The sequence below is a fragment of the Sminthopsis crassicaudata genome, chromosome 4 (genome assembly GCF_048593235.1).
Source record: "Sminthopsis crassicaudata isolate SCR6 chromosome 4, ASM4859323v1, whole genome shotgun sequence".
Taxonomy (NCBI): domain Eukaryota; kingdom Metazoa; phylum Chordata; class Mammalia; order Dasyuromorphia; family Dasyuridae; genus Sminthopsis; species Sminthopsis crassicaudata.
In genome coordinates, this window is record NC_133620.1 from 371,543,592 (window position 1) to 371,615,680 (window position 72,089).

Genomic DNA, 72,089 nt, shown 5'->3' on the forward strand with positions numbered 1-72,089 from the left:
AATCCAGAAAGAGAGAAGAGAAAACTGCTCAAACAGAAGAAAAATCAAGTATTTAGATTTTTAAATTATTCATATCTCAGGTTTTCCTCTAGTCATACAACTAACATTTATTAGCTACCTACTCTGTAGCATGTGATCAAAGTTATCCAGTATTCAATAAACCCAAACATTCACACTTTTGGAACAAGACCTCACTAATTGACAAAAATTGCTTCGAAAACTAGAAAGCAGCTTGACAGAAACCAGATATAGACCAACCTTCACACCATATATCAAAATGAAGTCAGACTGGGTATATGATTTAGAAACAAAGGGTGATACTACAATAAACAAATGGGGGGGGGGATTATCTGTCAGATCTATGGATAAAGGAAGAATTTATGACCAAACAAGAGACAGAAAAGATCACAGGAAATAAAATGGATAATTTTGATTACATTAAATTTAAAAGGTTTTGCATAAACAAATCCAATGCAACCGAGATTAGAAGGAAAGCAAGAAACTGAGGGGAGGAGAATTTTACAGCAAAGGAATTGAGTCAAATTTATGAGAAGTCATTCCCCAATTGATAAATGGTCAAAGATTATAAACAGGCAGTTATAGACATAAAATAAAACATCAAAGCTAATAGTCATATTTTTTAAAAGCTCTGAATCACTACTTATTACAGAAATGCAAATTACTTCTCCCAATTTTGCCTGTGGCTAACATGATAGAAAAAAATGACAAAAATTAGAGAGAATGTGGAAAAATTGCACAATAATGTACTGATGAACTAGTCTAACCATCTTGGAGAAAAATATGGAACTTTGCACAAAGCAATAGAAAACAATATACACTCTTTGACCCAACAATTCACTACTAGCTCTATGCCCCCAAAGAAATCAAAGAAAAAGGAAAAGGACCTATTCATATAAAAATATTTATAAGAGCTCCCTTTGTAGTGGCAAAGAATTAGAAATTGAAGGAGTACCAATCAATTAGTCATAATATATGATTGTGATGGAATATTATTGTGCTGTAAAAATTGATAAGCAGGATAATTTCAGAAAAATCTGGAAAGATTTACATGAACTGATGAAAAGTAAAGTAAGTAAAACAAGGAAAAAATTGTACACAGTAATAACATTTTGTGCAATAAGTAATTATGAATGTTTTGTCTATTCTTATCAATGGCCAGTATAATTCCAAAGGATTTATGATATAATATGCTATCCACTTTCAACATGAGAGATGATGCAATCTGAGTACAGATTGAAGCATAACTTTTTACTTTATTTGTCTTGCTTTGTTTTTGCAACATGGCTGATATGGAAATGTTTTATAGGATTTCAAATAGATAATTGATATCACATTTCTTGCTGTCTCAATGGATGAGGGATAGAACTCAGAACTCAACAATTTTTAAAAAAAAATGAATATTTAAAAAAATAATTTTTAAAGAAACAACTACTTTTGCAGAACACTATGCTAATAAGTGAGGAAGTTGCAATATTTAGAAAAGCACAGAATCACAAATTTTGAGTTAGAAGGGACTTCATTGGCCATCTAATCCAATCCATGAACCCAAGAAATCTCCCACAAAAGCTATTCAATAAATAATTGCCCAGCTTCTACTTGAACACTTCCAAGGAGGGGGAACCCACCAACTCTTCAAGCTATTGATTCCACCTTTGGAGAGCTATATTTGTTAGGAAATTTTCCCTGACATAAAGTCTAAATTTGATCCTTTGCAACTTCTATCCATTGCTGTTGAGTCTGCCCTCTGGGACAAAATTGAAAAAGCCTAATCATTTCTCCTCATAACAGTCCTGCAAATATGAGAGCACAACTTTTAGACATCTCATGAATTGTTTTTTCTCCAGGCCAGCACCATAAACTCAAGGCCCCTCAACATCATGGCTGCCCATCTCTGAACATTCTACAGATTATCAATGTCTTTTAGAAACCATAGTGTCCAGAACTTAATACTCTAAATGAATTCTGATGAGAGCAGAGCACAATGGAACTATAACCTTCCTGTTCCTTGAAACTATGATTCTTTTAATGTAGTCCCAAATAATATTAGCCTTTTGGGCTGCCATCTCCTACTGCCAACTCACATTGAAATTGCTATCCATTAAAACCCCCAGATCTTGCTCAGAATAATCTCTATTCCTGTCTCCTTTATACTTACTAGGTTGATTTTTTTTTTATACTTAAATGCAAGACTTCGCATTTATTTCTATGTAATGTGGCCAAGGCTGTCAGGAAACTTGACTGTCATCTAATGTGTTAGTTATCTTTCTCAGCTTTGTGGTATCTGCAAATGTGATGAACCACAAGTCACTGATAAAAATGTTATGTAGTACAGAGTCAAGTACAGATACCTAGGTTACCCTACTAGATATCTCCTGCCACACTGACATTGAACTATTGACAGCTGCTCTTTGAGTCCAGTCATCCAATCTCATCTAAATCCACCTTATTACTGCCTAATCTATATTTGACCACCTTTTCGAAAAGAGCTTTGCTAAAATCTAGGTAAACTATATCCATAGCACTCTCCTATTTACTAATTTAAAAAAGGAAATGAGGTTAGTCTGACATGACCTGTTCTTAATGAAGATGTTTGTAATTACTGCTTGCTTCCTTTTCAAATGTTTACCAACCATCTCTTTAATGATCTAATATAAAAATTTCTCAAGAATCAAAGTAAAACTCACTACCTAAAGTCTTTTCTTTTTAATAAAAATTGGGACATTTGCCTTTCTCCAATTTTGTGGCACCAGAGAATTCTTATTTTCCAAGATCCATTTTTCCTCCCTACTTGTAGTTTATATTCTAATTTTGTTGTTCAGTCATTTCAATTGTGTCCAACTCTTCATGACCCCATTTGGTATTTTCTTGGCAAACATACTAGAGTGGTTTGCCATTTCTTTCTCCAGATCATTTTACAGATGAAGAAACTGAAGTAAACAGATTTAAGTGACTTGCCTATGGTCACACAAGTAACAAGTCTCTGAGGCTGGATTTGAATTCAAGTATTCCCAACTCATGGTCCAGGATCCTCTCCACTGTACCTCTGGCTTCCCCTTGAATTCTAGTAGGGGTGATTAAAAAAACAAAAACAAAAACTTAGCACAATGCCTGCAATATAGTAGTTACAAAATAAATGCTTATTGGTTGATTTAAAACACAATCATATTTAATTAGTACACAACATTGTATGATAAATGCATTAGAAAGGTTTTTTTAAAAAACTATAATGTTGTTAGGATGGAGCATGAAGACTTATAAAGGCTTATTCTAAAACTGGGGTTCTTGAGGAAGATTCTGGGAAGATGGCAGAGTAGGTTGGTACATTTCAAGCTCCCTTATTTCCCCACAAATAAAATAAATTTGTACCTCAGGGCAAACATAGACTGGTGAAAAATCAAGACTTGGAGCAGAACAGGGGTTCTCCTGATACAATCCAAGAAAATCTGAAGAAAGACCCAGGGCTGGGGATTAATCTGTCTGAAGTGAAAAGGCTAGCTCCATAGAAATATCATGTAAAGACCCTTGGCTGGATCTTCTTTAGGAACTACTGAGACTTTTGCCTCCAGTCGGAGTTTGTCCAGTCAGGGAAGATGAGGTGAACCTCAGCTGATCCAGAACTCCAGGCTCAGATCTGCTGCTGAGATACAGCCCTGGGCAAGGAGGAACCAGCAACTGGTGAGTGCAGAAGCAGCCAAGAAGGGACGCTATTGGCTGTGGGCATTTGCAGGAGAGTGAAGCTCTTGGTTTGGGGTCTCCTAGTTGGGAGAGCTGAATGGAAGCTTGAGGAACCAGCCCTTCACACCACGATTAGAGATGCTTACACTAATACCTCTCATTTTAAAAAATGAACCAGCTAAGAAAAAAGAAAAGAATCCCACCACTGAAACATATTATGGGAACCGGGAAGATCAGGGTTCATCTTCCAGAGGAGGACACTTTAGTAAAAGAAAAAAAGCTACCCCAAAGAGTAATGTAAAATGGCTCCCTTCCCAGAGAGAATTTATAGAAGAACTCAAAAAGAAATTTAAAAATCAAGTGAGAGACATTGAGGAAAAAATAAAAATAAAAACTATGCAAAAAAAACCAAGATTATAAGAAAAAAGTTAACCAAATAGAATAGGAGGTATGGAGTCTCAAAGATAAAAATAATTCTTTGAAAATTAGAATTGAGCAAGGAGAAGCCAGTGAAGCCATGAAAGACCAAAAAATAACAAAAAGGTTATAAAGAATGAGAAAATAGAACAGAATTTGAAACATAAGAAAAATAACCAATTTGGAGAACACATCAAGAAGAGAAAATATAAGAATAATTGGATTGTCAGAAAGTTGTAACCAAAAAGAGAACCTTGACATAATAAAGCAGGAAATAATCCAAGAAAATCATCCTCGAGTTATCACTCCAGAAGACATGAAGGGAAAGTAGAAATAGAAAATATCTATCAATTACCACGTCAAAGAGATCTTTTGTGAAAAAACACAGGAATGTTATTGCAAGAAACAAGAAAAAAATTCAAATATGCTGGAACTACAATTAGAATTTTACAAGACATAGCAACTATAATAAAAGACTGCAGGTCCTGGAATCATATCTATCAAAAGAACTAGGCCTAGGGCCCAAAATATCATATCTAGCAAAATTATCTGTAGTTTTAAATGTGAAAAAAAAGGAACTTAAAAAAACTTGCAGATTTTTTTAGGACTTTCTATCAACCAAACCTGAACTTAACAGAAAATTTAACATATAAAAGATAATATCAAAGATCAATTTTAAGGAACTCAACATGAACAAACTGTTTAAACATGGACAAATTGTGTTTTTTTTTTCACATGAGCAATGTATATTATATGTTTAAGATTCACGTCAATAATAGGGCAGTTCAAAAGAAAGATTGACAGAGTTAAGGTAAAAATAGTAATCATATCATATAAATGAGGTGCAGAGGAAGAATAGGCCCTGAGGCATTAGAGGGAAGAGAAGGGCTCATAATTCTGAAAACCTGCTTACATCGGGAATGGATTCAACAGACAACGCTATGTGTGTGTGTGTATGTGTGTGTGTGTGTATAATCCAAAATCTATAAAGAAATAAGCAGGGAGGAATAGGTGAGTGAGGAAACAAAAGATGAGGGAAAAAGACAAGGAAGGGATCCTTGGGTGGGAAGAGGTTATGCAATAGCAAAGCAAGTTATGGAGCAGAATTTAAAGAGTTAGCAGGGATAGGAAAACATTTGTGTATACGTAAATATATCTTTTCTTAACTGCAACTTGCTTGGGAGTGGTGAGAGAGATGAAAGGGGAAAAAAATAAAGTCAAAATGTGTGCAACAGAGAACCAAAGAATAATTTATAAAGAAGTAAAGAAAAAAATGGACATTCATGAATATAATTTTTTCTACTAACATATACTTTCTTGATCTGATATTTGTGTTATACATTTTTAATCCTCCCTAATGTTCTTCTGGGCACATGATAATGTTCTCTTTTGTTTTGCTTTATTTTGTTTTGTATTCCTTTTCTGTTTTTATTTTTTCTTACTTTTTTTTTCAAATAAAATAAATTAAACATGTAATCTAAAAACAAAAAGAAAAGAAAACCCCTTCCAGAGAACAAGATTTAGACAATTATTTCTTTTTGCAAAGACAAAAAATAAAGATAAAACTGGTTTGTTTGTTTGTTTGTTTGTTTGTTTTACTTTTGTTGCATTATGGAACCCTTAAATAATAAAAGCAAAACACTAAATTTCAATTAGAAGTTGGTTAAAAAAAATAATAATAAAGTTGTGATTATTTTCCCAATCAAGTCAAGAGTCTTTTGACTCTTCTAACTACAAACATCTATGTACTATTGACTAAGAACCACAGATGTAGAAGGTAGCATTTGAGTTGGAGTTTACAAGCAGTGTAGGAGTCCATAGGTGAAGGCGGAGACATTTAAGGCACTACATGAGGCAAGATGGGAAAGAACAGAATGAATAATAATCCATCCTGAATGGAGTACAGAGTTCATGAAAGGGAAGAATATGTGATGAGGCTGGAAATATGAGATGACATCAGGTCTGTTGGGAACCACTAGAATCTTTTGAAAAGTAGAGTATAGACATGACATGGCCAGATGTAGATAGAGTCGAGATTATCCTGATGGAATGAATTAGCAAAAGTAACCCATTTTCAGTTTTCAATAAGACTTCTTGGTAATTTCAAGAGCAGAGTTCTCCCATTTTCCATGAAAGATCTCTTTCTATTCCATATTATTTGGAATGCCCCCCCCTTCCAGGATGTCACCCTTCCAGCCCCACCCTGGACGGTTTCCATCCTGAGTCTGACACACCCTCTTGCTAATTATTACCTGGTTGGTATACTCCTTGATTACAGCCCATTATTAAATGCCTAGCATTGCTTAGTCACTGCCTTGGGAAAACCAGCCAGACTGGAACCACCTAATGGGCTTCCCTCCCACTGAGCCTCTTTGAGTCTAGATGAAAGCATCTGGGACATCTTCACTGTTGGGGATCTCCACCCAGTCCTCACTCCTCCCTTAGTTAGTTCAACTGTAACAGCCTCTTGGGGAGTTCTTTGGAGAGCAGAGGCAACTGTGAGCTTGGGTTCATTGCTATGAACTTCTTTCCTTCCTGTTTATAAAGAATTTTCACATAGATGATCACATCAACCATTTGAAGGAAACAAGAAAAATATCGTTCTTCTTTTTTTCTTTTTAATCCAATGTGAAATTTGAGGCTAAAGCCAATGACATGACTTGGCCTTGTTAGTGGAAATGGTTTGAACTCAAAAGTTCTTCACTCTGGGGGGTTTTCTACTGAATCATACTGCTTCAAATTCGGACTTGGTGCTCTAAGTTAAGCCCTCTCCAGCACATAGTAGCCATGGGAACAGCAATGTGCTGATAAAAGATTTAATAACTAAATCTCTGAGGGAGAAAAATGTACCCACAACACACTTCTTAGTTTCATTTGCATTATTACTATTTTCTCTGTTACTTTATGAAGTCTAGATAATTAAGAAAACAATGAATCAAACCCTTATTTGGAATGTTTGCTGATTTCTGAAGTGTCAATGCTCACACTGAAAATTTAACAGTCAACTCCCTCTCTAACTTCTAAAAGCAGTTCCAGCAGTCTTTCATGAATGTGAAGGAGAGTGTGGTCCAGAGGACCTGTAAATTGATTGGAAAATATCTCCACCTTAGTGTAGATTGCAAGGAATAGATTGTCTTTTTGATAGTCATTCAGTATTACAGAAAAGAAATCTCACATTGCCATTTTCCAGTGTCAAACAAGCTGCAGTGTCTGCAGCTACTTCCTGAGAAAGGAGTTAGAAAGTTCTGGCAGAAAGTTCTCCCTCGTCTTATCTGTTCTGGTCCATGTTCTGGGATTTCACAGGAAGAATATGGAAGGATGAGAATGAGAAAGTCTATAGCTCACTACCCCCTGCTGGATAGATTGAGATTTGCTGTAAATAATAAAAAGAATTCTGGATTGTGTAAGAAGTGCTGGATTTTTATCCTGGCTTCATCACCCATTCATTGAGAAAAGAAAATAAAAATATAAAGCACAATTAGAGTGCATCATTGAGTCTTTGAGCTTCAGTTACTCCTTCTGGAAAATGGGAAGATCAAACCTTCTGCTACCTTATGCCACAAGGTGAACTGAAGGATGGAATGAAGTAGAATGAGGTCATGGGAAAATCCTCTACAAAGTATCACATGGTATAAGACATGTCAAGCTTTTGTGTTTGTTGTTCAGTCATTTTTTAGTCGTGTGCAGTTCTTTGTGACCCCCTTTGGGTTTTTTTTTTGCAAAGATAATAGAGTGATTTTTCCCATTTTCTTCTCTAGAGGAGGGAACTGAGGCAAATAGATTTAACTGACATGCCCAGGGTCGCACAGTCTGAGGCCAGATTTAAATGCAGGAAGATGAGTTTTCCTGATTCCAAGAGGGGCACTCTACTGCAAGTTTTTATTAGTATCATTTTATTATGTTACAACAGATTTTTTTTAATTGTCTTATAGCACGTGTGTGTGTGTGTGTGTGTGTGTGTGTGTGTGTGTGTGTGTAAAAACAGTTTCTCCTCCAAAAGTTCACATTGCTGACTGGTTCCTTTTACTCCTCCTTCTTCTGCCTTCTCCTTTCCAGCAACTCCGTACTTTTAGATCATGAACATAGAAAAGGAGTTAGCCAGCGAGCCTCTAAGACATACTCTTCATAATACCTACTCCCCACTCAAATGATGCCTTTTTTTTTTCAGCAAAAGCATGTGCTGAGTGCAATGTATTACTGTATATAAAAGTATGAGCAAGACTTTGTATCCTCCCTCATACCAATTTCCAGCCTTTCACACCAAGCAAGGGGATAGCTAAGAATCAATTTTGTCTGACCAATATGAGATCCTGAGTATCCCTTGTAAGCAGGACCTTGCTTTAGGTTCTGCAGGAAGATCCAGAAGAAAAAAACACAGTTCCTGCCCTCAGAGAGTTCCCCTCTAATTGAGAAGACACAATCCCTATTCTCAAGGAGTCTCCAGATGGTTGGGGAGTCAGAATTGGAAGAAGACAAAGACCTTATGCTTGAAGAGATCACAGTTTGATAAGAGAAACAGGGGAAACCCCAGGTAACAGAGACAAAGAAACCACTGCAGATGATGTGACTAAACAGTGTAAGCATTAAAGCACAGGAGGGATGTGGAGAATTAGAGAAAATGAAGGGAGATAGGAAACTTGAAATAGAAGAGCTTGAACAGAGAGAAGTGGAGAGGATCACAAAGAAACAACCCTTCCTACTGGTGGGGCAAAAGAGAACTATGGGTGCAATTCAGTTATTATTGTATTATCATATGCATCATATGCTCTCAGTCTCAAAGCTGTACAATTTTCCTAGTGTCCAAGAGGAACACTATGATACCCACAATCACCTGGGGTTGGAAATGGGTTTGGAGCCACATTAATATGAAGAATCTTGTTAACATAGCTATATCATAAGCAACTGTAACTAAATAGAACTAAGAAAACATTGTATACAGTAACTGCAATATTACAACAATAATCAACTGTGAGAATTTAACTATTCTGACCAATACAGTGATCCGTTATAATTCATAAAAAACTCATGATTTAAAAACTACCTCAAGAGAGAGAACAGATGAATTCTGAGTACAAATAAGCTTTTTTCCACCTTATTTTTCTTGCTTTTTTTGCAACATGGCTAATGTGGAAATAAGTTTTACATGACTTCATATGTACAATAGGTATCCTACTCCTTGTCTTCTAAATCTGTAGAGGAGGGAAGTGGGGTGGGGAGGAGGCGAGAAACTGGAACTCGAAATGAATTTTTTTTTAAGTGGCTGTATCATAATCACCACAAACCAAAATCTTGGAATTTGATGGGAGGAGCCCAAAGAAGCCTAAGTATAATGAGAAGAATCAAGAAATTGAGTTTTTAACTGAGTTTTAGGAGAAATTCATTCCCAAGAACTCTCTGAACCAAGGTGGTGGCTGCGTGTTGGAATCAGGCCAAATTACTACTTATGGAGGCATGGTAGCTATTCTAGTTATTAGTTATTGTGCCTGTCCATATGTTGCCAAATTAGAGAATTTGAAGGTGATTTCTAGCTTCTAGGTTGCTCATAAAATTGCCCTCTGCTGTATGATTTCATATAGTCTTCTGTTTTTTCTTTGCATATAGAAGTATACATATTAATGTTCAACAAGTTCATAATTACTTTTTTATTTTAAATGTAACAAATACTAAATAAAATAAACATTTCCATGCATGAAGTAAAATAGAAAAACAAGTATTATACATGACAAGAGTAGCCATTTCTATTGAGTAAAGGTAAATTTTTAGAATAAGCAGAAGAATAATAGAACTCCTCCTTCCCGATTTTCTTCAGTGGAACTGGAACTAGATTCCAGGCTTAGAGACAGCATCTCCCTTTCCTCTCTGAGGTCACCTACCCCCAGGGTAAGGGAATAGCTGATGTGAAAACTAGTATCAAATTTCCCCCAGAAACCTTTGGGAGGGTGGGATCAGATTTGTCATCTCCACTCCTACACCCCAGGCAGGTATCCAAGGAGAAGTAAAAAGTAAAGAAGTAGATTAGTAGTAGACATACTCAGTGTTTGAAGTGGGGCCAGTTCTTGATTTTATCATACAGGGCTTGCCCTGGTGAGACAACGTTGACAACATCACTATGTCCCACCAAAAGGTAGTCAGGAATCAAGTAGCCTTTGTCCACTGCACACTGGATCAAATTCTGGGCCACATTCAGAGCTGCTTCATTGGGAGAAGTTTCTGAAAAACACCACCCAGACCATCTAAAATTTGCCATGGCATTCTGCTCAGGACACAAACATTTTCCTTTAGGATGGATCAAGGATTCAAATATATGGTTCACAGATAGTAACCTATGGACCCATCTGAGATTTGGATCCAAGATCTCCTAACACTAAAGAGCCTCCAATAAAATGATTCATTTAATTCTTTGGGGAGTCACTTATTTCATCCAAGAAACACCTGCCCATTCACTTTTTGTATATTTTGTTTATACAAAGCTGTTTGCATGTGTACTCTCCGTTTGGAATGTGAAATCCTCGAGGGCAGGGAATGGTTTTAATTTTTTTTTTGTATCCTCAGTGCTTAACCTAATACATGGCATATAGCAAGTGAAATAATATAAATAAAAATATAATAAAAGCATTTTATAAACAAATGCTTGCTGATTGGTTGATGGATTTCTTGTTGACACTTAAAGAGCTATGTATACTTCCTATCCTGTCTCCCAGGAGATGCCCTAGGGAGAATCAGACCTGAAAATCCAAGCAGTAATATTTCCATCAGTTTTATACATATTAACCTAGGGAGCACATAGCTCAATAGTCTCGTGTATGAAGTCCTGCATTCAGATTACTTCTGTTGCTTACTGTATGACATTGGACAACATTATTAATCAGCCTGAGCTCATTTTCTTCATCTTGGACTAGAAAGCTCCTGATGTCTCTTTTAAATCTTAGCTCTAATAAACCATATAAAAGAAGAATGTTAAGGCTAATGGGGTCTGCCAAACCTCCAGCCCACTCATTCCTGAGTCATCTTTGTACCTTGTTCCAAATCACATGGCATGTGCTCTGGGAATTTTGACTAATTTTGACATCAGACAAAGCTTATCCAAATAAGGATTAGAATAATAAAAATTTCTTCCTTAAGGAAAAAAAAAAAAAAAACAGGGAAAAGATATGTGGAGTTTCAGCAGCAGCAGCAGCATTATAATTAGCACACTTATCAAAGCTTTCAAAGTGCTTTATAATATGTTTATTGGTGCCTCACAACAACCCTATACTACAGGTACTTTTATCCCCATTTTACAGATTGGAAAACTGAGGCTGAGAGAGATTAAATGACTTGCCCATGGTCATACAGCTGGTCAAAAGACAGGATTTTAACCTAGGTCTTTTAGACTCTATCAGAAAGTTAAAATTATTAATAAAAATTTTGTAGGGGCAGCTAGGTGGTGCAGTGGATAGAGCACCAGCCTTGAATTCAGGAGGACCTGAGTTCAAATCTGGTCTCAGACACTTAACACTTCCTAGCTGTGTGACCCTGGGCAAGTCACTTAGCCCCAGCCTCAAAAAAAAAAAAAAAAAAAAAAAAAAAATTTGTTTTTTGATTTTGTTTGTTTTTTAGTAAACTCTCAATCTAAATTATTATTTTAATTATACCCCATTTTGTCACCATATTCCAACTCTCTCCCCTCACTTTACCACTATTTTTTACTTTTTTTTTTCCTTTATTAATTTTTTATTTTTATTTTTCAAAACATATGTGTGGGCAATTATTCAGCATTAACCCTTGCAAAATCTTGTGTTGCAATTTCTCCCCTTTCCCCCACCCTCTCCCCTACTGGCAAGTAGTCCAATATATGTTAAACATGGCAGAAATATATGTTATATACATATATGCAATATATGCATATACATTTATACAATTATCTTGCCACACAAGAAAAATCAAATCAAATCAGAAAAAAGATGAGAAGCAAAATAAAATGCAACAAAAAGAGTGAAAATGTTATGTTATGAACCACACTCGGTTCCCACAGTTCCCTCTCTGGGTGTAGATGGCTCTCTTCATCACTGAACAATTGGAACTGGTCTGAATCATCTTAGTGTTGAAGAGAGCCACATCCATCAGAATTGATCATTGTATAATCTTGTTGCCATATCACTATTTTTTGGCAACCAAAAACTGACAGAATCTGCCAGATTATCCTAAAATCTTACTATAAAACACATGGTGATGTAGGAAGGAAATTGCCCACTTGTGCTCACCTTCCTTAAAGGAATTAGCAACTCCAAACTCTCCTAAATGAGAACAAAAGTAGAGGCATTATAAAAGCTGGATTGAGATGGAATGTGGGTCTCTTTGGGAAATAGATAACTGATGGAATTCTTTTGACCAGAGTCAAAAGCCAAATTCCAATATTTGACCTTGGTGCTGCCAAAAGTAAGCAACAAAGGCAAATTCAAAGCCTCCAGATTGCATGGGCCTAGTGAATAGTGTGAGCTCAACAAAGTCTTGTTATTCATTCATTCACTTATTAATTATAAAAGGACTTTTCACAGTATAATAAATATAGCATTCTGGCATGCCTTGGATGTACTGCTATCATTGTCCGGACCACTGCCCTGAATACATTGACTGCAGGCAGACTCTTTCCTTACCAGTGAATAAGCCAATGAAAGCAATTCCCAGACCAATGTCATTGTAGCCATAAGTGTGTGCTCCCTCGGTGTCCCAGCCCACTCCTTCATACACTCTACCATCCTCACCTATCAGGAAACTAGAGAAGAGATAAAAAAAGTTATTGTTATCAGAATCAGGGTAAACAGCTTAAAGAAAACTGAAAATTTTTCATCCTGATTAAAGATTGTTAATCCAGATGACTCAGAATCCAGAGTCATTATCATCTAGAAAAGAGTGTATGGGGGAGGGAGGGATTGATGAGAAGGAAGGAAAGATTATTAAAGAGAAAAGAGCAAGTACCTAAAATATATATATATATATAATACATATTATATATAAAAACACTATCATATATAATACAGAACACTGTATCATATAGAAACATTTTATAATTTTTTTAGTTGTTTCAGTTGTGACTCTTTGGGACCCCATTTGGTGTTTTCTTAACAAAGATACTGGAGTGGTTTGCTATTTTCTTCTCCAGTTCATTTTACAGATAAGGAAACTGAGGCAGGCAGGATTAAGTTACTTGCCCAGAGTCACACAGCTAGTAAATATCTGAGGTCACAGAAAGGAGAAATCTTTCTCCTTTCTGTGACCTCAGATATATGTCCAACACTAAGTCGAAGAGCTGACTCAGGTTTATAGTGAATCCAAATCAGAGAATCCATCCTAGAGATGGGACTAGAAATAAATAAACACTAAGCTGTCTTCTAGAACTAATACTGAGATGTCTTCTAGAACTAAGTAATTATGAGATGTCTTCTAGAATTACATACTGAGCTGTCTTCTAGAACTAAGTAAATATTGAAATGTCTTCTAGAACTAAATAAATACTGAGCTGCCTTCTAGAACTAAGTAAATACTGAGATGTCTTCTAGAACTAAATAAATAATGAGATATCTCTAGCTCAACATCTTACAATTCTTTTGTTGTTGTTGATCCTTGTCCTTCTTTTCATGACTCCTTTTGGAGTTTTTTTGGCAAAGACACTAGAATGGTTTGCCATTACCTTCTCCAGCTCATTTTACAAGTGAGGAAACTGAAGCAAATTGGATTAAGTGACTTACCCAAGGTCACACAGCTAGGAAGTATCTGAGGCCACATTTGAAATCTGTCTTTCTAACTCCAGGCCCAGCACTCCATCCGTTCTATCCACTGTCCATCTAGCTGTTCCTAATGTCCAATATAATAAGATGTGTTTATTCCCCCATTAGACTATGAACTCCATGAGGGGAGGGAACTTATCTCACCCAAACTTTGCATCTTTTCCAGTGCCTACCACAGTTATCTGTGCAAAGTAAATACCTAATCAATGCTTTTGTAGGAATCAACTAATGGAGTGTTCACCTGACTGACTGACTATTAGAGCAGAACAGGAAAGGATTTTTTTCACGTGTCTTACTTGTAACCTATGTCACAGAATTTCATCTTGTCGATGTGATAGGACTGGATATTTTGAACCATTATCTTGCATTCTTCTGTCACATTGCAAGGAGAGCTTGCAGTGTGGATAATGATGACATACTTAGCTGGCCCAGGCAGCTTAGGACAATAAGTTTCTTGAGATCCCCAGGAGGAGCGAGAAATGATGTCAGGGCATTCTGAAGAAAGAGGAGAAAGAAATCAGGAAAATTAGAAGGCCAATTGTAATAATGATAGCAGTTTATATTTCCACTGTACTTTAGGACTGTCAAAACACTTTTCTCCTAATTACAATAGGGCAAGTATGCATAATCATAATAATTTCAAGCCTTTATATAGCACTTTAAATACATATATGTGTATATATTTTCATATGTACATATAAATAATATGTGTTTGTATATGTATAATCTTTTACTCTGGCTACAACCCTGAAGTGTTACTCTCATTTTACAGATGGGGAAAACTGAGGCCAAGAGGTTAAGTGACTTGCTAAGGTTTGTATAGTCCATAGTCAGACTTGAACTCAGTTCTTCCTGTCTTTAACCTCAGCACTCAGTTCACTAGCTATGAAGTTCTTGCATAGGCTCCTAGCTCACATTCAAAGCTAAAAGGGAGATTCAAGGTGATAAAATTTAACTTTCATTTTTATTCAATATTATTTTATAGATGAGGAAACTTGAGACCCCCAAATTTTAAGTGACTTTCTCAGTGCCCCTTGAGAGTGGTTAAGTGACAGAGCCACTATTCATAGCTGTCTTTTAACTCTCATAATCACCTTTTGACAAACAGGGAAACTGAGTGTCAGGAAGGTAAGTTACTTGGCTGAGATCATGTGGTTGGCCTTTGTCAGATCAACTAAGAATCAAACCCACAACTTCTGACTCCAATCTCTTTCTACTATACTACCCAATATACGACCCCATAACTGCCATTCAGCAAAACAGAAAGACCCCCTATAATGCCAAGTCTCTGGTCATAGTATCTCAGGGATTCTTCCATACAGCCCAGCCTCAAGGTAAGGATAAAAAAAATTATAAGTTCTCCTGAAGGTTCTCTAGGAACATGTTCCATTATCATCTGGAGAAGTCCCATCTGTATAATTCTGGGAATGCTTGGCAACTGACAAGAGTTACTGCAAACAACAAGACAAAGATAAGGGAAAGAGTTCTCTCAGAGGAAAAACCCTGGGACAGAGGCTAAGACCAATGGGCAGAGACACAGATAAAGTCAGCCCACAGAAGATGACAAACCAGTCTATATAAGCAAGGATTAGGGAAAAGATCTGGCCATATGTCAGTATATTCTTTAAAAATAATTTGTAATAATTATAGCTCACACTTCTGTAATACTTTATCCTCATTTTCTGTATGAAGAAACTCAGAGAGATAGTGACTTGCTCAGAGGCAGCTAAGTAGTTCAGCATTAGGTCTGGGGTCAAGAAGACTGGAGTTCAAATCCCAAATGAGACATTTATTAGCTGGGCAAGTCACTTAATACTTATTTGTTGTCATCTTAAAAATGGAGACACACTGGATAAGGCCATGGCAAATCTCTCCAGTGTATTTGCCAAGAAAACCCTACAGGCAAAATCCATGGAGCATTATAGAGTTGTTCACAACTGAGAAACTGATCAACAACATCACAATAACCAATAAACATCATAGCTTGGAATTAAATTCAAGTGATCTGACTTCAAGACTAGAATCTTTTCTCCCACACCACACTGAGTAATAGAAATAAGTGTGTACAGTCTTATATATCATACTTGTGAATCCATGTATGCATTTGAGAGAAAGGGCCCTCATAAGAATCAGCCATCCTGTGAATAGACTGATCCATCTGTCCAAGTGCTGATCAAGGCCTTAAAAATGAATGAAGCTCATCTTAAAAATTAACATTATTTATATATGTGACTTTGGGCAAGTTATTTAACCTGTTTTTACCCTTAACTTCCTCATCTCCAAAATATAGATAAAATCTTAAAGCATTTCCTATACCTCCTGACACATAGTAAGTGTGACAAAAATATTCATCATTATCATCATCATCATCATCATCTTTATGTTCTCCTACCTGAAAGATCAATATCTTTCTTCAGGAAAGAGTGTGAGACAGAACTAGATATTCAGTTTTGAAGGTGTACTCTTCCTCAGAATTCAAATAGTCAGATTCATGCTCTCTTTCTCAAGGAAATAAGCCAGGACACCACGGGAAGGGTCTCTCTAGACAAGGACAAGTCAGAGGATCTTGGAAGGAGGAAGGCTTAGTCAGGACCAGATAAGAGGATTATCTAAATTTTGTATTTCCCTCAATGTCTAGCACAGTATGCTGACACTCATTAATTATAAGGTTGTTGTTTGTCCTTCATTCTCCAAGAGGACCATAATAATATCAGGGAGGTGATACTGTGACATGCAAGTGAATTGGGTTTAAATGAGGGAGGGCTGTGCAAGGTCACCTGCCTCACTTTCCAAAGTCATCTGGATCCAATGACTAGATATAGATCAAGATAACTGGAAATGACCCTGGATGCAGTAAAAGGCCATAAAGAAGGGGAAACGAAAGAGGTTTTGATTTTTTTTTTCTTTGTATGGGCATCTCTAGATGAGGAAATTAGCTGTTAAAAGAGATTGACACTTTCTCTACAATTTATAGATTTAGACATGTTAAAGATTCAGTGATTTGCCCAAGAAGACAAAGCCACTAAGTATCAAAAGTTAATTCTCTATTCACAGTTGATTTTGTTTAATGGTTCTCAAAACCATTAAATAGTAAGTATTTCAGTTAAAAGTTCATGTATGGTGACTTGAGCAGTAAATAATTATGTTACAAATAGAACCTATACACAGCTAGGTTGTACATTGGATAGAATGCCTGGTTTGGAACTCAGGAGATCTGAGTTCAAATTCAGACTCAGACATTTATTTACTAGCTGAGTGATCTTGGGCACATCACTTTAACTCTATTTGCCTCGGTTTTCTTATTTGTTAAATAAAGATGATAATAGTGCCTACCTCCCGGGGTCGTTTTGAGAATCAAATGAGATCATAATTGTAAAGTGCTTAGCACAGTGCCTGGTAGCACTATATAAATGTTAACTATTATTATCATGTACATATTTGAGGCATCATAAGTTTGTTATCACTGTAATTATGTGAAATACTTAATGAATAAATCTAGAATATTATAAATAGTACATTAAATTGGCACATTTGAAGCATCATAAGTTTGTTATCACTGTAGTCAAATACTTAATAAATAAATCTAGAATATTATAAGTAGTACATTATATTAGCATATTTGAAGCATCATAAGTTATCACTGTAGTTATATTAAATACTTAATGAATAAATCTAAAAGAATGTTATAAGTATTACATTAAATTAGCATATTTGAAGCATCCTAAGTTTCTTATCACTGAAATTATATTAAATACTTAATGAATAAATCTAAAAGAATATTGTAAGGAATATGTTAATTTAGCATATTTGAAGGACCATAAGCTTGTTATCACTGTTTATATTAAATACTTACTGCATAAATCTAAAAGAATATTATAAATTTGTACATTAAAGCTTAGGAATTCACAACATTTTTTTTTTGTTGAAAAAGGTTTGAAAAAAACCTTGGGCATCATTACACTGTATCATCTTGTTGCTGTCCAGTCATGTCAGACTTCGTGATCCCATGGTCCACAGAACACCAATTCTATTTACGGGGTTTTCTTGGCAAAGATGCTGGAGTGGTTTGCCATCAGGGGATTAAGACAAGTAGGGATTATGACTTTCTCAGAGTCACAAAACTAATAAATGTCTGAGGCCAGATTTCAACTCAGGTCTTTCTGACTCCAGACCCAGCACTTTATCCACTGAACCACCTAGCTGTCAAATAACCTTTTAATTATGTAATTATTTAATTAACATTTATTAAGTGAAATGAAATGAAATTTATTATATTGAAAGGGAATGGAGAAGGGGGGCATGCATCTAGAAATGCAAAAAATGCAAATAAGTTATCAATTAAAATTTTATTTAAAAAAAAAAGAAAGAAAAGGAATGGATAAAGTTAAAGCGCTTACCTTTCTTGGACACCTCACTCTTAGGGGGGACCAGACAGGATTCACTCTGAACAAATAGTGGTTGGATGTACTTGGGTGAGAGGTAACCATTGGAGACAGCAAAGGAAGTCAATTTCTCAGCTGCAGTCAGGGAAGCAGCACTGGGAGACCCTCCTGACAAGAGATCATAATCTAATAGTTAAATCAAATCCCAACCCCTTCACCCAAGGCAGAGATGCCTTTCTTTCCATTATCTCAGCTAGGAACCACTAAAAAGTGCTGCAGCGTCCCCTGCTCTTGTCATCCATCAGTGCTGAGGACAAAGGGAGAAATTAGAGGGAACAAAAATGGATGGAATTCATTAGAAAAGGGTCCATAGGGGAGGAGGAGATGAAGCAAGGGAGGGAGGAAGCTAGATCAGGAGGAAATGGGAAGAGCATGACCAGGAGGGCATGTGGGAAGATTCAGGTGCAGGAAGGCATGGTAAGGGATGGGTGGCAGATAATCTGACCAAGGCTCAAAGACAGAGAGAAACACACAGAGAAATAGAGAGATGGAGATATACATATATAAATAATCATTGAGATTCTATTCCCAGCTTGTAACACTTTCAAAACAAACCATTTGGTTCAGAAAGAAAAAAAGAAAAGAAAAGAAACATTTGGGGAATATATATATATATATATATATATATATATATATATATATATATAAAATTCTCACTTGAACCCCACCCCCCAAAAAGGAAAAAAGCATGAAATAATCAAGTTGTTGGGTTTATATTTCCCAGGTCTATGTTAGTATATCCCCTTTCCTTGTAAATGATTGTTATAGGAGTTCAAAATTGCCAAGTGAGAACTTGGTTGGGTTGACCTTTACCTGCTTTACTTCCAACAAAAGCAAAGCCCAATGACTTGTTATTATAGCCCACAGTGTGAGTGCCTCTGGTAGTCCAGCCTACGCCTTCATACACATTGCCATCATCACCAATCAGGAAGCTATGAGGAAGAGATAAAGTCAAATGTTTAAAGATCAATAATACAATCCAGCTACAGGGACAAACCTCAACTTCCCAACCCACAAAATTCATTGTTTTCTTGTAATGTCCTAAAGAAGAACATCTATGTCTAAAGCACTGTCTGTCAAAGTATAAAAGGTACAATGGACAGTTTCTCCACTACAGTCTTATCCTGATGCTTAATAATAATGTTTGCAAAACATTTTCTAATATTATTTTATCCTTATACTGACCTTATGAGACAAGTGCTAGCATTGCTCACATTTTCCAGAGGAGGAAAAGTGAGGCACAGAAAATTAAAGTGACTAAACCAATAATAGTCACACAGCCAATAAGTGTCTAAGGGTGAATTTGAACTTGGGTTTTCTTGATTCTATCCATTCAACTATCTCACTCCCTTTATATTAATTTTTACTGACCTGGAAAGCACAGTAGTGTGAACTCCTCCAGGGACATTCTGTGAATACTCATGGTGAGCACAAAAACAAGATATCACAGGTAACTGAAGGTTGCAGTGTGTGTAGATATAAGCATTAGAAGAACAAAGCAGTAAGAAAAGGGTAGAGGACAGCTGGGACACATGGATCAGGATCACTATTGAAGAGGAAAGGAAGGGAGGTCAGCATAAATATGATGCACTAGGATAAGAGAGAGGGCTATAGTAGTGCCTGGAAGCCACAATGAAAATAAAAAATAGACTTAGGACTGGTGAATCAGAAGAATAAATGATGTCTTCAGATTTAAGATCATAGGATAGATATACAAATTTTCCACACTATAGCCAGCTTAATAAAATAAAGTTGCAGGTATGTCTCTCAAAGTTGAATTCAATTTGAAAAGCATTGAGATAAACAGAAAGATGCGGTTTTATTTAAAAGTATCCTATTGATACTGAGAACCTACCAATATAGGTTGCTGAATTCCCAATGATAGTACAACTAAATGGATAAAGGAAAAGTTAACTAATTTAGAAAAGGAATGGGAGTAATGAAATATTATTATTCTATAAAAAATGATGAGCAGGCTGATTTCAGAAAAGCCTGGAAAGACTTATATGAACTGATGCTAAGAGAAATGAACAGAACATGGAGAACATTGTACATGGCAACAAGAAGATTACATGATGATCAGCTATGATGGACTTGGTTGGCTCTGTTCAACAATGATGTGAATCAGGGCAATTCTAATAGAACTTGTGATGGAAAGTGTTATCCACAGCCAGAGAGAGAAAACTATGGAGATGGATGAAAGCACAGTATTTTCATTTTGTTGTTGTTGTTATTTGTTTGCTTTTTTTTTTTCTTTTTCATGCTTTTTCCCTTTTGGCCTGATTTTTCTTGCACACTATGATGAATATGGAAATATGTTTAGAAGAATTGCACATCTTTAACCTATCTAGGATTGCTTGTTGTCTTGGGCAAGGGGAGAGGGAGAAAAATTTGGAACAAAAAGTATTGCAAAGGTGAATGTTGAAAACTTTCTTTGCATGTATTTGGAAAAATAAAATACTATGAAAATAACAATAAATAGAGAAGGAATTAGGTAGAAAATGAATAGTGGTAGATTTAAGCATGGGCCACTAGGTGGCATCATAGTGCGCAGAGAACTAGACCTGGAGTTAGGAATACTTATCTACCTTCCTGTTTAAATCTGGCCTCAGACACTTACTGTGTGACCCTGGACAAGTCACTTTATCTTGTTTTTCCCAGTTTCCTCATCTGTAAAGTGAGTTGGGGAAGGAAATAGCAAACCACTTCTATATCTTTGCAATAAAAAAAATCCTAAAATTGGGTCACAAAAAGTGTAAAAGATTTAAGCAACCTGCTACACAATATAATAAATAATAACCAAAAAAATGGCAGAGTACAGTGCAAAGAGAATTGGCTCTGGAGAAAGAGGATCTGAGCTCAAATCAAATCAGAAGACCCCGTACTGTTTGGGTGACTTTGAGCCAGTAATTTAACTTCCATGGGTCTCAGTTTTCTCATCTTTAAAATGAAGAATGCTTCCTGTCTCCTGGCTAATTTGGGTTCCCTTAAATCTCAGCCCAAATCCCACCTTCTTCAAGGGGCCTCCCCACACTGGTGACTCTCATTGATCCTATGTTCTTCAGTCATTTTCCATCATGAATAACTCTTTTTCACCCCATTTGGGGTTTTCTTGACAAAAATACTGGAATAGTTCGCCGTTTTCTTCTCCAGCTTATTTGACAAATGAGGAAACTGAGATAAACCAGGGTAAGTGACTTGTCCAAGGTCACACAGCTAAGCAGTGTCTGAAACCAGATTCAAACTCAAGTTTCCTGCCATTCTCTATATCCACTGTACCACCCAGCTAGCCCCTGGAGTCCATTAAAAACTCTCTTATCTTTTCCAGACAAATAACTATCTAGTTCTGTCTTTCCTGTCCAATAAGCTCCTTATGGGGACTATTTCATTTTTTTTCTTGGTAAACATAACATTTAGCACACTACCTGAAACAGTGTTTGCTCAAATATGTTTGCTCAATGTGTGGTCAAATGTTCGTTGAGTTTAATTGAATTAAAATCTTTGTGAAGTTGATTGGGGTAACCTGGGGGATTCTGGGGCCTTCTCATTCCAAACTACTCCTCTAGGCCTGCTGTGTTCTTCCATTGGTGGGGTCATTCCGGCCTCTCCATTTTGGGGAGGAGCCCAGGCTAGCCAGCCCAGAGTCCCCTCCCAGCTCTGCTTCTGATTCTCCAGACCTGATTATGATACTTGCTTTCTAATTCCATCAAATCCCTTCCCTTTTCTGCTCCCTTTTTTCAGTTGTCTTCCTTCAATAGAATGTAATCTCCTTGAGGGTAGGAGCCATCTTTCTTTTTCCTTGTATTTGTATCCCCCAGCACTTGACATGGTACTTATAGTTTGGACTTAATGTTTGTTTCCTGCCTGTACCTGCATTTGTGTAAGACCACTATTTTTTCCAGGTCATGCTGGCCAAAGAGCAGGAAATAGAACACTGAGCCAGGAATTAGGGAGATCTGTGTTGAAATCCAACTTCAAATACTTCCTGATCCTTGGAAAGTCACTTATATACTATCTGCTTCAGTTTCCTCAACTATAAAATAGGAATAGGATAGTTTTAGAGGGGAACTTCTTTTCTGCAATTTTTAGGCAATTGCCCAGGATCACAGTTAGTTAAGTGTTGGGTGTCTGAGGTTAGATACAAACTCAGGTCTTCCTGACTTCAGGAATGACATGCTATCCAGTGCACCATCTAGCTACTCCTGGGACTTACTTTCTAGAGGTTAACTGGGACTATGAGAGATTTAAGTGATTTATCTAGGATCACATTGCCAGGTTTTCCTGACTGAAAGACCAGCTCTCTATTCACTATCACCACACTGTCTTTCACAAATGCACAATATCATTATCATTCAGTGGACTATATTTCTACCTTCTAATAGCTTGACCGCAACAGTGAAAACAGGAGACACTTTACAAATGGTCTGACCTAACCTAGTGCTATAAATAGATAGGACTCCCAAGAAAGCTTTCTAAAAATGATGATGATGGAAATAACAATTAACATTTGCAAAATGCTTTTAGGTTTGTACAGTACTTTTTGTATGCTATCTCATTTAATTCTCACAACAACCCTAAGATATAGGTGCTGTTACCATCTCCATTTTATATATGAGTAAACTGAAGTTGAATGAGATCAAGTGACTTGCCCAGGATCACACTGCTTGTGTGTCTGAGTCAGAATTAGAACCTGAGATTTCCTGATTGGAAATCCAGCACATTATTTACTGAGTTACCCAGCTACCATGGACTGAAGAGGGACAGCTGGGCCGCTCAATAGATAGAGCACTAGGCCTAGTGTCAAAAAGACTTTTAGTTCAAATCTGGCTTCAAACACTCTAGCTATGTGACCCCAGGTGAGACACAGCACCCTGTTTGCCTCAGTTTACCTATATGCAAAATAAGTTGGAAAAGGAAATAGCAACCTAACCCAGTATCTTTGCCAAGAAAACTTCAAATGAGGTCACAAAGAATGAGACATGATTCAACAATAACAACGATGGAATAAAGAACCAGAACTGCTCAGTCCAAACTTATTGGCCAGCCTAGAGGCCACTGCCCCCACATCTTACTTGTAAGCCACATCACACCAGCCATTTGTTTTGATATGAAGCTCTTGCAGCTCCTTCACTCTCTGCTGGCAGGTGCCTTTCTCCTGACACTCCTGCCCAGGGAGGTGGTGGATGATGAGGAATGGGACAGGAGTCCTCAGCTGGATACTGCAGTCAGAAGGCGCTGCTCCCCATTCTGATCTCGGGATCATCTGGAAGGAGCCTTAAGAGGAAAACCACAGAGACTTCACTTGACACTTTCTCCTTAGCATTTCTTGGTAGACCTTTCTCTCCAGGGCATCCTGTCTGGCCTGGAGCTTTGAAATCAGGACTTCTTAGGGCAGCTAAGTAGCTCAAGGGGATAGAGGACTGACTAAATTCAAATCTAGCTATGTGTTCCTGAGCAATTCACTTAACCTCAATTGCATCTCCAAAAATTAAATAAATCTTTCTGCCCCTAAAGTTGAAGAGAGATATAAAAATAAGGCCCTCTCCCATAATAGCCCTCCCCTCAGCTGTTCTTTATCTTGTCTTTATTTCTCATAAATAATTCCCATCCCCACCCCAGCGTAGAATCACTCAGATCCATGTTGTTGACTGGTCTCCCTCTGCCTTTCCCCTGTACCAAAAGAAATATCCATGATCAAATGAACCAACCCAAACAGACTAGAGGGTCACTTACCTCTATAAGGCTTCTTGACCTTTTCAAAGAGCAAAGTGATATTGTTGATCCAGTTTTGGAAATCATTTGCTATGGAGGCTATCTTGCTTTCATTTGAAATAAGGGAGTTGGGAATGTCAACTGCAAGAAAATATACCTTCTCATCATTGGGCCCTAAGTGTTTCTTAAACAGAGTCTTCATTTGTTTTAATTTTCTCTTTCTTATCATGAATATGAAATACAATGACAAATATGAACATTTCCCCATAACAAGAGAGGAAGAGGACTGCTTATGACAGTGTGGAGTTTCAGGGTTTTTTTTAAGCATTCCATTTTAAAGAAATTGAAATTTAATTCAAATTTCACTTGGTAATTCTAACACTAATCTGCTTGTCTATGGCCACTTTTAAACCACAAGAGGAAGTTCTTAAAGGAATATACATCCTCTAGCTGGGAAATGCTTCAGGCCTTGGTCACCACACAATCTCTTCCTCCTTCCCCCATCTTTCAAACTGTTCTTTCTCCTCAGCTTCCCTAGCTTCCTTTAAGAGCTACCTAAAGTCCCACTTTAAAAAATGTAAAAAATAAATGCAAAATAAGAAAAAACAAAATAGAAAAAGAAAAACAGAAAAAAGAAAATAAAAAAACAACAGATTGTCATGTGCTTAGCAGAATATCAAAGAGGATTCAAAATATATAACAATATAACAATAAATTTCCAATTTAATCCAGTTCAAGAGAGCATATGTAATAATAGAAGACATTATATTCATGATTGGCCATCTTTGCTTCCTTGTAAGTTATTTTTTTATTCTCTGTTATGCACTTTTTACTTTATTTTTCCCCTCTTTAATTCCCCCCCCCCATCTCTTCCAAGCAGGTATTAAACATGGATATAGATATAGATATGCACACACACATATATACATACATACATACACACATTTATACACTTATGTAAATACCATACATGCATCTAAAACAATATTAACATGGCTGACATATGACTCTTGTTTGAATCTTTAAGTGTGACTTCATTTGAGATCAATAATCACTAGCCCTGTTTTCTTCTAATAAATTCTACTTCTGATCCTATTTCCTATCCCTGCTAACTCTTCTACTTTAATTCTACTCCCTTAACTTGTCTTGCTCCTCCCACCCATAGTATTCTTCCTTATCTTCTCTCTCCACCCTTTTCCTCCCTCTTTCTCATTTATCTACACTTCCTTTCACTATTATAAATCTACACAACTTTGTATACACCACTTTATTCTATTCCTTTCCCACTCATTTCTTTATAGATTTTGGAGGGTATTATAACCTTTAAGGTATTCCTGATTTTGAGTAGGTTTTCAGAACTATAGTCCTATTCTACCATCTGAAGCTTCTGTGTCAATCTTTGCTCTGCACTTCATTCATAATAGCATAATTGCTACTTTTTACCTTTTCCTAGACAGTTTTGCTTTTTAGAGCCAGATCATACTCAGCTCTGCTCCTCAATCTTTCTTTTGAGCTACCTAATTACTGATGTCAATTTTAAATATATGGTTTACATTTCTATGTATAAAACATTAACAATGTTCCATTGAGTCCCCTGAAACTAGTCTTTGATGTTGGCTCTTATATGTTAAATTTTCTATTGAGTTCAGGTTTGGTTGAAACAAAATCCTGGAAACCTGTGAGTTCATTGAAAGTCCATTATTTTTCATTCAATATTAATCTTAATTTTACTGAATGTAATATTGTTAGCCAGAGAACTAGTTCTTTTAAATGTCAATATGTAATTTATATAATTCAGGACCTGCAGTCTTTTACTATATCTGCTGATAAATCCTGTGCAATTCTAATTGTGGCTCCAGTTTAAATTTTTGTTTGTTTCTTGTAAAATTTTCTCTTTGATCTGAGAGTTTTGAAATTTAGCAATAATGTTTCTATGTGTTTTCCTTGTAGGATCTCCATAGAGATGGTGATTTTTTTCTATTTCTACTTTTCCCTTGTGTTTTATCATTTCAGGATAATTTTCTTTGATTATTTACAATTAATTTACAAGAACTTATTAACTTTCAATTTATCCTGTATATAGCTTGTTTGTACATGATTGCTCACTTATTATCTCCCCATCTTAGACAATGAGCTCCTTGAGGCCTGGGACTTCTTTTGCCTTTTTTTGTAATCCCCACTCTTAGAACAGACTGACTGCTTCTTCAGAATGAAAAACCAGATTGATTGGAGGAAAAGAAAATAATTCATTGGCTCCATCTTTCCAAAGATACACTTTTCCTTCTCCCTCCTAATTAGCACAGCAACACTTGGTGCCTAATTCTGTACCACAGAATAAAAGAGACATTGGATTGCATCTAGGTTAAACTCCTTCATTTTTTGTATTAATTTTTTTAATCAATGAAAATTCCTCTCACCTACTTCCCCATTGAGAAAGAAAGAAAGAGGGGCAGCTAGGTGGTACAGTGGATGGAGCACCACCCTGAAGTCAGGAGGATCTGAGTTCAAATTTAACCTCAGACACTTAACACTTCCTAGCTGTGTGACCCTGGAAAAATCACTTAACCCCAATTGCCTTAGCAAAAAACAGGAAGAAAGAAGGAAGGAAGGAAGGAAGGAAGGAAGGAAGGAAGGAAGGAAGGAAGGAAGGAAGGAAGGAAGGAAGGAAGGAAGGAAGGAAGGAAGGAAGGAAGGAAGGAAGGAAGAATCCTGTTATAAATATGTGTAGTCAAGCAAAATAAATTCTCTTGTTAAGTCCAAAAAAAATTTTTTTTTTAAATTTGCACTTTGATACCATCACTTCTCATATCCTACCTGAAAGGAATAGCAACAAACCACCTCATTTTACAGAGGATAATCACAAAGTTGGAAGGGATCTCAATGATTATGTAGTCCAGCTCATATCTGAATAATTACAACAGTTGGTAGGGAGCTCAGTGGATAGATTTCTGTACCTTGTGTAAACAAGAACTGAGTTCAAACATGATCTCAGACATTTTCTAGCTATGTGACATTCACCTCAGTTTGCTTTGGTTTCCTTAATTATAAAATGGGTATAAAATGGCATCTCTCCCAGGGTGGTCGCAAGGATCAAATGAGATCACACTTAGCACAATGCCTGGCACATAGTGATTGCTATTATAAATGTTAGTGATTATAAATGAGAATTCCCCTCTCCAATATGTCCAGCAATCTTTGCCTGAAGGTCACCACTAAAGGTGAACCCACCACTTCTCAAGAAATCCTTTCTACTTTTGTATGATTCTAATTGTTAGGAAGTGATTCCTTACACTGAGTTGAAATTCACTTCTTTATAACTTGCACATATTACATCAGATAAGCATTTTGCAAACCTTAAAGCTCCAAAAGAATAATAATAGCATCTCTTCTCATCAATGCAACAATCTAAGATGATTCCAAAAGACTCATGATGGAAAATGCTATCCCACATCCAGAGAAAGAAATATGGAATCTGAATATAGATCAAAGCATACTATTTTTACTTTTTTGTTATTTTTTTCTTGTGATTTTTCTCTTTTGTTCTGATTCTTCTCTTACAACATTATTAATGTGGAAATATGTCTAGTATGATTATACAGATTGCTCGCCATCTTGGGGAAGGAGGATGGGAGGGAGAGTGGGAGAAAAAATGAAAATCAAAAATGTTGAAAACTAATATTTTTTTTAAAAGTGCCTACAGCTTAATTTGGAAAATAATAATAGCATCTATTGAGATATACTTACTATGTACCTAGAATTACACTAAACATTGCTTGGGAAATAAGGTAAATATAAGACAAAAACTATAAAACTATATCTTCAGAGAGCTTATAGTTTAACCTGGGGGGGGGGGGAATTAACATGTATGAAATGATTAAGACCATACCAAACATGTATAAGGTTTAAACTGTGTGGTGCAGATGCAAAATCTATGCCCTATATCTTAACCATATTGATCCTGTCTTTCATGTTGGTACCATTAATAAGGATTTTTTAAAGAGCCAAAGGAATAGAGTAGAAATAGTAGAAAAGACAGGCGGGCAGGAACTTTCAGGATGGTGGCTCAAGTTTGAAAGGGAGAAGGTACTCTCCATGCTTGATCTGTCCTTATCTCCATTCCACATCCACTATTGAAATCCAAGGAGAAAAACACTCACCACAGTATTGAAGGTCTAGAATGGAGAAAAAAAGAAACCACAAAAACATTTTTGGGGAATCCAGGATGGGCTCTGAGGAGGCAGACCACAGAGAGCTCCCTGCAAGAGACATAAGATGTTCAATATGAAGGAATGGACCACAAGATACCTCTTATGGCTAGACATATCTCCAACCCAACATGTAGTATAGTACTTGGCAAAGAGTAGTAATTTAATCAATGTTCCTTAAATTGAATTGAATTGAACTCTAGAAACTCCCAATAATAGAATCTTAAAGTTGAAAAGTATTTTGAGGTGTATATAGACTCTTTACTATGCTGGATGCTGGGCATGCTTCAGATGGCATCTGGTCCAATCTCCCACCTAATCTGGGGATCCTTCCTATGCCACAAATCAACAAGTATTTGGCAAAGACCTTCATGTTCAAGATGCTATTATCTTTCTTTGCCTTTCTCTTCTCTTTTTGTCAAATGGGTCACCCTAGACTACTTCATCCCTCCTTAGGCAGCTTAGTGCCATCCATCAGGGTCTCGCTATGTTTTTCTCAGAGCTATCCAAAAAAGAATGAGTTAACTTGTAAAATAGTGAGTTCTCCATCACTAGATGGTATAGAATAGTAGAACTAAAAGGAATTCCAGAGAACTAATCTAAATCCTTTATTTTGTTGATTAGAAAATTTAAGCCAATGAAGCTGTATTACTTCCCCAAGGTCATTCATTGGTATTGATGCCAGGACTTTAAAACTGGGTTTTCCTGGATGTAATATTCTAGAAATGGTATCAATATGATAGAATTGTCATTTTCCTTAATCTGGATGTACTTCATTATGCTACCTAACATGATATGCCACCTGTTCAAACAAAAGCTCAATGACTACCTATAAGCAATTACTAAAAAGTGATCTCTATTTTAAATAGGAAGTTAGATTAAATATGTCCTGAAGTCCCTTGAAATTTTATATTCCATTCTGTTTCTAGAAAAAATTCATAACTTATTTTTGAGACTTTTTAGAATAAATGTACCTTCTCATCAATTCCCTAACCCATGGTTTCAGCCCAATAATTTAAGCAAAATATTTGGAGATCATCTTTAGAAAAAGAGGTAAGCTGGTTTGTAGAAAATATTTTACTCCACCACTGGAATCCATGAACTAAGAAAAATGCAAGATCCAACAGGTTAAAGAAAGAGTACCATAAGAGCTTAGTGGTTTCTGATAAATATTTCTGCTTTGGAAAGGAATCTCTGGGGATTTATTTACTCAGTAAACAGTTAAGAAAGAACAGGAAAGAAAAGAAAGAAGCAATAAATGAAAAAATACACCTTGGGTATAGCAAGAATGAAGCAGAATGAATAATTGTGTTCTCCATTTCTTCCAGGCCTGCCAGGAAATGACCAAAGAATGGAATAAATGAAGGTAAATTATCCTTAGTTTATTTAAAAGTAAATAGAAGCATTTCATATAAGTAAATGTTATGTTATTTTGCTGAATGTTAGATTTTAGTTGTAAAAGATAGGATGAGGTTCACTGAAATAAAATACATTCAAACACCACGATACCTGAGTATTGCTGATTAAAGTTGACTAGGTACAAGAAAAGGGATTATTCTGGTTTCATCCAAGAGATTTCTCTTTCCCAAGGCTCCAGGAACAGATGGGCAGTGTACTGACAGACTGGCAGAATTCTCCTATGGAGCAGTTCTGAGTGGGGAGGTTGCTTATTATGTAAAATTCTTCCTCCTGAGAAACATTTCTCTTCTATATGTATTTGTCTGTCTGTCTGTCTGTCTGTCTCTCTCTCTCTCTCTCTCTCTCTCTCTCTCTCTCTCTCTCTCTCTCTCTCTGGCTCTCTTCTTTTTCTTTCCTTCTCTGAATCTCTTCTTTTTTGAAGGTTCTTCCCTTCCTCTCTCTTCTGAATTCTTTGTAATTGCAAAATGGAAGAGTGGATCATAATGAAGAAGAAAGGGAAAGAGAACAAACTACTTCCCCCAGGAAAAAAAAAAGGGGGGGGAGCTAATTATGAAACCTATCACAGTTCACAAAGAACCTGCATAAGCAGCCAGACACACCTAATGAAATAAGCTCTGGTGTTAGGCTCTTTCTCAAAGAGCTTATTGCTTAACTCTACCTTGCTGCCCATTTCCCAAGTTTCCTCTTCTCCCCTCATCCCAAAAAATAAATAAATAAATGAGAAAACTAAAGCTTTAGCCAACAGAGGTAAAAAGGAAAAGTTATATCTATCCTTTGGGAATAATCCTTATTACTGTTAATAATATTCTCATCTAAAAGTGAAATTCCCTGCTGAAACCTGGGACCAGAGGAGCAAGTGATTATAAAGAAAAGTTACTCATTCTTCCACACCCTTACAACGTCACTGACAGGACTGGGAGAATGAGAAGCGGGAAATCCCAGATTTCAAGTGAGAACTTCACATCACTTTATAAGAATTTATTCTGATATCAGAATTGTCACTTCCTGTCCATCCCACTCAGAATTCATTGACAAACCTACACCCTGTGCCAATCGCACCAGGAAACAATTGATGAATTTTTTTGCCCTACAACCAACACTAATAAATCAAATAATAAATAACATTTATAATGCACCTGTTTGTATATAATGCATATGCTAGAAGTTGGAACTATGAAGATGAAATTTACAAATAGTTTTTGCCTTGAGAGAGATTACATCGTACTGAGAAATAATATATATAAGTAGAGAGAATATGAGAATATTATGAGAACATTATATGAGAACATTAGAGGAGGATCAATATTAAGTAGAAATAATGAAATAAAGGGTATGAGATTGTGAAAAGCACTTTGAATAGTATAAAGTCAAATTCAAATGATCTGTTTTTATAATTATATAATACCTGGAAACATTTCCCAATTTACTTGAATTGATCTCCTAAGCAAAGCTAACACAGGTTCAAAATACTCTGGATAACCTCCAGTTAAAAGCATGGTTCATGAGTACCACCCATCCCAGTTTTTCACTTTTAATAGTTAACCCAAGTAAAAAGAAGAATGGTGAATTACCCATAATCACATGAAAGAATGTTCTAAATAGCTAATAATAAATGAAATGTACAAAACAACAATCCTGAGGTTTCACCTCACAACCTGAAAATTATGACAAAAAATAGCAATAGTCAATATTGGACTATAGATGTACAAATACACTGTTGATGAAACTGAGAAATGGTAGGCGCCTATCTATTGAGAAATAGCTAAACAAATTGTGGTACATGTATATAATGGAATATTACTACACTGTAAGAAATCATATAGGTGAGGAATATAGAAAAGCTTGGCAAGATCTACATGAACTGATTAAGAGTGAAGTCAACAGTCAAGAAACCAATATACACAGAAAATGCAACAATGTAAATAGAGAGAACAATTTTTATGTATCACCTCAGTTTCTGAAGGGGGAAGAAGATTTGGTTAATAGCTTAGTTCAGTTCCAGTCCTAGTTCCATATCCAAAACCCTCTTGGACACAAATCCCAGGCACTCTAGTTTCTCAAAGCCTCTATGACTGGCTAGCTGGCTTATCTGCACTACTGTCTCCAATGTAGCCATGGCTCAAACTAAGTCTAATAAATCCCATTAGATTTATTTCTGGCACTTTCTCTTTAACTGAGGACAAACAAAATAAAATAGAAGCAAATCCCTCAAGCCCATTTCTCAGAGCCAGAATAAAAAAGAAGACACAACAAGTACCATGTTAGGGAAACTAGGCATCCTCCAAAAGCCCCTTAAAGATGTCTCCATGTTAGGAGAACTAGTTATGCCCAAAGAGTCCTGGGTTATAAATGAAATAATTCATACTCTCAGGAACATCAAATTTTTTGTATATCTCAGTATTCGTTTATGTATTCTATCTTCTTCTGACCAGCTTAAAAACAAATGAAATTTCTTTCTCCTATATTTGCATATAGCTCTAATTATACAACCCATTAAGGAGTCAGCAAGTTCCCCCATCTTTTCTCCCATTTTCCTTTAAAATATCATTTCTTTTCCTCCCTTTTCTTCTTTCTTATAATTTCTTCAAAACATGAATGTTATGGAATATTATTGTTCTGTAAGAAATGACCAACAGGATGATTTCAGAAAGGCCTGGAGAGACTTACATGAAGTGATGCTAAGTAAAATGAGCAGAACCAAGAGATCATTATACACTTCGACAACAATATTATATGAGGATCAATTCTGATGGACATGGCTCTCTTCAACAATGAGATGATTCAAACCAGTTCCAATTGTTTAGTGATGAAGAGAGCCATCTACACCCAGAGAGACCATGGGAACAGGGTGGACCACAAGATAGCATTTTCACTCTTTCTGTTGTTTACTTGCATTTTGTTTTCTTTCTCAGTTTTTTTTTCCTTCTTGATCTGATTTTTCATGTGCAAAAAGATAACAATATGACTATATATACATATATTGGATTTAACATATATTTTAACATATTTAACATATATTGGATAGACTACCTGCTATCTAGGAGAGGGGGTGAGAGGAAATTTTGGAACAGAAGGTTTTGCAAGGGTCAATGTTGAAAAATTACCCATGAATATGTTTTGTAAATAAAAAGCTTTAATAAATTTTTTAAAAATTAAAAACAATTTCCTCAAAACATTTAAAACTATTTATAGATAATTTGTCTGAACTTTCTGATACTTTGGGACATTAAAATCCTAAAAGAATATTTTATCATCTACCCTCTCTATTATAATACAGACACTTCATTCTTATAATATCCCTTCCATATTATTCAATTGTAGTTACCTTTTTTGTTTCTCTCAACGTCTGTATTTATATTCCAAAGTTTCTTTTTTAGATCTTGTTTTTAATAAAGAATATTTTAAAAACTACTAACTATTGAACATCCATTTTTTTCCCTTGTAGAGTAACAATTTTTCTAGGTAAGTTCTTTTGATTGTAAACTTTTTTTTTCTTTTCTAATATTTCTTGCCATATGTTTTAATGATATTGTTGACAAATTTTACATACTAGTAATGATTAGGACATCTAGGTGTCATGGTGGATAGAGTACCAGGCCTAGAGTCAAGAAAACTCTTCTTCCTGCATTCAGATCTGACCTCAGTCTTTTTTATTATTATTGTTATAGTTTTTATTTATAAGATATGTGCATGGGTAATTTTTCAACATTGACAATTGCAAAACCTTTTGTTCCAACTTTTCCCCTCCTTCCCCCCCACTCCTTCCCCCAGATGGCAGGTTGACCAATACATGTTAAATATGTTAAAGTATAAATTAAATACAATATATGTATACAGGTCCAAAGAATCAGAATTTGAAATAGTATACAATTAGCCTGTGAAGGAAATCAAAAATTCAGGTGGACAAAAATAGAGGGATTGGGAATTCTATGTAGTGGTTCATAGTCCTTTCCCAGAGTTCTTTTCCTGGATGTAGCTGGTTCAGTTCATTACTGCTCTATTGGAACTGATTTGGTTCATTTCATTGTTGAAGAGAGCCACATCCATCAGAATTGATCATCATATAGTATTGTTGTTGAATTATATAATGATCTTCTGGTCCTACTCACTTCACTCGGCATCAGTTCATGTAAGTCTCTCCAGACCTTTCTGAAATGATCCTGCTGGTCATTTCTTACAGAACAATAATATTCCATAATATTCATATACCACAATTTATTCAGCCATTCTCCAATTGTTGGGCATCCATTCAGTTTCCATTTTCTAGCCACTACAAAGAGGGCTGCCACTTCTTTTTCCCTTCTTTAAAATCTCCTTGGGATATAAGCCCAATAGAAACATTACTGGATCAAAAGGTATGGGCAGTTTGATAATTTTTTGAGCATAGCTCCAAATTGCTTTCCAGAATGGTTGGATGAATTCACAATTCCACCAACAATGTATCAGTGTCCCAGTTTTCCCACATCCCCTCCAACATTCAGCATTATTTTTTCCTGTCATCTTAGCCAATCTGACAGGTGTGTAGTGGTATCTCAGAGTTGTCTTAATTTTCATTTCTCTAATTAATAATGAATTGGAGCATCTTCTCATATGGCTAGAAATAGTTTCTTTTCTTCATCTGAAAATTGTCTGTTCATATCCTTTGACCATTTATCAATTGGATTTGATTTCTTATAAAGTAGAGTCAATTCTCAAAAAATTTTGGAAATGAGGCCTTTATCAGAACCTTTGATTGCAAAAATGTTTTCCCAGTTTATTTCTTCCATTTTAATCCTGTCTGCATTAGTTTTGTTTGTACAAAAACTTTTCAATTTGATATAATCAAATTTTTCTATTTTGTGATCAATAATGATCTCTAGTTCTTCTTTGGTCATAAATTCCTTCCTCTTCCACAGATCTGAGAGGTAAACTATCCTATGTTCTTCTAATTTATTTATAATCTCATTCTTTATGCCTAGGTCATGAACCCATTTTGACCTTATCTTGGTATACTGTGACCTCAGTCTTTTTATAGCTGTATGACGATGAACAAATCACTTAATCCTATTTGCCTCAGTTTTCTCATATGTAAAAATGAATTGGAGTAATACATGGCAAACTATACCAGTATGTTTGCCAAGAAAACTCAAAATGGGGTCACAAAAAGTCAGATCCAACTGAACAACAACCAGAAGTAATAATAATAATAATAATAATAATAATAATAATAATAATAATGGTAATGACAATTCCTTGATGTTTTGAATCCTTTCTTAATCTTGGTCATATTTTTTCTTTTGAAAAGTTATGGCATTTGACAAAAACATCCCTGAGAATTTTCATTTTAGGATTTTGTTCAGAAATTGGCAAAGTGAGTTCTTTTTATTTTCAGAATATTTTATAATTCTTACATGTTTGGGAAATATTCTTGAATGATTTCTTGAAATAGGATATTCAAGATCTTTTTTTGGTCATGAGTTTCAGATAATTCTATGATTCTTAAGTTATGTCCTTGATCTGTTTTCCTAGTCACTTTTTAAAATATGAGATGGTTTACATTTTCCTCCATTCTTTTCATTCTTTTTATTTTCTTTTAAGAATTCTTGTCTTCTGAAGTTATCAATCTCTATTTGGTACATCTTGACTTTTAGGAATAGTGAATACCATTCATTACCAGCTCTTCCTCTAAGGCTTTCGATTTTCCTTTTGGATAATGCCAAATTTTCTCTGCTACTTTTAGGCAACTAAAGCATAATTAAGCTCTTTTAGTAAAACAATAGCATGATATTCTTTCAGGGAAATAACAAACAGCCAGAAGCCTGGAGTCTATAGGTTTCCAGGTTTGCCCCCATGTTGAAGCAATGTTAATACATTTCACTAGGTCAGATAATTGCCAAGTACCTCAGACTTGCTCACTGAGAAATTTTTTCCTCTCAAGCTAGCTAGGGAAGTAGAGAGCAATACGATCAAACCTAAAAGAATTTCCCCTCTCTCAGATTATATATAACATTAAAGGGAAATTATACCAGATGACTTGTCAATTACTCAATAAATATTTATAAAGTGCCTATTATGTGCCTAGCAGTGTTCAATCTAATGGAAAAGACATGACACGTTGTGCTTCACATCTATAATTTTTTAAAATTTTAAAACTCAAAATTTTTTAAAATGTCAAAGAAAAATTTTACACATAATTAGGGAAAATAAAATGTTAATTATTTTAATGTAGCAAAGGACAAAGCTAGTGTCTGAAGTAAGATTTGGACGCAGGTGTTCCTGACAGCACAATATTTACTATGAGTCTGAACTGAACTAAAGATACTTCTTAAAAATTCTTTCAACAAGAAATTTTCTTTTTTGTTGTTTACAATATCTCTCAGAAAGGTCTCTTCACAATTACACTAATCTCTCCGAAAGGTCTCTTCAAAGAGGTTATCACTACCCTAAATTTTGGCGATGTTTCAGAATGAAATTCATGTTTTCAAGTGAAAATCTTTGAACTCTGTCAGTTCTGTGTGAGACATGAGAATAGAATTTGTAGTACAAGATTAATTAATGCATCTGTGATGCAGTTTATTGATTAATTGACTGATCCTAATGATAAAAGCAAACAGAAGTCCTGACCAACACCTCAAATATGGAAGTAGTAGAGGAGTCAAATAGAGGAGATCTTATGATTTTGTTAGATGTGTGTTCAAGTTGCCAGATTTAGTCATAAAATATAAGAAGCTAGATGTAGCAGAGCTACACATGAAGCAGACCTTGTAAGATTATGGGGAAGTTATTGCTTTAAGCCACCATTATAAAGGAGGAAAACTTTGCTACCTGACTTCTCACTCTGGTTGTCTGATTTTTTTTTTTTTTTGGTGAAATTATAGAGTCAAACACTCTATAGAGACAACATGCAAAAACCAGTTAATTGGATTGATGGATCTGTCACATCATGGGATTTAAATTTGTTCTTGACAATGTTTAAAGAGGAATTAATATACAACATCCATAGGTCTTGCCTTAAATTATTTCTTCCACCACCACCTCTTCTCCCCATTTCCTAGAAAGTTTTAAGTTGAGTGATTGGGAGGAGGAGGATTTTAAATATGTTTACTAAAAGTAGAAGGAAAAAACTGGGTCATACTTCAATGATGTATTGCAAATGTCATTTTAAACATTTTTATACTTAAGTACATGTCATCTGGGTAACACAGTAGATGGAATGCCAGATCAGGACCTGATCTGGACCTGAGTTCAAAACCAGTCTCAGATATTTATTAGCTGTGTGATCCTGGGTAAATCATTTAATCCCAATTGCCTCAGTTTCCTTATCTGTAAGATGAACTAGAGAAGGAAATAGCAAACCAGTCCAGTATCTTTGCCAAGAAAACCCTAAATAGGTTTTCTGAGAAAGAGCTGGATATGACTCACAGAACTGGATATGACTAGACAATGTTGTATGGATACTTTTTTAAAATGAGAAACTATTCTTCAACTTTTGGAGCTGTCCCTTTAGATAGAGGGAGTCAGAAAAAAAAAAACAACAAGAAAGGAGCAATAATCTATGTAAAATATATAAATCCACATGCTTAAAAGTTTATTTGTATGTCTTCAGTGCTGAATAAGTTACCAATTTTTTTTAACTTAAGTGAATAGAGTTATTGAATGTGCCGATCACATAAGAGACATATATAATATCTGAAGAGTGAGGTTGAAACATCATTCTTTTAAGTTAACCTGCTTTTGGTTAGTTTAATTAAATCAGACTATTATTCATATTTGTTTAATGCATATTTAATAGATTTCAACTCCAGTTTCTTTATTGTCATAAGATTATGTCTAGTTCTGTATCCTTAAAATCCATGATCTAAGGCTATAATGCTGGCATTGCTACTAGATCCATAAGAATCTTTCTGTCTCCTACACAAATGTGAATGTTAAAATTGTTTGCTCATTGGAAAATATTGGTTAAGATATGTTTTTCTGTATAAATAAATAGCATTGATCTTAGAGAAAGGAAGAATATTATACTAGTAATAAAAGCCACACCTTGAAAAATCCACTAAAAAAATACCAAAAAGCAAAAATTGTAAATATGACTCTTATAGACCATATAATTAGAATGGTAATTGAGGTAAATAATAATTAAAAGTTAGACATAAGGGGAGCTAGGTGGCACATTGGATAGAGCACCAGTCCTGAAGTCAGGAGGACCTGAGCTCAAATCTGACCTCAGACACTCAGACAGATTGTAGCTGTGTGACCCTGGGCAAGTCACTTTACCCCAATTGCCTCAGCCAAAAAAAAAAAAAAAAAAAAAAGTAATAAATAAAGACAAGAATTATTTACTTAAGAATTATTAAGTCAAGAGCCAAAGTTAGAAAAAATAATAAATTCTATCAAGGATAATTGCAATAACAATACAACATTAAAAATGTACAAGATGTACAATTGTTGGCAACAAATTTATTTCACTGAAGGTTTACAAGATGAGATTAGAATATGTAGCCACTAGATGGCAGCAGAGACTGGTTATTTATGAAGCAATGCCCAGGGAAGTGTATTGGAAATCATCATCTTGATCTTAGTGGTAATTGCAGATTTTTTTGATATTTTGTCATTTATATTCCAATACTTTCCATGTACAAATACTTAATTTCCTGAACTGTCAATTTCTTCATCTGTTAAACTGGAGTGATAAGATTTACATTATTTCATAGAATTATGGTGAGGGAAATTTCGGTAAAATTCGTTGCTGTTCAGTCCTTTTCAGTCATGGTCCACTCTTTGTGACTCCATTTGAGGTCTTCTTGGCAGAAATACCACAGTATTAAGTGTCTGAGGCCACATTTGAACTCAGGTCTTCTTGGCTCAAAATCAGTGTTCTATCCATCTAATTGTAAAGGATACTAAATCGGTAATCTTGTAGATTTGGGTACTTCTAGGGGCTTGGCTATCTATCACAACACTCTATAGAGCACCTACACATTATAGTACTATATAATATGAGTTTTGCCTAAGTACTCCCTTAATCTGGAATATGTCCCAACCTCACTTCTACCTGACAGAATTCCCAGATTCCTTCAAAGCATAGCCCTGACACTATCTCAATTAATGTCAATAAACATTTATTCAGCACTAACTGTGTGTCAGGTACTTTACAAAGCACTGGGGATACAAAGAAAGCCAAAAGCAGCTCTGAGAAGACTCTCAGTCTGATAAGGAAGAAACAGACAATGTACAAGCAAGATATATCCATTGGGAGTAATCAACCAAGGGAAGACTTTATAATTAGAATTTAGAAGAAAAGGCCTCATAGAGACCCTTATTAGCTGAGACTTGAAGGAAGCCGAGAAATCCAGAAAGTGAAGATGAAGAAAGAGAGCATTATGTAATTGGGAGAGAGCTGGAGACAGTGTCTAAAAACAAGAGATGGAATGTCTTATTCAAGGAAAAGCAAGCAGGCCAGTGTCAAGGGCAAGGGGAGGAGGAGGAATGTGTAAAATGTCAGAAGCATGGAAAAGTGGGGGGTTTGGGAGTGGTTCAAAGTTTTTCACAGACTTTGAACATCAGAGAATTTAATATATGATCCTAGAAGCAACAGGGAGCCACTAAAACTTATTGAATTGGGACATTTAAGGGAGGTAGAAGTAGCACAGTCAGATGTGCTTTTTAAGAAGCCTGCTTTGGGAGCAGTTAGGTGGCGCAGTGGATAGAGCACCAGCCTTGAATTCAGGAGGGTTCAAATATGTTCTCAGACACTTAACACTTTCTAGCTGTGTGACCCTGGGCAAATCACTTAATTTCAAGTGCCTCAGCAAAAAAAAAAAGAAGAAGAAGAAGAAGAAGAAGAAGAAGAAGAAGAAGAAGAAGAAGAAGAAGAAGAAGAAGAAGAAGAAGAAGAAGAAGAAGAAGAAGAAGAAGAAGAAGAAGAAGAAGAAGAAGAAGAAGAAGAAGAAGAAGAAGAAGAAGAAGAAGAAGAAGAAGAAGAAGAAGAAGAAGAAGAAGAAGAAGAAGAAGAAGAAGAAGAAGAAGAAGAAGAAGAAGAAGAAGAAGAAGAAGAAGAAGAAGAAGAAGAAGAAGAAGAAGAAGAAGAAGAAGAAGAAGAAGAAGAAGAAGAAGAAGAAGAAGAAGAAGAAGAAGAAGAAGAAGAAGAAGAAGAAGAAGAAGAAGAAGAAGAAGAAGAAGAAGAAGAAGAAGAAGAAGAAGAGGAAAAAAAAGAAGCCCACTTTGCCAACTGAATGGACTAGTATAGGAAGGTCTTATCTGATTCCTTTCTTCCTCCTGAATGTCTTGTATATATTTTATCCTTACTTTCTTATATATATGTTTTCTCCCCATCCACTCCCCTTAAAAGTTCCTTGACTGGTTACTTTTTTTTTTCATTTGTATACCTTCAACTGAGAATCTTGTCTTACTTGCAATAGGTACTTAATAAATGTTTGTTGAATTGTATTAAATTAAAAGATGGAATCATTTGACAAAAAGAGCTCTGAGCAGTGAACTAAAAGCAACTTAAATGGGAATTTGTATTATTCACATTGGTCATGAGGACAAAACTATAGTCACTAAGAATTTCCTGGTTTAAGAATTTAAGACTCCTTCTATTTTAACACTGACTCCTTCCAAATCTTCTCTTCCTCTTCCATGATTGTGCTATTTCTCCAAAATGGAAACCAGTGTTTTTCCAAAGGACAGACTCTTGATCAGATAGTGTGGAAAGACCTCCTTCCAAAACCCAGGTTCAATCTCACTTCTATGAAGCCTTTTTACCACCATCACCACCATCCCACTCACCTCAGCCAATATGCTAAATTAGACTTTGAGTGGCATAGATTTAGAATTTGAAGGAATCTATTTTGCAGATGAGGAAACCAAGTCCCAAAAAGACTATATAATTTCCCCAATGTCACATGGCTAGTAAGTTGAATCTGAGGCAGGATTTGAAGACTTTCTGACTCCAAGTCCAGCTGTTTATTTACAAGTCTTAATCAAGTCAACATGTAATTTATTGAACACTTACTCAAACACTATGCTAAGGGAATTCTGAGACTATAAAAAAAGATCAAAAAAAGCCCCTGCTCTCAAGGAACTGCTAAGCATTTATTTGTCTAATATTCTAATTTGCTTTTTTTCCTCTAATTCTTTCTACTCATTCCACAAAATGGTGTGGTTTGATGTGATAGAAGAATGGCACTATGGAACCTTAGGTTATTTCCTCTTTTGGAGCTTCAGTTTCTTGATCTGTAAAATGATGGAATCAAACTTGATAGTATATAAACTTCCAGGTATAATATTAGATGATTCAAAAGATTTGCTGAACTATTCACTGAATTAAGTCTTAAAGCACCAGCCTGAGCTTCCCCAGAAACTAAATTTTCTCAAATAAAATAAGCAAATGGAGTGCAAAGAAGTCACATTTGTAGATTTTCTTCACAACTCTCCTGTGTGGAAAGTATTCATCTAGAATTATCTTCATAAATTAGTGTCTACATATTATTAAATGAAGAAGCAGAGACTCTCTCTGCAGTCTCACAGATGCTAAGTATCTGAGTCTGATACTCTGAGCCCACTGTTTTCATTTGGGTTTTGTTGGGGTTTTTTGTCCCCCCCACTCCAAAAAAAAAAAACAAACACCTATTCTGGAGCACTGCAAAGAGCTAAGGATGTAAGAAACTGTTACTGTTTCTGAGAATAGGAAACTAGTACCAAGAACAGGAGATTCATATTTCTATTTGAAATACCTATTTGATCCAGACATTTACTGGCTGACTGTTGACCAGCCTACTAAACAAGAGAAGAATCCAAATTTCCAAGGGGCTTTTCAGAAAGGACGCTAAAATGGGTATTTTCTGAAACAATCCATACAACAGAAGCATTGCTTTCATTCTTCTAGTTGATCCTTTCAAAACAAGGTGACAATCAAATTTTGTGAAACCATAATAGAAAATAGCTAAAAAGAAAATTTCTGATAATCTCCCATCTCTGAATGTTGTTGTTTATTCTTCTATCTCAAAGAGGACCAAGACATCAGGGAGATGATGCCCCAATATGCAAATGAATTGGATTTGAGTGATAGGGGTCGTGTAAGGTCACCTGCCTAACTTTCCCCTCCAGAGCCATCTGTGTCCAGCAGTCAGAGAGAGATCAAGATAACCAGATGCAATGGGAGATCTTGAACTTTTTAAACTAAGCTCTTCAACAAGTTTCAGTTTGACTGAGGTTGCAACCATTCAATGATTAATGCTAGGTAGCAATTGAGGCAAAAAAAAAAAAAAATTTCTTTAATTAACTCTTTCACTTAATTTTTTTTAAATAGATAGATAGATAGATAGATAGATAGATAGATAGATAGATAGATAGATAAATGAAGAGTAATTTTGAAGTCTCAGTCCTTTCCACAGCAAACGTTAAATGTGAAAAAGGCCACATGGAGGCACCAGAAGTCTTCCCTGTTAGAACACTTGTAAACTAGGCATAAACAGGCAAACTTGATTAATTGTGAGGGGCTGTTAATCTTGAGATCCTCTGGAACTTATACAAAATCTCTAACTAGCTGCCCCCATGTTCAGCCTTGGACCTGCTACTCTCAAGAACTAGGGTCAGTTCAGGAAATTAAAATCCACTTAAGCCGAATATAATTGGGACAGTTCATTTGCTGAATGGAAAAAAAAAAAAAAAATTAAGCTAACTAAATCCCAAGTACCAACAATGTCACTTTTTATAATCTTTGCTCCCCACCCATATCTCACTAACCTAAAAAGCAGAGAGCATACTGGCTGTAGAGGAAGTTTACCCAATGTTTTATTGAAAGAATGGAAAGTTTACAGTATTTGCACCATTCACGCATTCATTCTATGAGAGTTTACTAAGTAGCTACACTTTGTGCAATAGACCTTGCTTAGATCCTGTGGAGGGATGTAAAAAAAATATGGTTCCTACAATCTAACTTAAAAGACGTACAAAATCTGTATTCATGAAAAGCCAAGCAATACTAGGCAGCACATAAAAGAGATGCTTAAAGACCACAGGGATTCATGTTTATGGATCTCTAGGTATGAGTTGTATACAGATGTTAAAAGGTCTCTGATATTCTATGATTCTGAGTCATTTCAGTGTGAAGAGGACACCTGCAGTAATCAGGAAAAGTTTACATGAAAAAATTAGGATTTGCATTTGGCCTTAAACACATTCAGGATTCTAAGAATAAAAGGTGAGAAAGCAATGTGTTCCAGGCCCAGTAGAAACACTTAATATCTTTGTTAAGATTCCACATCTGGTTCCCTGGACCTTAGATCCTGGGTGTTCAAATAAATAATTTCTTTAATAAAAACATATCTGACAATTATATAAATATGTATGAATATATTGGATTTAACATATATATTTTACCATGTTTAACATATATTGGATTACTTGCTATCTATAGGAGGGAGTGGGGGGAAGGAAGCAAAACTTGGAATACAATGTTTTGCAAGAGTTAATGCTGAAAAATTATCCATGCATATCTTTTGAAAATTAAAAAGTTTTAATAAAAAAAATAAGTAAAATAAAGTAAAAACATATCTGACAGCTCTCAGATCAAAGCAGTCTACGAGGAGTTTTTTTTAAAAAGACAATTCAGCAAAGTAAAAAACAGGTTAAAGTCATAATTAATGAGATTAAATAATTGCAATCTGAAAGGTAGTCCCTGAAGTCTTTGGAATGTACTACTAAAATCCTGAAACTGTTTTTATATCCTCCTTGTCTAAAAGGCCTATATCTGGGTCCCAAATCAACCCATCTGGGGATAAATTGACTCAAATTTCCCCAGGTCTCTCTACTGCTTCTAAGTTCACCCTCTTGACACCCCCTCTCCCCCACACACACACCCCTGTTGACATTATATAGTGTAAGGATTGACTCAAACTTCCTCAGGTCTACTAGTATCCTGGGCCACAACACTATAAAAAGTCATAGAGTTGGGAACAGAATGCCAAACCTGAGGAATAATAAGTAGGCCAGTATGGCCAGGGAGTGAAAGGGAATAATGTGAAATAAACCTGCAAGGATCTTCTGGTGTCAGGTTGGGAAGAACTTTAAATACCAAGTTTGCATTTTATCCTAAGGTGATAGAGACCCACTAAAGCTAATGATACAATCAGATTTGTACTTTAGGAATTTTATTTCGACAGTTGGAAGTTAAATAATTAGGAGACTATAATGATGGTACAAGTGACAAGTGCTGAGGGCCTCAAATGGAATGGCAGCCAACTCATGGGGGGGAGGGGAGTGAGAGAGGGGGGAAGATGAAAGAAATGTTGAGAAGAAAGAAGCCCTAAAACTTCACAACAAAATGAATATGGGTAATAAGAGAGGGAGAAAGGTCAAGATTTTTAACTTGAGAGACCAGTAAGATATTATTGCCCTCAAGAGAAATAGGGAAGATAGGAAAAAGGGAAGGATCCTAATTCCAATATGAATACAAATCAATACCAAGAAAAGCCAAGCACTCCTCAGTACACTGCATGGAATATGGAGTAGCCTGTAGAGCACTCTCTCCCACTGGAGATTCCCAGCAAAGGCAGGTTCACTAATACAGTCACTAGCCATTCTCATGCCTAGTAACACTTTTTCACCACTTTACTGAAAATGCAGTTGTCTCCTATCTGGCCTCCCACCCTACACAGGTTGCCAGAATAATTCAGTGAATACCTTTTATAAAATCATTCCCAACCCTACATCATTTACTGACCAGAAACTTCCAGTGTACCTCTACAGTGTTCAGGGTCAACTCCAAGCACTTGTAACCTGAGATTCAAAGCCTTCTCTATAATTTTACCTTCTGTCCCCTTCTTCCCTTCCCATTTTTACCTTTCACCACCCTTCTCCATGAACTCTCAGTTAGTTGAATCACAGATCACTTATTGGTGCATTATTAGAAATTTCCTTTGTGTATATCTTGAACGAGATGGCCATTGACATAGAATCCAACTCTGAAATTCTGTTATTTCTCTGCTGTGATTCAGACAATTCGCATTTCTTATTAAACATTTTTGGATGCAGAATCCCTCTGGTCCACTGCCTCTTGACTTTATTTGTGTCATCGATCTTTTCAAAAGTTTGCCAAAGCCTAAGAATCTTTCCTTAGAATAATGCTGTTAAGTGAATAAAATAAAATGCATAGAATTACAAAGGAAATCCATTGTGCTGAGATAGAATTATTAAAACTTTAAAAAACAGATTTATGGATCTCCCTTCCAAGTAAAGAGCCCCTAGTCTTGTTAAAATCTAATTTAAATGAGAAACCCCTTTACAACATATATGACAACTGGTCATTTAACTTCTATCAAAAAAAGACCTCCATTGAAGGAATCCATTATTTCTCCAGGCAGTCCATGCTACTTTGGGACATTTCTAATTGTTATTAAACAGCAAGGTGAAATCTTTCTAAGATTTATAGAACAAGTCTCTATTCTCTTCCACTTGACAGCCTTTCAAATGTTCAATGTCAATTATCATGCTCTACTCAACTCACCACCAAATCTTTTGTTCTCCTGGAAGCTAGCTGCTTCTATCAAACCTCATAGAGCATAGTCTCCATTCCTACAGAATCACATAACTTCATTTGGAAGTGATTTCAAATGACCATCTAATTCAATTGATACATGCAAAGGAACTACTGCACTTTTGTTTTGCATTATCACTTCCTTTATCCTAGGCACTATACTTCTATTAATACAACCTTGATAAACTTTTTGACTGTCATGCCATAGTGTTGACTCATTTTGAATCTATAGTACACTAAAATCTCAACTTCTTATTTACAGAGGCTACTTTCTAATCAAATCTCCCCAATCCTATCTTTGTGAACTTGACTTTCTGAATCCAATTGTTCACATTTATTCCTATTAAATTATATCTTCTAAGAGTCAGCCTATGTTTCTAGTTTAGAGATCTTTTAATTACTAAATATGCACTGTGTTAACTATTCCTACCAATTTCTTATTATCTGCAAACTTGAAAAGCATGTCATCTGTGCCTTCATCCAAGATACTACTGAGGAAAGAAAATAAACAGCAAACAGGGCCAAATTACAAACACGTTTCGTCTGGCAATCAAAGCTTTGTACACTATGAACACTGCCTTTCTCTCCAGCCAGAATGATCTTCTGGCTCTCTTCCCTACACTGATCTAGCCCTTTTTCAAATGAGAGTTTATTCACACAAACTCCCTAGCCCAAAAGGCTTCCCTAAAATAAAGAAATGGGAAACCTCTCTGAGCAAAGAAATTCACCTTTATTAAGAGAAACAAAGGTAAGGTCCATAGTCCACCCACAATAATCTGAGACCCTGAACATCAAAATTTACATTTATTTATAGTTTTTTTGGTTCATGTTTGGTACAAGTTTGGGCTATGGTGTAAACAGTCATCGCCCTCTTACTCAAGCAGGCTCTTGGCTCAAGCAGGTCATGATGTCTCAATACATAGCTCATTACATATGATTTACAGTAAGTACAGTAAGCTTATTTTTAAGATGTTACAATAAGCAAGACCTTTTATACTCCATGTTAGGTTTATCTTTTATCCAGTATATTTCAATATTGAGATTATTATTATTATACTTATAAAATTAACTTAGCACATAGATTACCTTAAGACAACTTAGTTTCTGTGACACTGACTTTTACTTAGAACTATATTCTTACTACCTCTTATCCTATTAAAAATTATTGTAGCTTATAAAAGATTAGGAAGCAATACAGAGCAAATCACTCAAGGCAATGATTATTGATTTTACACATTACACCCCCCATTCCATCTTTCTGTATAAATCCTACCTATCCTTCAGATACCATCTCTTTCATTAAGTCTTTCCTGACTATTCCTCATAAAACTCCATCTCACAGCCAATTTCTCTGAATTCTCACAGCACTTTCCAATTCTCAGTGTAATATGATTGATTGAGAGATTGTTAGGTTTGGAATTAGAAAACCTGATGATGTGTAAAAGAAATTCGATACAAAGTCAAAAGACATAAATTCAAAGTCTATCTTAGCTAGTTACTCCTATGTGATCCTAGACTATGGGATTAAGTTTTTTTCATTTTTGTAGAAGTGGGTTGAAGCTAATTCAACACAGTTTCATCACCTTAACTTCATCACCAATTCCAAATCTCTGATTCCAGAATATAGGTCTCAGTCCTCACTCTCATGTATACTAGTTGTAGCTCTTGATTAAGTCCCTTAATTTATCTGTATCTTTTTTTCCTTATAAGTAAACTAAGAAAATCAGACTAGGTGACCACTAAGGTCTCTAGGCCTCAAAATCTCTTACTTTTATTCAATTAATGAATAACTTACAAAATGGGCTTCTAAAGAAAAATCATTGATTTAGTGAAAATCATTAACTATCACATATCCTCTAGCACTAGCACCAAACATAGCATACAGGAGACAGTTTTAAAAATTTATCTAGTTAATAAATTCAAATTATTATGTGCAGAAAACTATGCCCAAAATTAGAGAAAAAACAAAATTTACAAAAGACATGTTCTCTATCCCCATGGGGCTTAGTCCCTAAAAAATAAAATAAGAAACATGCAGGTAACTCTAATATGCTTAATTATAAGATAAATGCCTTTTGAGGCCAGTTGTGATGGTGAAAATTATAGTCTTTCCTAGTGAGAAGGCAGAGGCTGATTTATTTCCTCCCAAACCAAATTGGAGGGTGAAGAGGGCAGAAGAAGTATGGGTGGGGTGAGGAGACTTGGAATTTCACAAAAAGACAAAGGAGAAATGTGAACAGTTCCCCTTCCCCTTTCTCCAACCTCTATACTGCCCCCCACACCCTTCCGGACAACCTTGCTCAAAATTACTAAATCAAACACCTGTGAAGCAATCATTGGGGAAAAGAACAAATCATCTGTCACTGACAACAGTCCTAGAGCTTAAGTGGGGCACCCCTATAAATGTCAGGTCTGCCCCGCTCACTCTGTGGGGCTCTCTGTGAAGCAGCCAGCTCTCCTCTGGATTCTTTTGTGGTAAGTTAAGGAGCTCAATGACTTTTCTGGGTCAGGGAAGATAGGACTTCTACCACTATCATCCCACAGCCCTTAGCTTGTACATTTTCCACATTTCTCATCTTCCACCCCTTTTTTGCTACTTGGTATCCCCTCAACCTCCTTAAGACTTTTCTTAAAAGGCACCCCTTCAAGGGATTCTTCCCTCATGAATTCTCATTCCATCCATGCTGGGATCATTCCATCCCTTCCTCTTTAATGTAGACAATAATCCCCTGAATCCTTTGTTGGCCAGCATGAAGTCCTACATGTATCTCCTCCTAATCCATCCCATCCTACCCCCTCAAATTAGGCAAAGCCCCCTGGACCTCCTTTTATGTAGCTGCCTAGCCTCAGTCTCTATAACCCTTCCTTGACCAGAGAAAAAGAAGTCAAATTCCAGTATCCTGACTCACATGTTCCTTCTCTCCATGCAGTTGAGAGAACAAAGTCAACTAACACAATGGAACCTTGTACAATGAAAAATTGCCTGAAAATCATCATTGATACCTTCCACCAATATTCAACCCGGGTTGGTAACCCAGATGCTCTGAATAAGAAAGAAATGAAGCAGCTATTGACCAAAGAGATGCCACATTTCATCAAGGTGAGAACTGGAGACAAAGGTGCAGAGATGGGAAAGATGGAGTAAGAAAAAGGGCATGGCTCGGAGGTCCCAGGGGCTTAAAGGGATATCTCAGTTTAGACTGGAACAGTAGCCTGAGTTCCTAAAAGATTGCCTCCTGAGAGTCATTGAGACTCTAGAAGGTTATTGCTCTTTGAGTCCATCATGGAATAATACAGAGATGCAGGAGATCAATTTCTCTGGCCCTATTTTTTAAATTATTCCAAAAACCTTAGGATCATAGATTTTAAAATAGAAGAAATCTTAGATCATTCAGCCCAACCACTCATACCCCACACCCCACTTTACTAATGAGGCAACAGAGGCAAAAAAGTGAGAGTAACTTACCAAAGATTTCACAACCCTCTAGTAACAAAAGTCTAGATCCAAAACTTACTCCTCTGACTCCAAAACCAGGGATCTTTCTATTACCCAAGATTGCCAGTTTACACCAGTATGTTCCAGAGCTTCATTCTCTGCCCCCATAATAGAAAAAGACCCATTCCTGTGTTATCTCAGATCTAGGATAAGGACAGAAACTGTGAGATCACAGGCAGGGTGTAGAGATGTGTTCAGATTTTGTGCCAGGATAGGAGTGAATTGGTCCCAGTAAGGAGAGATGAGCCTTTATCCCAAGGTTTGGATAAAGCCCTTTGGGTTCATTTTCTTTTACTAGGCAGGAAAGAATAGCAGTAATAGCGTATAGCATTTAAAGTTTAGAATGTGCCTCTCAACCATCCTGCTAGGTAGATACTATTGATATTATTATTCCCATTTTATAAATGAAGAAACTAAGGTTTCCAAGAGATTAAATAACTTGCTCATGGTTATATAGTTAGCATGGGTCTGAGCCAGGATTTCAACCCAGACTGGCAGCTAAGGAATAAACTGCTTGCTGTATGGAGTGCCTGGAACCAGATTAAAATGCAATTGGGAAAAGTTTAACAAAATAATTAAAAATATAATATAACATAGACAATGTTAATTTGTGGTTTTCTAAATTAATACATCAGAGATCCACTTCTATGTGACTCTGACATCACTAATGTTGCAGACAGAATAGCAGAAAAGGCATTGAGAAAGCTCTGAGTTCAAATACTACTTAAACCCCCAATCCTTAACATAAGCAAGTCACTTAATCACTTAACCCTTTCTATACAATGGGGCTAGTAACAGTACTAGTGTTATTCCAGCATTATTGTGAGAACCAGGTGAGATAGAACATGTAAAGTGCTTATGTGCTATATAAATGGTACCTATTATTATTTAGTATTATCATACTTCTGAATTTCATGGTATCATTCACTGGAAAGATGCTTTTCATAAAATTGCTATGCAATTTTATGGTAGTCTTATTTTGCCCTATCTTTACTATTACAAATTATTTATAGAACATTGGGAAAGGAGGACATCTGTACTGCCCACTAGTGACCTAATGTTTTCTTAATCCTGTATTCTTTAAGGGTCCATCCTCATGAGTATGGATAATCAGTATGAGGTTTTCCCAATGACCTCCAAGAGAAGCAGGCTCACTTCCAGGAAGGAGTCCCAGGCTATGAATTGACTTTGTTCCTTACCTTTTGTTCTAGTGACCAACCATATCTCTTTCTTCTCTTTGTTCCAGAACTCCAAGGACCTGCAATGTGTCCCACGCCTCTTTCAGGAGCTAGATACAAATCAAGACAATGATGTTAACTTCAAGGAGTACGCAGTCATGATAGCACGCCTGGCCATGGCCTCCCATGAAAAGATGCATGAAAATGCACCAGACAAGGATCATCATAGCCACGGGCCTGGCCTGGAGGGAAAGTAATCAGGGAGTTCTCACTGTGGTGGTGGACATGGGCACTAACACTGATGGTAGAGAGGCAAAATCTCCCTCTCTTTCACACTCAACTTTGCTTCCTTTACCCATTTCCCCCCACCAAGGAAATGTTTCAACTCCACAGAAGCAGAAGGAGGGCAAAAAAATAATAGGGAAGGGGGTGCTGGTGTCCTAATGACCCTAGCAATATGATTGGAGACAATAAAGGTTTTATTTGATCCATTGGTTCTTCTAGTTCTTCTTTCTCCCTTCTTCCCCACCTTAGGGTTATTTCCCCAAGGTTCTATCCACTGGGCAAAACCCACATCAACTTTGCCTCACTGTTTTCCTAAAAGATTGAGTAGTCCTCCAAAGCTATTCATCAGTGTATCCATTTCTTATGTATCCTTACAACTGCTAGGTACTGTAGCAAAGCCGAAAGTAGAAAAATGTATCAGGATTAGTATATGCCCCTAGGGAGTTCAATCAAGTTAGAGAGACCAGATTACTACTACACCTTAACAATATGAGGCAGAAAATGTGACTCAAATGAAAGGTTACAAAACGTGAGAGTTATAGGAGTTCTGGGGAGGGCTAAATCATCATGGCCTGAGGATATCAAGGAGAGCTTCAAAAAGGAGATGACACATAAGCTGAATCTGAAAGACTGGGCAGGATTCTGAAAGAAGGATAACAGGAAGAGGCGTTCTGTGTAGTTGAGAATAGATAGTCTAAGCAAAATGCAGATTGGGAAAATTCCAAAGAATATTTAACAAACATAAAATAACAAAAAATAAAATATTTAGAAATTCATTTGACTGGAGCAGAGATTGCCTGTAAGAGAGAAGAGGGAAATAAAACTAGAAAGGTAAACTGTGGCCAGATCAAAAGATCACAAATCATATATTTAAATCTGAAAGGGACCTTAAAAGTTACCCAGTCCAACTTACTCGTTTTACAAATGAGGAAACTGAAGGTCAAAAAGATGAAGTTATTTGCCCAAGATTACTCAGATAGCAAATTGTAGAATCAGTGATTTAAATCAAGTTCCCTTAACCCTGAGTCCGCAGGTCTTTCCACTATGCCAAAATTAGATGCCCCCTAAAAAAATGCAAAAAAAAAAAAAAAAAAAAAAAGCAGAAAACAGAAAAAAGCAAAAAGCCCATTCCCTCACACTTCTTACCAGCTTAAATCTTATGAGTTGATTTTGCCCCTGATACAGGACTAAGAGCTCATTTCAAAACTGATCTTTCTCTTGGGCCATCAAGCACTGTCCTATCACCACCACTAGAATCACTCCTAGAAGAAGCTGATTGACTGAAACTGTGTGGTGTCAAGACAAGAATATTGAGTTAAGAGTCCGGAGATATGGGTTCTAGTATTTATTCTACTATTATCTTGCCATGTAACCTAGAGCATACTATTTATCCTCTCAAGACATCAGTTTCCAAGCCTATAAAATGAGCAAGTCTGAACTACTTTATTTCTAAGATCTAAAATTCTATGAGAAAGCAAATTGTTTCCTCCATGAGTAAAGAGATAGCATGGTATAGAAAAAAGAATACTAATTCCAGGCTCAGAGAATACAGACAAATAGCTGCCCTTTCTTAAATGGGGAAAGAAGTAACAGGTAAGGGAGATCCTTAGAAATTATCTAATCCACTTTTTTCATCTACAGAGGAGAAACCAAGACCTAAAAAAGAAGCCCCAACATCATAGCTAATAAGTGGCAGTACAACAAAAGGGCAAGTCTTCTGAATTCTGTTCCAGCTCTCTTCCCACCAAACCACACTTCATCTCTTAAAATAATCAGGTTGATGATTTATCCCCATGGAGGACACAGAGATCACAGTCCTAAGGAGCAGGAGAAGTGAAAGGAAAAAGGAGGTGAAAAAGGTGAACATGAGGACAATTACCTAAAAGTAAGAGCTTTTCAGAGGTACTAAATGAGAAAGGCAAGCAACTGATTAGAGAATCAAAACAGGGGTCCCTTGGGTATTCAAAGGTCTAAGCTATTAAGGCAGGCTCAAGGTATAGAGTTATGGGTTAATTGGTGTATTTCATCAAAGGACAAATCAATGTCTTTGTTTTCATTGAGGGAGAAGTGTCAAAAAATGGATGAAGTCAGAGTTGGTGGAGAAAGAGGTTGCATTTAGAGGGGTATCATGTCTTCAAAGAAGCAAGTGATATTTACAGAAGTATAAACTCTCATAGTTGGAAGAAATCTCAGAGGTCATCTGGTCATCTAAACCTGAGCAATGAACTCCTCTGGAACATACTCAACAAGTGGGCATCCAACCTTTGTCCAAAAACCTCTAGTGAAAGAAAACCCATTTACTTCCCAAAGTAGTCCATTTCACCTTTGAATAGCTTTAATTATTAGGTCCTTTTTGTATTTTTCTCATAATATTAAGCCTAATATTGCCTCTCCATCCTTTATTATTTTGTTTGCCCTCAGGAATCAAGTAGAACAAGTCCAGTTCCTCTTCTACCACGTAATAGATGTTCAGATACTTGAAAATAGATATCATGTCTTCCCTAAGTCCTCACTGTTCCAAGGTAACCATTCTTTCAATGTGTCCTTTAAACAAGTCTAAATTGCCTTCCTCTGGACACTTTCCAGTTAATCAATGTCCTTCCTAAAATCTAATGCTTAGAACAAAAACCATACTCCCAGTTGTGTTCTGATAAGAGCAAAGTATATCAAGATTATCACCTCCCTTCTTTTAATTCATATTACATTAGTTTTTTGGCTGCCATATAACATTTTTTTCTGACATTGAGTTAACAATCTACAAAAGACTCATTGTTTTCAGACAAACCACTATTCAACCATGCCTCCCTATCTTGTACTTGTAAAGTTTATTTTTTTGTCTAATCTAAGTATAAGGCATTTCATATATGCCTATTAATTTGATCTAATTATATTTGGCTTAACATTCTAACCTGTTGAAATCTTTTTGGATCCTGTACTTTGCCCTAGGCAGATTACATGTGGGATGTTTCCATTTAGTTCTGGCCCCCTTATTTTTGAAAGTATTGTGATGCTCTGGATGGGATTCAAAGGAAGATGAGCAAAATAGTGAAAGTAGTGGAGACAATACCACATGACTTATTCTGCTTAGTACCACAGAGATAAACTAAAAGCAATAGATGGGGAAAGCAGAAAGACAGACTAAAGCTTGATATAGAGAAAGACTTCTTAACAGGTAGAGCGGTGCAGGAGTATAATGGACTATATGTGGAGGCAGTGTTTCTCAGCACTGCAGATATTCAAGAGAAGGCAGGATAGCTACTTGTTGAAGATATAGAAGGAATTCCTGCACAGATATAATTTGAAACAGATGACCCTTGAGATTCCTTCCATCTCTCAAATTTTATAACACTGAATACAGAAAGAAGCTCAAGAAGAAGCCTGGGCTGAAACTCAGTAGTCAAGCAGCACCTAATCAGACAAGAATTTTATGAGTTCCCTTCCCATTCCCTTCCCATTTCTCATCCTTTTTCTTTTTCTCTATTCTCCCTATACCCTTCCTGCAATATTGTAAACTAGAGAAAGGAAACATTTTATCACTATCTTCTCCTGAGTGGAATCTCATTAGTTCCTTTTCATTGTTACCACCCAAAAATAAAATTGGAGAAGATTTCTTTCATCAATAACTGAGTCCCTGAGCCCCAACCTCCCTCTTCTTTCTCTAGTTTTTCTAGTATTGGCTCTTTGCCTCACCTTCTCCCCTACAGTCTATGGAAGTCAAAGAAAACACAGACAGTTTCCTAGTTCAGACTCCAGTTTAAAACATCACTGTCCTAAGAGGATAGATTCAACACTCTAAATAAATGCTTCTAGACCCTCCCTTTCCTCCACCCCCTTTCCTTCATAGATCTGACCCACTGGATTCACTAGCTAGTGTATTTCTACTTACCAATTTTAGGTAGAACTATTACCTTTATTTCCCCTTTGGGAGCTAGCATGGCATCATGTGAAGCACAAGGAAAAAGAAAGCAATTTTCATTGGTACCTTAATAAGTTTACTATATACTTTTTAAAAAACACACAGTATGTAACAGAAGTTCATGTTTTCATATAAAATCTTCCTTTTCATTCCTCTTTGCATTGCAATTATTGAAATGGTTGTGATGGTTATTACTAATAAAAATATTTTTACATAAAATGTGTATACTAAGGGACCTAGTAGGTGCCAGCCTTATCACCTACCAATATAGCTGTAAATAATTCCCTACTTTCCTCCAAGCCTAGCATCTCTAAAGTGTCCTTCTCTAAAATTCTATGGAATCAAATTGGCCAAAACTATTTTTCTCAGGCATTTTGTAACTTTGAAATTTAGCTGTTTCTGTGCCTTCCCTTTGATCCAGCAGTGGAGAATGGTTGGGTAAATTATGGTATATGAAGGTTATGGAATATTGTTGCTCTGTAAGAAAGGACCAGCAGGATGAATTCAGGAAGGCTTGGAGAGACTTGCATGAACTGATGCTGAGTGAAATAAGCAGAACCAGAAGATCACTATACACTTCAACAATGATACTGTATGAAGATGTATTCTGATGGAAGTAGATATCTTCAACATAAAGAAGATCCAACTCACTTCCAGTTGATCAATGATGGACAGAAACAGCTATACGCAGAGAAGAAACACTGGAAATTGAATGTAAACTGTTAGCACTACTGTCTGTCTACCCAGGTTACTTATGCCTTTGGAATCCAATACTTAACGTGCAACAAGAAAATCTAGGTTATACTGTAGCACATGTAAAATGTATGGGATTGCCTGTCATCTGGGGGAGGGGGTGGAAGGAGGGAGGGGGAAATCTGGAAAAATGAATACAAGGGATAATGTTATTTAAAAAATTACTCATGCATATGTACTGTCAAAAAATTTATGGTTGTGGAATTAATAAAGAAAAGGAAAAATAAATAAATGAATTAAAATTAAAAGAAAATAAATAAATAAATTAAGCTGATTCATATCACCCCCCCAAAAAAATTAGCTGTTTCTCCTCCCTCATAGTTTCCCATATGTTATATATTCTGGTCTGCTAGATAAAATTGACAGAGGGGAGGGTAGAGACAAAGGGAGAGGAGGTTGAGGGAAGAGAACATGAAAAGATGCATGGAGGAGATGAGTAAAAATTAGAACATGAGAGATTTAAGAATGCTTTAAGTTTAGAAGGTAAGCAAGAGATGGCACTTGCTAAGTGGTACAATGAATGGACTTGAAATCAGAAATGACTGAGTTCAAACACAACTTCAGACACATAAACTGGGTGACTCTGTGCAAGTCACTTAATCCTGTTTGCTTCAGTTTCTTTACCTGTAAAATGAAGCTACCTCCCATCGTTATAGTGAGAATAAAATAAGATAATACATGGAAAGTACTTTGTAAACTTTAAAGCATTTTTAAGTAAATGCCAGCTGCTACATTTTTTTAAAGTTCATTCATTTGACTAGAAATTGCTGAGCACTGTTCAAGACCCTAGGAGATATGTAAAGGTAAATGTGGGACATTTTCATGAAGTTAACTAATTAGTAAAAGAAAACTAATACATAAAAAGATAGCTCATGACACAAGGCTGAAATAAATGTTCCACAAGTAGTATCAGACAATAAATTCTATAGAAGCTGCTTTGAGGTGGAGTGGTGAGAAGCAGCTTAATGAAGGAGATTGTGCAAGCCAATCCTTGAAGGATAAATAAGATCTGTATCAATAGAAAGGAGGAAAGGAAAAGGCATTACAAAGGGAGAAAAGAAAATTCTAAGTAAGCAAAGAAAAACCAAAAAGCAAAAGAGTTTTAAGCAACAAGGCAATGAATGATTTTCAGCATGGGGACATTCAAAGATGAAAAGAGCACTTGGTCCATTCCTATTGATACCTTCTGAGATCTTATATGGCATAATATCCATTGGATCTCTCAAAGCTGGATAGATCAGACTTAAAGGGAAGCACAGGGCAGTAATTAGTGTAAGGAGTGAGAAGGTTTCACTTGAGAAATTAGTGGCTTTGTCAACTCTATTTTTCTTTCCGTAACTAGAATGTCAAAATCTAAGAGAGAGAACTTTTTTTTTTTCCTTTCAAAAAAATTTAGCAACCTTAGCCAGTGAGGGAAGGATTGTATTCTGGAGTATACTTCAAAACAGGGTTTGTGATATTCTTGTGTAAGATTGCCCCACCAGAAACTGTTGCAAGCCAGGATCATTGCTTACTGGTAAGGTCTTAGGAAACCATTATTGTTTCATAGATTTGTAAGGTTGGAAGAGTTCAGAAATTATCTTTCTAATCCAACCCCTACCTGAAGTATGAATCCCCTCTATAATATTCCTGATAAATAATTCCCCAGCCTCTGATGGAAATTACTGCCTGCTTCCCTCCTCCCACTTCCTCTCCTCAGTAGCAGGTTATTACATTATCTGTGCTACTATGAGCAAGGGAGAGTGGTCTCAAAGAGCACATATGAAGGCCAGGAATTGAATTGTATTGATAGTAAATGCTTAATAAGTGGTTATTTTAACTGAATTCAATTGAGTTGAACTGAACTGAATAAAATTGAATTGAGTTGAATAATTCAATGACCAAGAGTACTATCATTTTTTTCCAAAAATTAAGTCCCCACTCATTCAGGATTCTAAAGAGGTCATCTGAGTTCTGAATCAGACCTCTGGTTAGCAAATGTTAGTAAAAGTATATTTGCAGGGCAGCTAGGTGGCGCTGTGGACAGAATACCAGCCCTGAAATCAGGAGGACCTGAGTTCAAATCTAACCTCAGACGCTTAACACTTCCTAGCTGTGTGATCCTGGGCAAATCACTTAACTCCAATTGCCTCAGCCAAAAAAAAGTATATTTGCTACCTAGAGAATAGAGAGAGGAGCTCATAACAATAAATAACTATTCAATAGATTGTTAATTATTTTATTCCATTTTTATTTTCATGTTTACAGAACTTCTATGAAAGTAAGTGGGATCCTGTAGCTTCTCCCTCTTCCTTTCTCCAGAAAAATTTTTCCTTAATCCTCCAAGGAATGAATCCCAATTGACCTCTGAGCTAGACTTTCAGGCTTCACCCATCCAAAAAATAGAAAGATCAATATTAAACTTTAAGTCCTTTGTATTTGTCCCTGAAATATTTTTCCCCAAAGAATTTTCCCATGACAAAAGCAATTGACAGCCCTTGTCCCAAGTATTGCATTGCCTGGAAAGCTGACCATGTGAACAAACCAGGAATTAGTTATCTAGAATATAGAACAAAACTCCATTAACTCAACAGAATGTGTTCTGGTACATGAATAAAATGAAATCGCTTTCATTTGCTTTTTAAATAAGACATTTTGTTTAAAAAAAAAAAAAAAAAAAGGCATTTCTACAGGAACTCTGGTAAAGGGTCAGCTGCAATATTTTGTTTTCTAGGAACCTGAGGAGGTATACACACACATACACACACACACACACACACACACACACACACACACACGATCTCAAGTAAAAAGAGATATCTAAGGTTATGTATTTTGGTCAATTTTTGGTAGATATTCTGTAATGGGCCAGAACTCTGGAGAAATATACTTGAGGCAAGGATTCTTATAACAAGATGCTAACTCAATGAAATTGATAAAACAATGGTTATCTAATTTAACATGGTGATTAATAGTTCTCTAGTTCAGTATGATTGATTTAATCTTACAACAAATAATGGTTTCCTAGTAATATAATGATTGGCTTATACTCAGTCTAATGAATGGATTTAATTGTAATAGAGTATTTAAAAGGTCAGAGTCAGACCTAGAGGGGAGATTGAAGGGACTCAGGAGAAGACAGAAGACTGGAGGCTACCTAGCTGAAGCTCCCAAACTCAGAGAGACATTCCACCTTCATCAGCCTCGTGGTAGCTCTCCTGCTTCCCCCAACTGAGGCCAAGGCCTGTCTGAAGGCCCTCCAGAAAGCCAGCCAGGGCCCCACGCAAGGAGACAGACTGTGAAGGAAACAATAAAGAATTTGGACTCTATCCCTGGCTATTCTTGTAGTGATTACTCAGCTGAAACGAAGGTTGGTCCCAAGACCTCCAGAAAACTAACCAGAACATGAAAAGATTCCTTCCACAATATTCCCTCAAATTGACTTTCTGACTTATGCTGATATAATAGCTTTTATATTTTTAATATATTTAATAACATTTATGTAATAATTTTAGGTTTGCAAATTGCTTTAGAAATATTATCTTATTTGATCCTCACAACAACTCTGAGAAGTAAATATTATTTAGTCTAAAGTCGCACAGCTTGTAAATGTAAAGGTAGTTTGTAAAGGTAGAATCTGAACTTGTCTTTCTTTCTTTAGGTCCACTGTGCCATCCAGGTCCCTAGTGATATAGATCTCTAATAATGAAAGACTTGCAACTTTCTGGGGCAACTCACACCATTTTGGGCCCTTCTTCCTAGAGATTCTCCAAACAAGAAAATAAAAAAGGTATGGTGGTCAATAATGTCCTGAGCAGCACTCATCTCTTAGTCCCTCTTCCCTTTTCCCTTGTCTCAATTGTCAAGCATGCTTCTGCTAACATTCTCACCCCCAATACCTTGACTCAGCCACAACACAAATACACTCGACTATACCTTCATTACATGTAAATCCACTACCATGACACAGCAAGCCCCAGTGCCTAAAAGCGTTCCCACTTCCAGAAAAAAAAAAAAAAAAAAATAGACTCAATCTCTTGTTGAAACCAAGTTAACTTCTAATCATCCCCATGTTCTTTTTCACAGATGAAAAACATCTCTCTAATACTACATCCTGGAATTTTTTGAGGAAACAAGGCCACTAGCATATTTTGTCCTCTTCTATTTTTTGAAAATTAGGATAATATTTTCCCACTTCCAGTTTTTCAACATTTTCCCTCTATTCTCTTTTCTTTTCAGCAAGGAAATTAGAGGTAAGTGACTTAGCCAGGATCCCATAGCTCATAAGTGTTAAGTGAATAAGCCTGGATTTGAATTCAAGTCCTCCTGATTTCAGGGTTATTGTTTTGTCCACTGAGTCATCTAGCTGTCCCTCTAACCTCTATTTTCAATAATCACTGGCAGGCAGTTCTTTCAGAATCCTAAAATATATTAAGTTCATCTGAATCTGATGATTTCAAATTATTCAGAATGCCTAGATACTCTCTTCCTCCAATTATCTTTGGTTTAAACTCACTTTTAATCACTTTAAATTTATACTTCTCAATCCAAAAATCATTCTCCTTGGCAGAGTAAACACAAAAACTAAAATTGAGTAGTGCTTCCTTTTGGCCCATCTCATTATTATTATGTCATTACTCCACATACTGATCCTATCCCTTCTTTTAGCTTTCTCCTTTCCATTTCATAATTTAAATAAAGCTCTTTTTGTTGTGCAATATGTTGTAGTAGATAAAGAGTTGGCCTTGAGATCAGGGTGACTGGGTTCAAGTCGTGTCTTTGACACATTCTGTTGTTTTGACTCTTGGAAAATCACATCCTAGAGTCTTGGACAACCCTATGTTGCAGATAAAATGCCAAACTATATTGACAGAAGGAATTTCTCCATCTGGGACTGCCCTATTCCAATGAATTCATAGGTTCAGTCTAACATTTCTCATCAGTTTAAGCTCATTCAGAACTTATGTGCTGATGAAACAATTTCTACCAAGCTGTGCCCCCACTTTTGTATTCAAAATTAATCCTTCGGACTCAGAAGGCCCTGGTTTAAATCTCCGTTCTGTTTCTTACCTGTGTGATCTTTAATATATCTGTCTTATATTATTTAACTTCTCTTGGCCTCATATATAAAATGAGAGGTTTAATCACTGGTGTCAAACTCATTTAGAAACAGGAGCCTCAAAGAATTGGAAATTGAGGGGAAATTTAGGGAAATTGGAAGATGGTTAAGCAAGTTGTGGTATAAAATTATATTGAAATATTATTGTGCTGTGAGAACTAATGAGCAGGCAGATTTAAGAAAAACCTGGACTTACATGAACTGACACAAAGAAGTGAATATGATGAGGTTTAGGTTTGGGGGTTCCCTTTAGTAGGGAACCAAATGATGAGGTCTGGATTTAGGGAACCAAAATGAGATTACGGTTTCTGGTGGTCAGGGAGTTAAATGATAAAGTCTAGTGGCAGGTTTAGGGTTCAGGGGACCAAATGGAGAGGTTTGGCTCCCCTACACCTTCTTGAGATTCGGCGCAAGGATGAGGAGTTTTAGGGAACTCCCTTCTGGCGGGCACAGAGATTCTCTATAAAGGAATTTACAGACCCGAAAACCTAGATTGATAAAAGAGTTTATTATAGGAATTGGGAAGTAAATTGTGACAGAGAGGCATAAAATCTGGTTAGGGAAATAGGTGAGGATAAAGAGAAGGTGGCACTGGAAAAGAATATTATCCAGTAGGCAGAGGCTCCTTGACATAGCATGGCATAGCCTAGCATGGCATTGCAGGGCATGTTTGGAACCTTTGCAAAGAGAGGATTTTAGATCAGCTCTTTTATAATAGAAGCTTTGGCTACAAGCTGAAGGGAGCTAGTGGGTGGAGTCCTACAAGCTGGGTTTCAGCTTAGGCTGGAATTTGAATAGAATTCTGTGAGTTTCTGGACTGAACAGATCCCACCTAGATAACAGAATGAAACTGTCTTGTTTGCTTTCCCTCGGGTGGGGTCCCCCACTGAGACAGAGTTCAAGGAGATTTTCTCCTTTAAGGATTTTTAGAGTTTCTGGGCCCCTTCTTCAAGCAGAACCAGGAAAACATTGTGCACAATAACAGCAATACTGAATGATGATGATTTAGCTTTTCTCAGCAATGCATTGATCCAAGACAGTTCCATAGGACTCATGATGAAAAATGCTATCCAGTTTCAAAGAAAAAACTAATGGAATCAGAATACTATTTTTGATTTTTTGTATTTTTGTGGGTTTTTTTTTTTCCTTAGGTCTGTGTCTTCTTTCATGAAATGACTAATACAGTAATATGTTTTGCATGATGGAACTATATAACCTATTGTCAAATTGCTTACTGTCTCAGATAGGAGAAAGAGAAAATTTGGAACTCAAAAAAATTTTTAAATGAATGTTTAAAATTATCTTCACAAGGATTACACATATTTAACTTATATTGCTTGCTGTTTTAGAGAGGAGAAGGTAAGGAAGGGAGGCAGAAAGATTTAGAACACAAAAGTTTTCCAAAAATGAATGTTGAAAATTATCTTTACATGTATTTACAAAAATAAAATACTATTGAAAAATATCTTTTACATATAATTGGAGAAAATAAAACATTATTTAATAAATTAAATAAAATAAAAGATTAAAAATAAATGTTAGGGTAGAAAAAAGAAACAGGGACCTACTAAACCACATATAAAGATCTATCCGTGCCAATACATATTAACTTAGAAAGTCACATAATTTTAACATTATATTCTGCTGTATTTTTTTTTTTGTTAAATATTTCTCAATTATATTTGAATCTAGTTTCCAATGCATGCCAAAAAAACATTGCAGTTGTCTTACAACCTGCAGCCTCAATGGGTGATACTTCTGAACTAATTAATCTGTAAAGTCTCTTCCAGCTTTTAATCCTATGGATCCTCTTCCTGACTAGTCCACCACTTCTGCTTTGTATTCCCTGGGAAAATTGTAACACTGTGATATATGTTATATATATTCACTCTCCAGATGTTTCTGTAAATATGTGAGTACATGTTTTCCCAGACAGATATATGAAAGCATGGATGAAACTTCTTTGTCTCTGTTTCCTCACATACACACCCTATTCTGTCCTTCCCCACACCAAAGCCCTAATAAGTAATAGAGTTAATACTCTACAGATTCTCATTGAATCGAAGTGAATTGAATTTATTTCCTGAGGATTAAAAATCCCCTTTTCCCATCTTCTCCAATTTTTTCAAACAAAGGAGATGTTCAGCCAAAGGCTGACATATGTAGTTGATGATAACAAGATTCTTAGTTGTGGTGGAATTGAGCCATTCTGAAATACCATCCAATCCTTAGAAACTGCGATGTTAGATCCATCATCACACTCATGCTATCCACAGTTAATCATCAATATGTAAGAAAAGAAGCCACCCCCAAAGATTCTTACCACTTTACCCCAGCTACCCAGAAGGAGCCCAGAAGGACCTATGGAACATTCTAAACTCCAGTAGCTGGTACCCCCAACTCCACCACCATTATTTGTATGGTTATCACAATCCCATCAATCTCAACAAGCATTTCTTAAACACCAATTGCATATTGAGATTGTTTCAAGCACTGTAAAAAATACAAAGACTAAGAAATACATATTCATTGTTCTCAGAAAATTGAATTTAATGGGAGATTGGATAGGGAGGGAATTAGGAATGGGGAAGCATATAATAAACACTATAATAATAATAATAATTGTTAGCAATTGTATGACTAAGGTTTGCAAAGACCTTTATATATATTACCTTATTTGATCTTCACGACAATCCTAGGAAGTATTTCCTCACCATTTTACAGGTGCAGAAACTGAGGCAGGCAGAAGTAACTTGCCTAGGGTCACACTGTGAATTTCTGAGACAAGATTCAAACTTAGATCTTAGTGACTTCAAGTTCAATACTCTATCATTATGATGACTAGCATCCAAGTAACCATATACAGAAAACTAAAATTCATAAATGACTATATGTATAATATATAATATGATATATAATAATATACATCATATATAAGTATAATAATTAACATATAATATGTTACTATAATATAATACATAATAAGAGCACAAAAGTACTCCCCATCCTTGCAATTTTTTTCACCAAGTGCTTTGAAATCTGGGAGTGAATGATTGATAAGATTAAGGAAAGCTTTATGAAAGAAGAATTATTTGAGCAAGACATTAAGCTATGTATAACTGATAAAAATTGGGAGAAATACAAAATATTCTGGTATAACTAAGCTTCTAGCCATGCCTGGGGCCTTTTGCATGTTCTTATATTTGCAGAAGAAAGAGACAAAATCTTAAATCAGTGGAGAGAATGCTGACACTGCTCTGTGGACCTGTGTGAAGGGCAGAGTTGGTTCCAGATTGCTTTCAGGTAGAACTTCCCAGAAATTCTCACTTTCTTTGGAAAAAGACATATATAGAAAGAAAAAAAGGCTTTGGAGGTTATAGATAGGTGTAAGAGAAATAGGCTTCTTTATATGTCCCTAATTTTCAGCCTGCTTTCCAAAAGACTTTGAAAAGAGAATTTCCTCTTTGGTGAGACAATGTTCTCTCTTTCTCCCTGTCTGTTTGTCTGAATGTCTTTATCTCTCTGTGTCTGCCTCTCTCTCTGTCTGTCTTTCTCTGTGTGTCTATCTCTGTCTCTGTCTATCTTTACATAAGAGAATTAATATGTCAGTGTGTGAAAGATGGATTGGAAGAGATGAGAAAATGTTTCTTCTTGAATTTCAAGTAAAAGTACTTATTTACACAGAATAAAGTTATAACACTCAATATAACAAGAGGTAAACATATTTGAGGCATTTCAGAGAACCCAAGGAGCTACAAGTGTAAATGATTATCATTTAGCTTTATAGGCTTCTCTAATTTACCAATAATTAACAGAAATTGTTCTCTGTAATTTAACTTTAATAATGTATAAAAGGTAGATTAGAGGATATGATTAAATACTTCATTTCCTAGTGGGCAACTCTCTAGTAATGAGTCTTCAAATTTAATCTTGACCAACAGACATATAGTCTGTTATTAGGTCCCTTCTCAAACAGCCTGGACGTGCAAGCAGGACCCTACATTCCACTTGCATAGCTTTTGAGAACCTATGATCTTCTAAAATTCACAAGAAGACAATAAAAGGAGCCTTGGTGTATCCTTCTAAGATTAATATAATCCATCACCAATTTCACACAATTTTAGCGATTTCCTCTGAAAGATCTATCACTCTTTTCCTTCCCAACCTCTACTACTCCCCATACTTCTTCCCATCCCCACATCCCATATCTCTGCTCTTCTTTGCTCAAAGTCATGGAAATCTTGCTTAATTTGTTCATGAGGGAGTTAAAAGTCAGAGGGCATGTGAATCAAAAAAAAAAGATGAGGAAGCAAGTGAAACAGAAGGAAGAAAAACACAAGGGAACTTGGAAGAATTTTCAGGAACCTCTTTATTATCAGACTTCATCATGTCATTATTCAAATTTTTATGGCTTGAAGAGAGGCTTCATCTGAAGAAGTGAGAAAGGGATGGATAGGCAGATTCTCAATTCTTTCAGTGGTTATGATCTCTCTCATGGAGATGATCATGAGTAGCTTTTATCAGAGGGATCAACAAGTTCACGAACTCCCCAAAGTCGACTTGTTTGTCTTTATTTTTATCCACATTTTGGAAGGTGTTTGTGATAAATTCTGGATCATTTACTCTCTAAAAAAAAAAAAAATTATTGGAAAGCTTAATATATTTTCTCCAGGATTCTGCAAACATACTCTCCATCTTGGTGTCTTCCCTTCTCCATATACTGAGGTCTTAGATCCAATAATTAATTAATTAACTATGGGATACATTGTGGTGAGAAGAAAGGAAGAAAGAAAAGAAAGATGGAAGAAAGAAAGAAAGGAGGAAAGAAAGAAGGAAAGAAAGAAAGAAAGAAAGAAAGAAAGAAAGAAAGAAAGAAAGAAAGAAAGAAAGAAAGAAAGAAAGAAAGAAAGAAAGAAAGAAAGAAAGAAAGAAAGAAAGAAAGAAAGAAAGAAAGAAAGAAAGAAGGAAGGAAGGAAGGAAAGAAAGAAAGGAGGAAAGAAAGAAAGGAGGAAAGAAAGAAAGGAGGAAAGAAAGAAAGGAGGAAAGAAAGAAGGAAAGAAAGAAAGAAAGAAAGAAAGAAAGAAAGAAAGAAAGAAAGAAAGAAAGAAAGAAAGAAAGAAAGAAAGAAAGAAAGAAAGAAAGAAAGAAAGAAAGAAAGAAAGAAAGAAAGAAAGAAAGAAAGAAAGAAAGAAAGAAAGAAAGAAAGAAAGAAAGAAAGAAAGAAAGAAGAAAGAAAGAAAGAAAGAAAGGCCTTCCCATACCAGACCAAGCTTGTCATATTGACAGGAGGTCAATCACTGGATAGAGTTCAGGCACTAAAGTCAGTTTTCCCTTTATCCCTATCCCTAAAGAAGCAAATTTTATTTTCAGTCTTTCCACTTCATAAGCAATTGTTATTTAAGGAACTTTTTCTGTAGTTATAGAAGCATGTAGGGGATAAGAGAGCATAGACTAGCTTTTCTTTCTACTTCCCATTAGGTATTTCCAGATCTATTGGAAAAAAATCAGTAGACATTCTTTCCTTCAATTTAGTCTAACTAGCACAAAGTACTTCTATGTAAATAGATTTCTTTTGTTAAATCTGCTTCGATTCCCACCTTTCCACCCTACTAGGTCCAGAATCAGCCTTTAGTGAATTTGCCAGCATCATATCTGGCTTGGGACATAAGGACTAATACATAATACATAATAATACATAAAAGGATTAAGAGTAGCTAAGCCAAAATATCATCCAAGCATTGAGCTGATTCAGGATGCTAAAATATGGAGAAAGGGACCCCAGGACATGTCTAGATCCAACCCAAAAATGAATCTACTCACCCCAAGCCAGTTGGGAAATTGCTCCTTCACAAGCCTTTTGAACTCATTAAAGGAAAGTGTGTCAAAATCATCTGTCCTCACAGAGTACTGGTGGAATATATTAACTATCGTTTCACAAGCATTTTCCAGATCAGTCATCTTCACAAATCTTCTAAAAGCCTAAAAAGGGAGAAAAGACAGATTGACTGGTGCATTTGACAACCATTAAAGTCCCTTGCAGTTTTAATTCTATGATCAGGCAGACAGATAGACCACTGGACCTGATTCGACTTCAGACACTTAATAGCTGATCCTGAGCAGTCACTTTCTGCCTCAGTTTTCTCATCTATAAAATGAGAATAATCACAGGATCTTCCTCCCAAGGGTGTTGTGAGGATAAAATGAGACTGGCAATATTTGAAAATTGCTTTGCAACATTTAAAGTGAAATATAAATGTTATCTGTCAGTATAAATGCTAGTTATTACTAGTGTTAATTATTATCCTATGTTCTATGTTTCCTTTCCCCATTAAGTCTCCATTCCTCTACTCCTTAAATTTCTGTCTGTGTTGGAAGGACTATGCCTAAATAAGTTCCTGATTCTCTTCTTTTTTTTTTTTTTTTTTTCCCCCTGAGGCTGGAGTTAAGTGACTTGCCCAGGGTCACACAGCTAGGAAGTGTTAAGTATCTGAGACCAGATTTGAACTTGGGTCCTCCTGAATTCAGGGCTGGTGCTCTATCCACTGAGCCACCTAGATGCCCCCCCCCATTCTCTTCTTGTAGATTACCAGTCTCAGATTAGCTGTGCTGAAATTAAATTTGGAGGTTATTTCATCCCTCACCACCCTGTCCCATTCTGTGCACATATGCACATGTGCTTGCACGCGCGCGCACACACACACACACACACACACACACACACTGTCTCCTTCCACCTTCCAGCAGCTTTGAAAAAACATAGTTTTTTAAAAAATGAACCTGAGGAAAATGTCAGGAAAACAAATTTTCTGCTCTGAATGGGAATGTCAAATTGAGACCTGTTGAATACCTGAACTTAAAAAAGACCAAGACCTCCCACTGTTTCCAGGGCCATCTCCAATGATCAATATCTGGCCACTGGACCCAGATAGCTCTGGAGGGGAAATTTAGGCAGGTGACCTTGAACAGCCCTTCCTCACTTAAATTCTAATTATTTGCATATCATAGCATCATCTCCCTGATGTCATGGGCCTCTTTGAGAACAAAGAACAAACAAAAACAATACTATATTCCAAAGCCTAAAATCAATAATTTTTAGATAACCCATTTGTGCTATTATAATTGATATTGAGATCACTGCCATCTCTTTCTTCTCATCTTATTCAAGAAAATTCAGATTGAAATAGTCTGAGATAAATTGCTACCTTGCTGTTCTTTAATATTTAATATTCCTTGGACTTTGCACAGATGAGAAAAAAATAACTGTTTTTTTCTGTTGAATAAAAGTTATTAATATGTAAATTTGCCTTCTATTATATTTAATAGGAATATTAATATCATATTATAGAAATATTAGTGTTATTACTGTTTTTATCACTGCTGAGAAGCCTTCTTTATATCCTTATTTGTTAGGGTAGATAAGTTAGAGTCATTGAGAGAGATTATTTTCCCTTTGAGCTTATCCAGGAATGATCCTGGCAATTAAGTTTTTCAGTGGATAGAGCACCTGGTAGGAGTCAGGAACACTCATCTTCCTGAGTTCAAATCTGTCCTCAGACACTTACTAGCTTCGTGATCCTGGATATGTCACTTTACTCTGTTTACCTCAGGTTCCTCAAATTTAAAATGAGCTGGAGGAGGAAATTCCAAACCACCCCAGTATCTTTGCCAAGAAAACCCCACAAGAGATCTCAAAGAGGCAGAAACAACTGAACTACAACAGGAATGACTTTCTGGATGAACAAGATTCTCACCTTAGTCAAGCATAATGGCTCTGTAAACACCTGGCTAATTATCTCATTGGGTTAGTCCTTCCTTTTTTTGAGATCCTGAAATTGTCAGAGTTAAAGAATCTTAAAGAACATTTAGGACCATTCCAGCTCACTTAAAACTACTGTGACACAAAGAGTTAAACCAACTTAGACTTGGAAGTCAGGTTTCATAACTCCACATGTGTCCAAATGAATACTAAAATGGGTCAAAATTTCAGTCTCCTGAACAAAGTCAAACCTATGGATTTATGTGAATCCATTGACCTATGGTCCTTTAAAGCTTACTATTTGAAAACCTTAGAAATTCCATATTGTAGGTTCAAGTTAAGGAGACTTACCTATAGAAAGGCAGATGAATGGGACTGCAAAGAAAATCAGGAATCAGTGAGAAGCCCAGGACCCAGGTAACTTTTATAGAGATAAATACTTGGCGCCTACCACTTCTCATTAGGAAATTCTCTATGATTCATTTTGATGCAATTTCCAGACAATGTTTAATTACTCAAGAGTTTCCTGGACTCATCTTCTGTTTTTTATTTTGTGAACTTTTGCTTTTTTTTTTCTCTGACCACTAATTGAATGTTAACATACAGAAGGCTAAGACCAAGAAACCTTTCTCTTTCCTGTTTCCCCTCCTCCAAACCGCCTAAGCACATTGAGGAACCTTCCCATGCCACAAAGCAGAGGGTCTAATTGATCAATGATGGACAGAATCAGCTACATCCAGAGAAGGAACACTGGGAAATGAGTATAAACTGTTAGCATTATTTTTGTTTTTCTCCCCAGGTTATTTTTACCTTCTGAATCCAATTCTTCCTTTGCAACAACAACAACAACAACAACAAAATTCGGTTCTGCACATATATATTGGATCTAGGATATACTATAAGTTATTTAATATGTATGGGAATGCCTGCCATCTAGGGGAGGGGGTGAAGGGAAGGAGGGGAAAAATTCGGAACAGAAGGAGTACAAGGGATAATGTTGTAAAAAAATTACCTATACATATGTACTGTCAAAAAAAAGTTATAATTATAAAATTAGTTTAAAAAAAAAAAAAAAAGCAGAGGGTCAGCTCTTAGCTGCACCACCAACCATGACCTCACTATCCCTCCCCTCAGCTCCTCTGTGACAGTGTCCAGACCCAAAACAGATTTACAATTATTTATGCTAACTAGTGTGACAGAAATATAAGCAGATTTATACCCTCAAGACTTGCAATCAGACTTTATTAATCAGATGTGTGTAAACATTTCTTTATATTATGTATTAAACAATATGAACATCAATTCCACTAGGAATAAGCTACTAACCCAGTTTACTAGCATCTCTCCAATAAGTACGTCTCAACTGGTACTCAGAGATTAGGCTTCCCCTCCACCCAGTCAGAGATCATGTGTTTGGCCCACTACCACAAGTTGGCAAATCTCTGTGAGTCAATTAGCACAGCTCTCAATCAGACATGTAGGATATTTGAGTCTCAGTGAGGAAGACCACAGGAGCCAGCTTCAACTACTATCTAAGATCAGGCTGAACTGAGCATCTCCAGTGGGTGTTCCCTAGTTCTGATTATAATGATTAGTCCATTACACCCTAATTCTAATTGGTGATTGATTACCTAAGTTGATAATGAAAGGCAACTATGAGATAAAGGTAACTCATTAAAAGTTGTTTACCAGATTTGAAGAACATATTTCATTAGCAATTGTTTGCCAAATTAGGAAACATACCTGCACTACTAAATATGGGGAATAAATGTCATTAGAAGTTTACCACATTTGGGGATCATGGACTTCCAGGAGCAAAGATGGCAGAGTAAGTAGGAAATTCCCTGAACTCTCAAAATTCACCTCTAAACAACTATCAAGTAGAACCTAAAAATGAATTCTGGAATGGCAGATCCAACAAAAAGACAAGGTAAAACAATTTCTCAGCCCAAAACAACTTGGAAGATCATCAGGAAAGGTCTGTCTCAGGTAAAAGGGGAATGGACTCCAGGGAAGGCAGTGCCCTGGCAAGACAGCAGTAGGCCTTGCCTCAGCAAACTGGAAGGAGACCTGATCCTAGCTCAGGTAAGTGACCAAGATCTCAAAATATAGAACTAGTATGTTCCTTCCCTATCCCTATCCTCAGAGCCCAATGTAGATCCAATCCCCCATGAGTCCAATACACCACAAGGCAAGCACCTGGGTCCTTGTGACCCTAGCACAGTACAAGGCCCATCCTGGGTCCCAGTGTATCACTAAGCAAGTGTTCAGGCTCCCCACAGGCCCTGATGCATCACCAGGTCTCCTGTAGTCCTATTGTAATACCAAACTGACTAAGGGCTTCTCCCATGGGCTCCAGAGAAACAGCAAACCAGTGACCAGGCTTCCACAGCCTCAGTGCCTGCAGCCCCTGGAACAAGAGTCTTGGGACCATACCCCTTTCACTTCAAGAGCAGAGCTCAACTTTAAAAGTAATGAAATAAGCTAGAAAAGATAAACTGGGGGCAGCAAGGTGGTGCAGTGAACAGAGCACCAGCCCTAAAGTCAGGAGGATCTGAGTTCAAACCTGATCTCAGAACTTAACACTTAACACTTCCTAGCTCTGTGACCCTGGGTAAGTCACTTAACTTCAATTGCCTTAGCAAAAGAAAAAAAGAAAAGATGAGCCACAAAATAAAAAAGAATGCAAACCTCACCTTTAAAGAAGAAAACTTAAAAGTGAATGATGCAAAAGAATCATTAAAAAATAATCAACAGCTTGGTAAAGGAAGCACACAAAAAATAATAAAATGTGTGCAAAAATCTACTAAACAAAACAACTTAAAAAGTAAAATCAACTAAATGGGAAATGAGGTAAAAGAGCTGACTAAAAAAAAAATGACTTCTTAAAAATTAGAATTAGATAAGCAGAACCCAATGGCTCCATGAAACATTAAGAATCAATTAAACAAAATCAAAAGTAGAAAAAAAAATAATAGAAGAAAATGGGAACTGCTTCATTGGAAAGACAATTAACCTAGAATACAATCTCATGAGAGATAATTTTTAAATTATTAGCCTACTGGAAAGCCATGATTAAAAAAAAAAAAAATTGAACCTGGACATCACACTTCAAGAAACATGAAAGAAGAGAATATCCTAGATATTCTTTGGTATCCTAGAATCAGAAGGTTAAATAGACATTGAAAAACTCTATGGATCACTTCCTGAATGAGATCCCAAAATGAAAAATCCCAGGGACATTATAGTCAAATTCCAGAACTCAAGATCAAGGAGAAAAATTACAAACAGCCACAGTGAGGATTACTCAGCATTTAGCAGCTTTTGAATTAAAGGATCGAAGAATACAGAATATGATATTCTGAAAAGCAAAAGATCTAGAATCAGCAAAATTAAGCATAATTCTTCAAAGATAAAAATAACTATTCAATGAAATAGAGAGCTTTCAAGCTTTCCTGATGAAAAGACCAGAACTGAACAAAAATTTTGATTTTCAAATGTAAGATTCAAAAGAAGCATAAAAAGGTAAAAAAAAAAAAAAAAAAAAAACTTAAATGATTCATCAAGGCTAAACTATTTGCATCCCCACATGGGAAAGTGGCATTTATAATTCTCAATAATTATCACTATTTTTAGGGCAGTTAGAAGGAATATACATAGAAAGAAGGTGCAGATATAAAATAACTGTAAAGGAATAGCAACAAAGGGGGAAGATTAAATAGCAATCATGATATTGGACAAAATAATAGGAAAAATAGATCTAATTAAAAGTGATAAAGAAGCAAATTATATATTGATAAAAGGTACCATAGACAACAAAATAATATCTAATTATATGTTTAATGCTAAACATATATACACCAAATAGTACACATAGCATCCAAATTATTTTAGTAGTATTTTATTTTTTCCAAATACATGCAAAGATAGTTTTCAACATTCACCTTTGCAAAACCTTATCTTCCAAAATTTTCTCCCTCTCCTCCTCTCCCTCCTTATCCAAACAATCTAATATAGATTAAGCAAGTGCAATTCTTCTAAGCATATTTCCATATTCATCATGTTATGCAAAAAAGTCAGAGCAAAAGGGAAAAAACAAAGCAAACAAACAACAACAAAAAGGTGAAAATACTATGTTTTGATCCACATTCAGTCTCCATAGTTCTCTCTGGATGTGGATGGCACTTTCCATCACAAGTCTATTAGAATTGCCTTGAATCATTTCATTTTTGAAAAGAGCCAAGTCCATCACAGTGGATCATCACATAATTATGTAACTGTGTACAATGTTCTATTGGTTCTGCTCACTTTACTCAGCATCAATTCTTAAAAGTCTTTCCAGACTTTTCTAAAATCAGTCTGCTCATCATTTCTTACAGAACAATAATAGGAGATAAGAAAAGGACATTCCTAGTTGCAACTCTACAAAAAA

At 36.1% G+C, this 72,089-nt stretch overlaps 3 protein-coding genes across 4 annotated transcripts; 1 reads left to right on the top strand and 2 right to left on the bottom strand.

Moving 5' to 3' along the window:
• Positions 1-9,743: 9,743 nt before the first annotated feature.
• On the bottom strand, positions 9,744-30,120 carry PGLYRP3 (peptidoglycan recognition protein 3). 2 transcript variants are annotated; one of them, XM_074262096.1, is made up of 9 exons: positions 29,749-30,120; positions 28,192-28,290; positions 24,056-24,175; positions 23,395-23,596; positions 19,136-19,254; positions 18,278-18,430; positions 14,177-14,375; positions 12,750-12,868; positions 9,744-10,346 (listed from the first exon to the last, which is right to left on the bottom strand). In XM_074262096.1, exons 2-9 carry the CDS (start codon positions 28,238-28,240, stop codon positions 10,297-10,299), a joined length of 1,011 nt encoding a protein of 336 aa, XP_074118197.1. In that variant the 5' UTR covers positions 28,241-28,290; positions 29,749-30,120; the 3' UTR covers positions 9,744-10,296. The 2 variants fall into 2 exon arrangements, with proteins under 2 accessions (XP_074118197.1, XP_074118196.1); XM_074262095.1 differs by having other exon boundaries at positions 9,744-10,323; positions 29,749-30,119.
• A 17,401-nt stretch (positions 30,121-47,521) lies between these two features.
• On the top strand, positions 47,522-50,340 carry LOC141539381 (protein S100-A12-like). The gene is made up of 3 exons (XM_074262098.1): positions 47,522-47,650; positions 48,106-48,275; positions 49,918-50,340. Exons 2-3 carry the CDS (start codon positions 48,132-48,134, stop codon positions 50,104-50,106), a joined length of 333 nt encoding a protein of 110 aa, XP_074118199.1. The 5' UTR covers positions 47,522-47,650; positions 48,106-48,131; the 3' UTR covers positions 50,107-50,340.
• A 13,912-nt stretch (positions 50,341-64,252) lies between these two features.
• LOC141539382 (protein S100-A12-like) lies at positions 64,253-68,115 on the bottom strand. Its single transcript, XM_074262100.1, has 3 exons — positions 68,009-68,115; positions 65,722-65,880; positions 64,253-64,527 (listed from the first exon to the last, which is right to left on the bottom strand). The coding sequence occupies exons 2-3, from the start codon at positions 65,857-65,859 to the stop codon at positions 64,375-64,377; spliced, it is 291 nt and encodes a 96-aa protein (XP_074118201.1). The 5' UTR covers positions 65,860-65,880; positions 68,009-68,115; the 3' UTR covers positions 64,253-64,374.
• Positions 68,116-72,089: the final 3,974 nt, after the last annotated feature.

What these genes read in the sequence shown, in the direction of transcription:
- PGLYRP3 (XM_074262095.1), bottom strand. Translation starts at nt 28,240, where the DNA reads ATGTTTTTGTGGTTTCTTTTTTTCTCCATTCTAGACCTTCAATACTGT. An exon ending in GGTCAAGAAGCCTTATAGAG is followed by an intron (nt 23,597 to 24,055) that starts GTAAGTGACCCT and finishes TTTCCTCTTAAG; the next exon opens with GCTCCTTCCAGATGATCCCG. An exon ending in GAGTGAGGTGTCCAAGAAAG is followed by an intron (nt 14,376 to 18,277) that starts GTAAGCGCTTTA and finishes CTCTTTCTTCAG; the next exon opens with AATGCCCTGACATCATTTCT.
- LOC141539381 (XM_074262098.1), top strand. Translation starts at nt 48,132, where the DNA reads ATGGAACCTTGTACAATGAAAAATTGCCTGAAAATCATCATTGATACC. An exon ending in AGATGCCACATTTCATCAAG is followed by an intron (nt 48,276 to 49,917) that starts GTGAGAACTGGA and finishes TCTTTGTTCCAG; the next exon opens with AACTCCAAGGACCTGCAATG.
- LOC141539382 (XM_074262100.1), bottom strand. Translation starts at nt 65,859, where the DNA reads ATGACTGATCTGGAAAATGCTTGTGAAACGATAGTTAATATATTCCAC. An exon ending in AATTTCCCAACTGGCTTGGG is followed by an intron (nt 64,528 to 65,721) that starts GTGAGTAGATTC and finishes TTTTTTTTTTAG; the next exon opens with AGAGTAAATGATCCAGAATT.